The sequence below is a fragment of the Triticum urartu genome, chromosome 5A (genome assembly GCF_056163025.1).
Source record: "Triticum urartu cultivar PI428250 chromosome 5A, HENAU_Tu73, whole genome shotgun sequence".
Lineage (NCBI taxonomy): Eukaryota > Viridiplantae > Streptophyta > Magnoliopsida > Poales > Poaceae > Triticum > Triticum urartu.
Genome location: NC_141877.1, coordinates 679,303,695 through 679,375,783, shown reverse-complemented (window position 1 = coordinate 679,375,783; position 72,089 = coordinate 679,303,695). Strand labels below are relative to the sequence as shown.

The 72,089-nt window shown below is 45.4% G+C and overlaps 2 protein-coding genes across 2 annotated transcripts; both read right to left on the bottom strand.

The window, feature by feature from the left end:
* Nucleotides 1-33,293: 33,293 nt before the first annotated feature.
* On the bottom strand, nt 33,294-39,324 carry LOC125527606 (organic cation/carnitine transporter 4-like). The gene is made up of 3 exons (XM_087525164.1): nt 38,926-39,324; nt 33,856-34,681; nt 33,294-33,768 (listed from the first exon to the last, which is right to left on the bottom strand). Exons 1-3 carry the CDS (start codon nt 39,290-39,292, stop codon nt 33,432-33,434), a joined length of 1,530 nt encoding a protein of 509 aa, XP_087381290.1. The 5' UTR covers nt 39,293-39,324; the 3' UTR covers nt 33,294-33,431.
* Nucleotides 39,325-50,888: 11,564 nt separating this feature from the next.
* On the bottom strand, nt 50,889-53,332 carry LOC147974078 (UDP-glycosyltransferase 85A2-like). The gene is made up of 2 exons (XM_087525163.1): nt 52,789-53,332; nt 50,889-52,065 (listed from the first exon to the last, which is right to left on the bottom strand). The coding sequence occupies exons 1-2, from the start codon at nt 53,300-53,302 to the stop codon at nt 51,161-51,163; spliced, it is 1,419 nt and encodes a 472-aa protein (XP_087381289.1). The 5' UTR covers nt 53,303-53,332; the 3' UTR covers nt 50,889-51,160.
* Between the last annotated feature and the right edge of the window lie 18,757 nt (nt 53,333-72,089).

Below are 72,089 nucleotides of genomic sequence, written 5' to 3'. Positions count from 1 at the left end.
CTGGCTATGATTCGGATGTGGTATATATTATCTTTTATAACTATTTGGTTCATTTATTATTTATGACAATTATGCCGACCAACGTGACATAGATTTTATTTATCTAGGAGATATGTGAACCGGAAATTCCAACCGACCCTATTGTCGAGAGGTTAAATTTAGTTGAAGAAGAAAACAATTACTTGAAGGAAAAAATAAAAAAAAATGAGGAGGAGAAGATGATATTAGAGTTGCATGTTGCGGATGTCGTCGATGATCACAAGATCAAGATGGATGCGATGTGGTTGAAGATTAGAAAGATTAGAAAATATGCTATTCATACCGACGCTTGGTATCATTACGTCGTTGGATCAATAGTTACCTTGGTTGCGATTATGATCGCATTTGTTGTTGCATTGAAAGGTTTTACATAGTTTTAATGTATGGTTTAATTAGATGCTCTGGAGAGCTATATGTTGTTCAATGAGAACTATGTATGTACTTTGGTTTTAATGTGATGATGAACTTTTATTAATTTGGTCACTTATCTATCCATGTGAATCTGTAATGGTTTTTGACACACATAATTATATATAATGAACGCAGATGAACCGGCAATGGATGTATGGTGACAGACACACCTCCGAGTACATTAAGGGCATGTATAATTTTCTCAAAGTGGCTGAGGCAAACAAGCAGAATGGTTTTATGTGTTGTCCATGCCCTATATGTGGGAATACGAAGTCTTACTCTGACCAAAAAATCCTTGACACCCACCTACTTTATAAGAGTTTCATGCCACACTATAATGTGTGGACCAAGCACGGAGAAATAGGGGTTATGATGGAAGACAACGAAGAAGAAGAGGACGATGACAACTATGTGCCCCATGAATACAGTGATGCTACAACAGGGGAAGCTGCTGAAGATCAAGAGGAACCAGACGATGTGCCTGATGATGATGATCTCCGCTGGGTCATTGTTGATGCAAGGAGACAGTGTGAAAGTCGAAAGGAGAAGCTGAAGTTCGATCGCACGTTAGAGGATCACAAAAAATGGTTTTACCCCAATTGCGAAGATGGCAACACAGAGCTTGGTACCGTACTGGAATTGCTGCAGTGGAAGGCAGAGAATGTTGTGCCTGACAAAGGATTTGAGAAGCTACTGAAAATATTGAAGACAAAGCTTCTAAAGGATAACAGATTGCCCGATAGTACGTACATAGCAAAGAAGGTCGTATACCCATTAGGATTGGAGGTGCTGAAGATACATGCATGCCCTAATGACTGCATCCTCTACCGCCGTGCGTACGAGGATTTCAACGCATGCCCGGTATGTGGTGCATTGCGGTATAAGATTAGACGAGGTGAGCCTAGTGATGTTGACGGCGAGCCCCCCAGGAAGAGGGTTCCTGCGAAGGTGATGTGGTATGCTCATATAATACCACGGTTGAAATGTCTGTTCAGAAACGAAGAGCATGCCAAGCTGATGCGATGGCACATAGAGAACCATAAGAAAGACGGGAAGTTGAGAGCACCCGCTGACGGGTCGCAGCGGAGAAAAAACGAGAGAAAGTACTGGGATGAGTTTGCAGGTGACCCAAGGAACGTATAGTTTGGTTTAAGCACAGATGGCATTAATCCTTTCGGGGACTAGAGCAGCAATCACAGCACTTAGCCCGTGACTATGTATGTGTAACCTTCCTCCTTGGATGTGCATGAAGCGAAGTTTATTATGATGCCAGTTCTCATCCAAGTCCCTAAGCAACCCGGCAATGACATTGATGTGTACCTAAGGCCATTAGTTGAAGAACTTTTACAACTATGGAATGGAAACGATGTACGTGTGTGGGATGAGCACAAACATGAGGAATTTAACCTGCACGCGTTGTTGTTTGTAACCATCAACGATTGGCCTGCTCTCAGTAACCTTTCAGGACAGACAAACAAGGGATACCACACATGCACGCATTGTTTAGGTGACATCGAAAGTATATACCTGGAAAAATGCAGGAAGAATGTGTACCTGGGCCATCGTCGATTTCTTCCAACCAACCATCAATGTCTAAAGAAAGGCAAGCATTTCAAAGGCGAGGCAGATCACCGGAAGAAGCCCGCCATGCGTACCGGTGATCACGTACTTGCTATGGTCAATGATTTACACGTAATCTTTGGAAAGGGTCCTGGCGGACTATCTATTCCGAATGACGTTGAGGGACGCGCACCCATGTGGAAGAAGAAATCTATATTTTGGGACCTACCCTACTGGAAAGACCTAGAGGTCCGCTCTTCAATGATGTGATGCACGTGACGAAGAACCTATGCGTGAACCTGCTAGGCTTCTTGGGCGTGTATGGGAAGACAAAAGATACACCAAAGGCACGTGAGGACCTGCAACGTTTGCACGAAAAAGACGGCATGCCTCCAAAGCAGTATGAAGGTCCTGCCAGCTACGCTCTTACCAAAGAAGAGAAGGAAATCTTCTTTGAATGCCTGCTCAGTATGAAGGTCCCATCTGGCTTCTCGTCGAATATAAATGGAATAATAAATATGCCAGAGAAAAAGTTCCAGAACCTAAAGTCTCATGACTACCACGTCCGATTAGCCATTGTGAAGCTATGTGCATTCCTCAATGCATTCTCTCAGAAGGTTATCTATCCAGAAATCATACCAAGGCTAAGGAGTGATGTGGCACAATGTCTTGTCACTTTCGAGCTGGTGTTCCCACCATCCTTCTTCAATATCATGACGCACATCCTAGTTCATCTAGTCGACGAGATTCTGGGCCCCGTATTTCTACACAATATGTTCCCCTTTGAGAGGTTCATGGGAGTCCTAAAGAAATATGTCTGTAACTGCGCTAGGCCAGAAGGAAGCATCTCCATGGGCCATCAAACAGAGGATGTCAGTCGGTTTTGTGTTGACTTCATTCCTGGCCTTAAGAAGATTGGTCTCCCTAAAACGCGGTATGAGGGGAGACTGACTGGAAAAGGCACGCTTGGAGGGGACTCAATAATATGCAAGGACGGGCACTCCTGATCTCAAGCACACTACACAGTTCTACAGAACTCTACCTTGGTGACCCCGTATGTCGATGAACACAAGAACAGTCTGCGCTCCAAACACCCGGAGCAGTGTGACCACTGGATTACATGTGAACACATCAGGACTTTCGGTAGTTGGTTGGAAACACGTCTCAGAGGTGACAACACCGTTTGTGATGAGTTGTACTCGTTGTCCAGGGGACCATCTTCGATTGTATTGACTTACAAAGGATACAAGATAAATGAGAATACATTTTACACGATCGCCCAAGATCAAAAGAGCACCAACCAAAACAGCGGTGTCCGTTTTGGTGCAGCAACCAAGAGGGGAAAGGACACATATTATGGTTACATAGTGGACATATGGGAACTTGACTACGGACATGATTTTATGGACCTTTGTTTAAGTGCAAATGGGTCAATCTGTCAGGAGGCGGGGTACAGGTAGACCCATAGTACGGAATGACAAAGTGGATCTGAACAATCTTGGGTACACAGACGAATTGTTCATCCTAGCCAATGATGTGGGGCAGGTTTTCTATGTGAAGGACATGTCTACCAAACCAAAAAAAGAAAATATAAGGAAGCGAACACATCATACGATGAGCCAAAGCGCCACATAGTTCTTTCAGAAAAAAGAGACATTGTCGGAGTGGAGGGCAAGACAGCCATGTCCGAAGATTATGAAAAGTTTCATGAAATTCCTCCCTTCAAAGTCAAGGCTGACCCAAGCACCCTGATAAACGATGAAGATTATCCATGGTTACGATGCAATAAGCAAAGGACACAAGCGAAGAAAAAGTGAAGACTTTCTCTCCACAACTATTATGATGATGCCTTTGATCTAGAATATCACTACAGTTACACGTGAAGAAATGAAATGCCTGTTGTAACTGGCGAGTTTCCCTATGAAACCCTGATACCTCGACACAGATTGTCCGTTTTGTACACGAAGTGCATCCAGTTTTTGCCGTAACCCTCTCTACTTTTTTGCACATGCTATGTGGGTGAAATGATGATACCATGCCAACTTTTAACCTTTTAAGAGTTCATTTGAAATGCTTTTCAATTTCAGGGTCTTATAGCTCAAAAAAATCAGTAAATGCATGAAAAATAACCAATGAAGTCAGAAAGGGTTGAAAGTTGATGATGTGGCTTTGAATGGTGCATTTTGAACACAAAAAAGTCTGGAGTTCAAATAAGTTCAAAAAATGAAATCCCTTTGTAACAGATAAGTTTCCGTATGAAACTCTGATACTTCGAAAGAGATTGTCCGTTTTGTACACGAACTGCATCCAGTTTTGCCGTAACCCTCTCTACTTTTTTGCACATGCTATGTGGGTGAAATGATGATTACCATGCCAACTTTCAACCTTTTCAGAGTTCATTTGAAATGCTTTTCAATTTCAGGGTCTTGTAGCTCAAAAAAATCAGTAAATGCATGAAAAATAACAAAGGAAGTCAGAAAGAGCTGAAAATTGATGATGTGGCTTTGAATGGTGCATTTTGAACACAGAGAAAGTCTGGAGTTCAAATAACTTCAAAAAAATGAAATCCCTTTGTAACAGATGAGTTTCCGTATGAAACCCTAATACTTCGAAAGAGATTGTCCGTTTCATACACAAAGTGCATCCAGTTTTTGCCATAACCCTCTCTACTTTTTGCACATGCTATTTGGGTCAAATGATGATACCATGCCAACTTTCAACCTTTTCAGAGTTCATTTCAAATGTTTTTCAATTTCAGGGTCTTATAGCTAAGCAACGTCACTGGTAGAAAAAGGGCTTTTAGTCCCGGTTCTAGAACCGGGACTAAAGTGTCGGTACTAATGCCCTGACCCTTTAGTCCCGGTTCAATCCAGAACCGGGACTAAAGGCCCTCCACGTGGCTGGTCCACCTGTAGTCCCGGTTGGTAACACCAACCGGTACTAAAGGAAATTTCCTGATTTTTTTTTGAAAATTTTTTGAAAATTTTTTTTTGAATTTTTTTTATTTTCAAATTTCTGAATTATTTTAACCTCTAATCTCTAATCACCCCTCATCACTGCTCAATTTAATCTCTAATCACCCCTCATCATTCCAAATCATCTCACTTCCCGAACGATCACCCATCCTCTCACTACTCCAGCCTGAGCACGCTTAACTTCCGGGTTCTATTCTCCCTCGTTTCCAAGTCTGCACTTGTTGTTTTCCTGACAATAGTAAGATGTCAATCCTATTAACCCTCAGGAATTTAGCTTGAGCATGAAGTCACATATTTCACTGTTTGAGTTTAAAACTATTGTTCTAAAAAACAATAATTTTTTAGTAACACTAATATTTTTGAATAAGTAGTTTGACCATTGTTTGACCACAGTTTGACCATAGTTTGACCAGATTTGACAAAAAATCAAAAAAGGTGAAATAATTATTTAATAACACTAATATTCTTGAATAATTATTTAGTAACACTAATACTTCTTGAATAAGTAGTTTGACCATAGTTTGACCAGATTTACTAAAAATTTAAAAAAACTGAAATTTGAGCATAACTTTTTTTCCTTTTGGAATTTGAGGATTCTAGAAATTTGCAAACAGGCCGTAGGCAGTCTCCATCGGATATAACTTTTCGAGTAGATGATTTTTCATATAAAAAACTTTTTAATCCGAGTTCGTATGCAAAAGTTATGCCCATTTTACAAATTCCAGAGAGATTTTGTAAATAAAGTCGAAATTCATATTTGTAAATTTTCCCAACAACTAGACCACATATCACATGTGAAACTTATTTTCTTTTATTTTTTGACATTTCCATCATTTTCTTTTATTTTTTTAAAACTGAAAAGGCGGTCCACTGGGGGGGTAGAGTTTGAAAATGGGACCTTTAGTACCGGTTCGTGGCACGAACCAGGACTAAAGGTCTCATCCCCATTAGTCCCGGTTCATGCCTCAAACCGGGACTAAAGGTCTAATCTTTAGTCCTGGTTTGTGGCACGAACCGGGACCAATTGTTATGGGCCAGGAGCGAGGCCCATTGGTCCCGGTTCATCCCACCAACCGGGACCAAAAGGTCTAGATGAACCGGGACTAATGCCTTAGCCGCACGAACCGGGACCAATGCTCACATTAGTCCCGGTTCTAGACTGAACCGGGACTAGTGGGCTAAGCCGGCCTGGACCATAGCCTTGTTTTCTACTAGTGCGTGTAGGTGAGCATTGCGCCTCTCCTTCATCGTCTCTCCACTCAGGGTTTATAAACCGCTGCGAGTGCCTCTCGCTTGGCGAGTGGGACTAAAAAACAGCTGCATAAAGAATCAACTAAAAAACTCTATTACCGGTTCATGCCATGAACAGGTACTAAAGGTGCTCGTGGGGCCCCAGCCTTCAAACCGGAACTAAAGATGCTCATGGGGCCCAGCCTTAGAACCGATACTAATAGAAAAAAGAATGAACTAGAAAACTTTAGTGAAACTCTAATAGCTAAAGGAATCAACTAAAAAGTTTTTGTAAACCTCTAGTATTATTGAAACTAAAATTATATAAAATTTATGCAACTAAAATTATCAAAGTATTTTCTATTCAAAATATTAAAAGCAAATAGAATTTTCATAAAATAAATAAAAAAACAAAAAAAATAAGTAGAAACATAAGAAACTTTAATAAATAAGCAGAAACAAAATAAAATAAAATAAACTTTAATAAATAAGTAGAAACAAAATAAAATAAAATAAATAAGTAGAAATAAAATAAACTTTAATAAAATAAATAAGTAGAAACAAAATAAAATAAATAAATAAACTTTAATAAAATAAATAGAAATAGCAATAGTAAGTATTTTGTTGTAAGTAGAAACAAAATTAAAAAATAAAGCAAGAAAGAAAAAACTGGAAAAAAATGCCACCTACTGGGCCACCACGACCTGAATACAACTAGAAACCCATCCATGGGCCAGGATTCAGGCCCACAGAAGGCCCAGCAGGCCCACAAGCAGATACAGTGTGTTTAGGCCCGTAAGCCTGAAGTTCAAAGGAGTTCGAAAGGGGAGGCAGAGCCGCGCTTATAAACCGGTGCGGAAGCCCCTCAGCTAGCGTGGTGAGACTAAACATCCACCGCGCGGCTGTGCCAGGCACAGGCCATTGGTCCCGGTTGGTGGCATGAACCGAGACCAATGCCCACCTTTGGTCCCGGTTGGTGGCACCAACCGGGACCAAAGGTCTCTGCTTCCCACCCTTTGGGCTGCTGAAAAGAGACCTTTGGTCCTGATTAGTGGCACCAACCGGGACTAAATGTGGGCATTAGTCCTGATTGCTGCCACCAACCGGGACTAAAGGCTTTGCTATATAAGATGACACTTAGGAAATTTTCACTTCTCATCTCGTAGTTGCCGCCCTGATCGACGACGCCGACGACATCGACGCCGCCAGGCTGCCCCGACGCCGCCCGCCACCCCCGCCGTTGCCGTCGCCGTCGCCCGTCGTCGCCATCGCCCGCGTCCTCGCCGTCGCCCGCGCCCCTCGCCCGACGCCGTCGGTGCTGCCGCTCGCCGCCCCTTGCCCGACGCGCGCCTCCTCGGCTCTGCCCCAACACGCGCTGTCCCAGCCCCGCCCCGACGCGTGCAGCCCCGGCCCGCCCCGTTCGTCCCCGTCGCCCCCTGCCCCGTCGATGTCATCGTCGTCGCCGTCCTCACCGACAACCCCGCGCCCCTCCTCACCTTGGTCTGGCCAGCGCCCTCCCTATCCTTTTTTTCTTCATATATATGATGATATATATGCTTGTTTTTTTCATATATATGCTAGTTTTTTCATATATATGATGATATATGCTTGTTATCATAATTGTTTTTGTTCATATATATGATGATTTTTTATAGAATATGATGTTTTTTGTTCATAGATGATCATATATATGATGTATGCATGGATGTGGATGAAATATGATGTTTTTTGTTCATAGAATATGTTGTTTTTTATTAATATTTTTTTTGTTCATGAGAGAGGCAGGGACGTCGAGGAAGTTGTGCTATTTAGGGTTAGGGTCGTCGAGGAAGAAGGAAAATAAGGAAAAAGAAGAAAAGAGGAACAAGGAAGAAGGAGAAGAAGAGGAGAAAAAATAAGAAGAGGAAGTAGAAGAAAAAATGGAGAAGAAGAAGGAATAGAGGAGGAGAAGAAAAAATAGAAATTTTCTATTTTTTTCTTCCCCTCCTCTATTCCTTCTTCTTCTCCTCTTTTTTTTTCTATTTTCTTCTTCTTCTTCTCCTCTTTTTCTTGTTCTTATTATTATCGGGAACGAGGGTGTCGAGGATCGCTGACGGGTCGAGGGTAAGCAACTATCTAGGGTAGAGGGTCGAGGGTCATCGAGGGGTCGAGGGTTTGCCGAGGGTTCGAGGGTTGAGGGTTCGAGGGTCGTCGAGGGGACGAGGGTTCGAGGGTCGAGGGTCATCGAGTAAGAAGGAAAATAAGGAGAAAGAAGAAAGGAGGAAGAAGGAGAAGAAGAAGGTGGAGGAGGAGAAGAAGAGGAGAAAAATAAATAAGAAGAGGAAGTAGAAGAAAAAAGGAGAAGGAGAAGGAACAGAGGAGAAGAATAAAGAATAGAAATTGTTTATTTTTTCTTCTTCTCCTCTTTTTTTCTTCTACTTCTTCTCCTCTTTTTTTCTTCTTCTCCTCTTTTTTTTCTTCTTTTTATCGGGAACGAGGGTGTCGAGGATTGCCAAGGGGTCGAGGGTCGGGAACTAGCTAGGGTAGAGGGTCGAGGGTTGCCGAGGGTTCGAGGGTCGAGGGGTCGAGGGTCGAGGGTTCGAGGGTCGTCGAGGGGCCGAGGGTTCGAGGGTCAAGGGTTGTCGAGGGGTCGAGGTTTGAGGATCGCCGAGGGGTCGAGAGGTTGCCTAGTGTCAAAGTAGTGAAGTAATCCATGCCTTCATCATTTGCCGGAAGTAACCGGGTCATGTTGGTACGAAGTTCTGCAAAGTTGTTCTGGAACGGAGTCCCAGATAGGATAATCCGCCTTTTGGTATGAATTTCAGCAAAGGCCTTCCAAATAGCGATATTCGGAAGGCTCTTGCTAAACTTTGTACCAAAAAGAAATTATCCTATCTGGGACTCCGTTCCAGAACAACTTTGAAGAGCTTCGTACCGTCATGCGCCTGTTACTTTCGCCTAATGATGAAGACGTGATTTTGTTGAATCCTTTGACAGTAGACAAACGTGACATGAGGGGGTCAAGGGTCGGCAACTACGGTAGAGGGTCGTGGATCGCCGAGCGGTCGAGGGTCAAGGATCGCCGAGGGGTCGACATGTTGCCTAGTGTCAAAGTATTGAAGAAATCCATGGCTTCATCATTAGCCGGAAGTAACCGGGGCATGATGGTACGAAGTTATCCAAAGTTATTTTGGAAGGGAGTCCCAGATAGGATAATTCGTCTTCTGGTACGAATTTCAGCAAAGGCCTTCCAAATAGCAATATTTGGAAGGCTCTTGCTGAACTTTGTACCAAAAAGTGAATTATCCTATCTGGGACTCCGTTCCAAAATAACTTTGGAGAGCTTCGTACCATCATATGCGTATGTTACTTTCGCCTAATGATGAAGACATGGTTTTGTTGAATCCTTTGACACTATACAAACGTGACATGAGGGGGTCGAGGGTCGGGAACTAGGGTAGAGGGTCGTGGATCGCCGAGCGGTCGAGGGTCAAGGGTCGAGGATCGCCTAGGGGTCGAGAGGTTACCTTGTGTCAAAGTATTGAAGAAATACATGGCTTCATCATTAGCCGAAAGTAACTGGGGCATGATGGTACGGAGCTCTCCAAAGTTATTCTGGAACGGAGTCCCGGATAGTATAATTCGTCTTCTTGTACAACAAGATGAATTATCCTATCCGGGGCTCCGTTCCAGAACAACTTTGGAGAACTTCGTACCATCATGCGCGTGTTACTTCCGCCTAATGATGAAGACATGGTTTTGTTGAATCCTTTGACGATAGAAAAAAGTGAAGCGTTGCCGAGGCCACCCCAAACCCTAGAGAAACGCCGAGGCCACTAATATGATTCCTTGTTGTGATTAGCTAGCTAGGTCTACGTTTGCCACTAATATATCCATCTGTCATGTTTATATAATAATTGCCATGTTGTAATATTTGCAGAAATTATGGAGCACGGCCGAGACGAGGAAGGAGAACATGTGTTGGGGGATATAATCGCAGTCGGAGCCGATGTCTTGTCGTATCTCAACGACACCGATGGTCTGGAAGGACATGGTGAAGTAGCAGGCTACGGTTATCGAACAATGGAGGAGGAAGGACATGATTGTGAAGGCTCCGGTGACCGAATGCTGGTGGAAGAAGGACACCGTGATGACGGCTCCGGTGGCCGAACAGAGTCCGTCCAGGTATATATATTAATTAAGCCCATGCTAACTAGCTAATTGATGCATTCATTATTTTTGTATGTACACATATTTACTCTCGTCTTTCTTCTTTTCTAGCCCTCCGGGTCGAGCAAAATATCGGTAACGAGACAAGGGCCGAAGAAGAAGTTGCGCCAGGATGAAAGGTTCACGATCACAGCAATCGCGCACAATGCCCAACCGATTGAACCCATCCGGACCAAGGAAGCATTTTCTGCTCAGTGCGGGGTTCTTGTTAGGGACATGATCCCGATCAGCATCCACCAATGGTATAAGCCTAAGAACGAAGACCCTGAGGTGTCTTATGTCAACGATAGGCAGAAAGATGATCTTTAGACTGCGCTGAAGGCAAATTTCACCCTACCGCCAGAGGAGGATCCGGAGAAGCCAGCTATAGAGCCATTGGTCAAGGCTCATGCTCTTAAGAAGATGGCAGATCTGTTCAGGAGGTGGAAGAATGAGTTGAAAACATCGTTTGTCGACAAAGAGAAGACTCCAGAATTCACTGACCGATTTGAGAAGATCAGCGATCATTAGGATGCATTTGTGGCCCACAAGACATCGGAGAAGAGCAAGAAGATGTCAGCGACACACAAGAAAAATGCTGCAAAGATGGAGCTTCACCATCGCACGGGGTCAGGTGGTTACCTCAAAGCCCGGTCGTTGTGGGACAAGGCTGAGAATGACCTGCTTGATAAAGGGGTCGAACCAGAGACAATGCACTGGCCAGACCGTTCAAGGACTTGGTTCTTCGGGGTTGGGGGAACCTTGGACCCTGAAACAGGGAAGTGCCGTTGGACGAATGAGCAACTGAATATACCCGTCACGAAGTTTCAGGAGTATATCGCCGCGGCGTAGGAAGGGATGTTCGTTCCCGACAAAGAGAACGACGAGCTCACACGGGCCCTCAGAAATCCTGAGCACCCTGGATGGACACAAGGCATGCCAGGCTCCGTTTCATGGAAGGCTGGGTGATGTCTACAACACAACCTTCTTCTTGTAGACGATGTTGGGCCTCCAAGTGCAGAGGTTTGTAGGATAGTAGCAAATTTCCCTCAAGTGGATGACCTAAGTTTTATCAATCCGTGGGAGGCATAGGATGAAGATGGTCTCTCTCAAACAACCCTACAACCAAATAGCAAAGAGTCTCTTGTGTCCCCAACACACCCAATACAATGGTAAATTTTATAGGTGCACTAGTTCGGCGAAGAGATGGTGATGCAAGTGCAATATGGATGGTAGATATAGGTTTTTGTAATCTGAAAATATAAAAACAGCAAGGTAACTAATGATAAAAGTGAGCGAAAACGGTATTGAAATGCGTTGAAACAAGGCCTAGGGTTCATACTTTCACTAGTTGTCGGTGGGAACGACACCTATGGGGTCACTGGGATCCCTTCTACGGTCTCCGCGCTCTGACGAGCCTTGGCGAGTTCGGTCCCTTGAACCGACGCATCATGCTCCAAGGCTTTGTATTTCTTGACCGCATCCTGGAGCTCCTGGATTTCCTTGACCCGGGCCTTGAACTTCTTACGAGCGGCCTGCTACTGGACAATCTCCTCGGCCTCGCCGAGGGCCTTCTTCAGGTCCTCGACCTCGGTCGCGACTCCTACACATATTACGACACATCGGTCAATATACAGCGCCTGTCCTTTCTAACAAACAACAAGTAGTCACTCACCTTGCTTCTCCTGGAGCCGAACCTTGACCTCGCCGAGCTCATTCTCGGTCTGCTCCAGCCTCTGCCTCAGCTCAAAGACTTCGGCAGCATGGGAGGTTGTGGCCAACAGCGACGCCTGCTCATTCATACATACCATGTTAGTCTCCTACAACAGAAGAATTGATCCTCTGCCTGGTCATTCCTGCCGAACACCGGACAGTGTCTCAGGGGCTACTGGCTACACGGGGTTTTTTCTCTTTCTTACCTCAAAGCCTGTCAATAGGCTGCTGCAGGCTTCGTCCAGCCCACCCTTAGCAGACTGAATCTTCTCGATCACCGCACCCATAAGGATACGGTGCTCGTCCACGACAGAGGCGCTTCGAAGCGCCTCCATCAAGTTATTCGGCGCCCCTGGACGGACAAGGGCCACCGGTGGGAGCGGCGCATCCCCCTCCTTTAAAGGGGGCCGCTCGCCAGACTCCGGGGCCATATGGGCCTCCGAAATCATATTCGGCCGAGGGCCGAACTGTATGCGGCCCTCTACGCCAATCTCCATGGGGATCGGTTCGCCCATGTGTCCGACAGTGGAGGTCTCGCCCTGTGGCGCCTCCCGGACAACGTCCTGGCCTCCTCCCCGCTTCGGTGCGGTCCTCCGGGACAACACCTCGGTGTCGTCCCTGGCCCCGGGAGAATAAGCAGGCGGTGGCGACATGCTCGCCATCTCCGACGGAGCCAGCGAGGATCGCTGGGTAAGGTCGCGAGCCGGACTACAATAACGCAATTAATAATGTCATAGTAATAAACAGAAAGGGCCAAATGTGCGCACGAGAGAGCCATGTCACTTACGATGCGGCCAGGGGCTTGGCGCGAGGGCGTCTCTCTGGACTGCTGTCAACGTCCCACGCGGTGTTGACCGCTGGGACGCTTTTCCCCTTCTTGGGCATGTCCGCCTCCGGATGCACCGAAGCCGCCCTCGTCTTCTTCCTCTCCTCAGGGGGAGGGTTGTTTTCCTCCTCCTCCTCCTCTTTCTCGCTGTTGTCCTCAGGGACAGTGGAATGGGCTTCGTCGTCTTCGGACTCCACGTCCGAAGTGCCCTTGCGACGGGGGCCACCCTTGGCCCCCTTGGCCTTCTTCTTGGCCTTCTTCTCCGGCGCCTTATAAGGCGCCGGCACCAGCATCTTCACTAGACGCAGGATGACCGGTTCTTCAGGTAGTGGAGCCGGACACTGGATCCACTTCACCCTCTCCATCCAGTCCTGGAAATGTAATAATAAGCTCAGACATCATCCTGGAAATGATTAAATTGGGGATGCATCAAAAGATGGCATACCTCACCGGCGAGGTGTCTACAATCGGGACCACGGTCTGAATCCGTGGCCGGTGGCTTCTCGTTGCCCTTAAAGAGCAGCTTCCATGCGCCTTCGTGAGTAGTCTCGAAGAGCCTCACCAGAGTCTGATCCTTCTTTGGGTTGAACTCCCACAGAGGACGGCTTCGGCACTGGCACGGAAGGATCCAGCAAACCAGCATCACCTGGATCACATCAACGAGCTTGACCTTATTGGTGGACATGCTCTGGACGCGCGTCTGCAGCGCTATCACCTCGTGAGGGGAACCCCAGTTCGGACTCTTCTCAACCTAGGGGGTGAGTCGCGTGGCAGCGTCGGAGCGGAATTCGACAGTTGCGGCCCAGGTGGTGCTGCGAGGTGCTGTGATGTAGAACCACTACTTCTGCCACTCCTTCACTGTGTCCACAAAAGTGCCTTTGGGCCAGGATACGTTGGATAGCTTCCTCACCATGGCTCCTCCGCACTCCGCCTGTTGCCCGTCCACCACCTCCGGCTTCACGTTGAAGACTTTGAGCCACATACCGAAATGGGGATGGACGCGGAGGAAGGCCTCACACACGACGATGAATGCTGAGATGTTGAGAAAGGAATTCGGGGACACATCATGGAAATCCATCCTATAATAATACATCAGCCCGCGGACGAAAGGGTGGAGTGCAAACCCTAGCCCGCGGAAGAAATGGGGAAGGAACACCACCCTCCCGGTGGGCTCCGGCGTGGGGACGACTTGTCCTTCGGCCGGCAGGCGGTGAGCGATCTCCTTCGCCAAGTATTCGGCTGCCCGAAGCTCCGTAATGTTCTCCTCCTTAATGGAGGAAACCATCCACTTGCCCTGACCTCCGGATCCGGACATGGTTGCTTGGGTGGGAAAGAGATGAGAACTTGGGCGCTGGAGCTCGAGATTGGAAGGACGGAGAGAGGGTGTGTGGGAGGAAGAGGAAATCCTTATCCCCTTATAAAGAAAATGAATATTAAACGCCTCCTCACCCGCCTTAAGATTCGCCTATTCCCAAGGGTTGTATAAACGGCACGGTTGGGTTACCCATGCCCGTATTGATGAGAATCCCGTAATGAGGGGGCACGATCTCTGTTTGACAAGACGTGCCAATGGCAACCGCGTCTCGAGACGTGGAGCGGCAGATGAAAAACGGTCCAAAGTTATGACCGGACATGCATGATGTCATATTGTAAAAGCCGTCAGCGGATTAGACTCGTGCAAAAATATATATTCTCTCTACGGTTTTGTATGGTGTGTTTGTGACAGGTCTGGATACTATCATCGCATCCGAAGACTATTTTGAAGTTCGGATAAAAGGGAACCCGCCTTGCAATGCCGAAGAAAATCTGCGCGCAGAACTCCTCGTCATTGAAGCTAGGTTCAGGGGCTACTGAGGGAGTCCTGGACTAAGGGGTCCTCGGGCGTCCAGCCTTTGATCCATTGGGCCGGACTGATGGGCTATGAAGACATGAAGGCCGAAGACTATACCTGAGTTCGGATTGGACTCTCCTTGGCGTGGAAGGCAAGCTTGGCGACCGCTATGAAGATTCCTTCTTATGTAACCGACTCTATGTAAACCCTAGATCCCCAGGTGTCTATATAAACCGGAGGGGATAGTCCGGAAAGGACCCCATTTATTACCATAGTCATATAGGCTAGGATTTTAGGGTTTAGCCATCATGATCTCATGGTTGAACAACTCTTGTAGCACCCATATTCATCAATATCAATAAAGCAGGACATAGGGTATTACCTCCATAGAGAGGGCCCGAACCTGGGTAAACATTATGTCCCCTGTCTCCTATTACCATCGATCCTAGACGCACAGTTCGGGACCCCCTACTCGAGATCCGCCGGTTTTGACACCGACACCAGCACCGACACCTTGCAGTGAGAAAGCCCCGTCAAAGTACATGATCTAGTTGCGACTTGCTTCCTTGCCGGGGAGGGTGGTCTCCTGGATTTCCTCGTCAGGCGTTGAGGTCCATTATGCAATGAACTCTGCCAAGACTCTGCTCTGGATTGTCGAAGTACTTTCAAACTTCAAACCAAAGCTCGAAATCTCCAAGGCCCACTCCATAATCCTTCCAGTTGCGTCTGGTTTGTGCAGTACCCATTGTAACGGGAGGCGGGTGACGACGGTGATTTTGTGTGCTTGGAAGTAGTGATGCAGCTTCCTCGAGGCCATAAGGAGGCCGAAGAGCAATTTCTGCACACCAGAGTACCTTGACCTAGCCCCCTGCAGGAGGGAGCTGACAAAGTAAACCGGGTGCTGCATCATCTTCTTCTTCTGCACCACCTCATTTGATTGCATGGGGCCTGTCCTGATGGCGTCAGACTCCGCCGGGGGCCTTGCCTTGTTGGCATCGAGCCTTGCCGGGGGAAACTCTGGTTGCCATCCGCCAGTCCCACCGTCGCCACTGCCTCTTTACCGACCTCCCTCTGTGCCACTAGCGCGACACTGACCACTTGATTCGCCGCCGCCAGATACAACATCAACAGCTCTTGTGGTTTACGTGCAACCAGTATTGGTGTAGATGAAAGGTATTTCTTCAGATCCTGCAACACTGCCTCGGCCTCTGGGGTCCACTCCATTAGGCCCGCCTTCTTCAAGATCTTGAAAAGGGAAGGGCACGCTCAGCGGACTTGGAGATGAATCCGCTCATGGCGGCAACGCAGCCAGTGAACCGACACACATTCTTGATCTGCTTGGGTGCCTCAATCTGCTCGATAGCCTTGATCTTGTCCGGGTTTGCCTCGGTCCCACGCTGCGACACAAAGAGCCCGAGAAGTTTGCCGGACGGAACTCCGAAGACACACTTCTCAGGGTTCAGCTTGAGGTTGATCTTGCGTAGGTTGGCAAACATCTCTTCTAAGTCTTGTACAAGGGTTGCCTCGTCCTTGGTTTTGACCAATATGTCATCCATATAAGCTTCCATATTTCTATGTAGCTGGGGCTCAAAACCAATTTGGACCGCCCTTGCGAATGTCGAGCCAGCACTCTTCAACCCGAAAGGCATCCATAAAAAGCAATGCGTACCACATGGGGTGATGAATGTTATCTTCTCTTCGTCTTCCTTTGCCATGAAGATCTAGTGGTAGCCCGAGTAGGCTTCGAGGAATGATAACAGATCGCACACGGCCGTGGAGTCAACAATCTAGTCAATGTGCGGCAGCGGGAAGGGGTCCTTAGGACAGGCCTTATTGATATATGTGAAATCAATACACAGCCTCCACTTCCCGTTCGCCTTGCGCACCACCACCGGATTGGCCAACCACGTTGGATGGAGCACTCCTCTCACCAAGCCTGCCGCTACCAGCTTCCTGATCTCCTCTGTGATGAATTCATGCCGTTCCAAAGCTTGCTTCCTGACCTTCTGCCTGATGGGTCATGCATGGGGACAGACAGCAAGATGGTGCTCAATCACTTCCTTGGGAACGCCGGGGATGTCGGATGCTTGCCATGCAAACACATCGACATTCGCCCGCTAGAAAGTGACGAGCATGCTTTCCTATTTGCTGTCGAGGGTGGAGCTTATGGTGAAAGCCCCTCCCGTGCCATCCTGCTTGATGGACACCGGGAAAGGACACCGCACGATTGAACCCAAAGCTAAGCACTTCTCCCATTGCAAGAAAGATCAATTTAGTAGGCCAAACCAAACTGATAATTCGAAGAGACTTGCAAAGATAACCAATAATCATACATAAAAGAATTCAGAGAAGATTCAAATATTATTCATAGATAGACTTGATCATAAACCCACAATTCATCGGTCTAAACAAACACACTGCAAAAAGAAGATTACATCGAATAGATCTCCACAAGAGAGGGGGAGAACATTGTATTGAGATCCAAAAAGAGAGAAGAAGCCATCTAGCTACTAACTATGGACCCGGAGGTCTGAGATAAACTACTCACACTTCATCGGAGGGGCTATGGTGTTGATGTAGAAGCCCTCCGTGATCGATGCCCCCTCCGGCGGAGCTCTGGAACAGGCCCCAAAATGGGATCTCATGGATACAAAAAGTTACGGCGGTGGAATTAGGGTTTTGGCTCCTGTTCTGATCGTTTGGGGGTACGTGGATTTATATTGGAGAAAGAAGTACGTCGGTGGAGCAACAGGGGGGCCACGAGGGTGGAGGGCGCGCCTGGGGGGAGGTAGGCGCCCCCCCTACCTCGTGGCCTCCTGTTACGTGTCTTGATGTAGGGTCCAAGTCTCCTGAGTTGTATTCGATGAGAAAATCACGTTCTCGAAGGTTTCATTCCGTTTGGACTCCGTTTGATATTCCTTTTCTTCGAAACCCTAAAACAGGCAAAAAACAACAATTCTGGGCTGGGCCTCCGATTAATAGGTTAGTCCCAAAAATAATATAAAAGTGGATAGTAAAGCCCAATAATGTCCAAAACAGTAGATAATATAACATGAAGCAATCAAAAATTATAGATACGTTCGAGACGTATCAAGCATCCCCAAGCTTAATTCCTGCTCGTCCTCGAGTAGGTAAATGATAAAAACAGAATTTTTGATGCGGAGTGCTACTTGGCATAATTTTAATGTAATTCTTCTTAATTGTGGTATGAATATTCAGATCCGAAAGATTCAAGACAAAAGTTCATATTGACATAAAAATGATAATACTTCAAGCATACTAACTAAGCAATTATGTCTTCTCAAAATAACATGGCCAAAGAAAATTCATCCCTACAAAATCATATGGTTTACTCATGTTTCATTCTCGTCACACAAGAATTCTATCATCATGCACAACTCCAATGACAAGCCAAGCAATTGTTTCATACTTTAGTAATCTCAAACCTATAAACTTTCACGCAATATATGAGCGCGAGCCATGGACATAGCACTATAGGTGGAATAGAATATAATGAGGGGGTTATGAGGAGAAGACAAAAAAGGAGGAAGTCTCACATCAACGAGGCTAAGCAATGGGCTATGGAGATGCCCACCGATTGATGTTAATGCAAGGAGTAGGGATTGCCATGCAACGGATGCACTAGAGCTATAAATGTATGAAAGCTCAACAAAAGAAACTAGTGGGTGTGCATCCAACTTGCTTGCTCACGAAGACCTAGGGCACTTGAGGAGGCCCATTGTTGGAATATACAAGCCAAGTTCTATAATGAAAAATTCCCACTAGTATATGAAAATGATAACGTGAGAGACACTCTACTATGAAGATCATGGTGCTACTTTGAAGCACAAGTGTGGCAAAGGATAATAACATTGCCCTTCTCTCTTTTTCTCTCATTTTTTCTTTCTTTTTCTTTTTTTTCTTTTTTGGGCCTTTTCTATTTTTATGGCCTTTCTCCTTTTTTTGTTTATTCCTCACTTGGGACAATGCTCAAGAAAATGATGATCATCACACTTCTATTTATTTACAACTCAATGATTACAACTCGATACTAGAACAAAGATGACTCTATATGAATGCCTCCGGCGGTGTACCGGGATATGCAATGGACCAAAAGTGACATGTATGAAAGAATTATGAATGGTGGCTTTGCCACAAATACTATGTCAACTACATGACCATGCTTAAGCAATATGACAATGATGAATGTGTCGTGATGAACGGGATGATGGAAAGTTGCATGGCAATATATCTCGGAATGGCTATGGAAATGCCATAATAGGTAGGTATGGTGGCTGTTTTGAGGAATATATAAGGAGGTTTATGTGTGAAAGAGCGTATCATATCACGGGGTTTGGATGCACCGGCGAATTTTGCGCCGACTCTCAATGTGAGAAAGGGCAATGCACGGCACCGAAGAGGCTAGCAAGGATGGAAGGGTGAGAGTGCGTATAATCCATGGACTCAACATTAGTCATAAAGAACTCACATACTTATTGCAAAAATCTACAAGTCATCAAAAACCTCGGTACTATGCGCATGCTCCTAGGGGGATAGATTGGTAGGAAAATACCATCGCTCGTCCTCGAGCGCCACTCATAAGGAAGACAATCAAATAACACCTCATGTTTCAAATTTGTTGCATAACGTTTACCATACGTGCATGCTACGGGACTTGCAAACCTCAACACAAGTATTTCTCAATTTCACAACTAATCAACTAGCACGACTTTGATATTATTACCTCCATATCTCAAAACAATCATCAAGCAGGCCAAGCAATGTCCACCCTTAGCTGAGTTCTTACCTTGCCAAAGGAAGCCTCTCAATATTTGTTCCAGCTTGTCCATTGATTTCTTTGGCCATATAAAGTAGGCCATGAAGTAATTGGGAATGGACGCCAAGACTGAGTTTATCAGGGTAACTCGGCCTCCCCAGGAGAGAAAAGTTGCAAGCCAGCCTGATAAGCATTTATCCACCTTGTGTATGACTGGGATCAAAAGACCATGTGAGATTTTGTGGAACGATAACGTGAGTCCAATGTAAGTGCAGGGGAAGGCTGAAATGGGCACTGCAACAGCTCGGCAATTTCGGTACTAGTATCCTGGTCCACACAGATGGGTACTAGAGTGCTTTTTGAAAAATTTATTTGTAGCCCCATAAAACTGGAGAAATCTTGCAAAACTTGCTTGATGATCCTTGCTTGTTCAACGTCCCCCTAGAATAATATAAGTGTGTCGTCCGCATACTGAAGTATTGGAAAGAAAGCATCCACACCCAAAGGGTGTTTTAATCTCCCCGAGCTGTGTTCCAAGCGGCATAGCTGCTCAGCACATCTGCTACCAAGATGAACAAGTATGGCGAGATAGTGTCTCCCTGTCTTAGCCCGCTTTTAGACTTGATGCTTCGTCCCAGAGAACCATTGATCAGAATTTTGGAGGTGCTGGACTTAAGAATAGAGGAGATCCATTTGATCCAGCGTTCTCCAAAACCCATGGCAGAAAGGATTTGCAGGAGTGCTTCCCAGCTGACAGTGTCGAAAGCTTTGCGAAAATCCAATTTTAAGGCCATCATCAGCTTGCGCCTAAGCTTTGCATGCTGCACGAGCTCTGCTGCAAGAACAAAGTTCTTTGCTATACACCTTCCCTGTAAAAACCCTCACTACAATTGGTGCACCAGCTCTGGTATCAGTCTCTGTAGAAGGGAGGCAAGGACCTTGGAGACCAGCTTCAGCAGGCTATGAACCAGGGAGATTGGTCTAAAATCTCTTATATCCACATGATTGTCTTTTTTTGGTATCAAGACAATATTTGCGACATTCACTCCCTGTAGATCAGATACTTGATCATAGAAATCCTGGAAGAGGAGCAGCAGGTCGTCTTTGAGGATAGGCATGAAGGCTTTGTAGAATTTTTTTAGTAAAACCATCAGGTCCCGGGCTCTTATTGTTGGGCATTCTCCGTATAATATTAGCCACTTCTTCCCATGTGAATGGGGCCTCGAGCGCTTGCAAGTTGGCAGGCTCGTATAGCTGATGAATATTCACCGAAGGAAGAGATGCAGATTCATGCCTGAAGACGTTCTCAAAGAAAGCAGAGGCGACGGAGAGCTTAGCTTCATTTTCAAAGAAAGCGACACCCTCATCTTCAAGCATTCTGATTTTGTTGCGTCTGTGGTGGCAGTTGGCGGGTGCATGAAAGAACCGTGTATTCTCATCGCCTAGCACACATTTCTTTATCTTTTCTCTATGCCTCCAAGTATTTGTTTGCCACAAAATAACATGTTGAGCCTTTGCAGCAGAATGCTTTCTGAGGGAGAATTCCAATGATCAAAGGCTCCTCCTTTCCTCGACCAGATCCTGGTACTGGATTACATGTTTGCAGTTTTCAAGGATTAGAGCAATAGGAGTACTTGATCTGTTCAAATTTCTGATTGCCGCCCTCAACCTTCTCAGCTTGTGGTTGAATCTGGTGAAAGCAGAAGCAAAATGTCTTGTCCCTTTTGTCCATTCGCGAGCAATCAACTCCTTTACTTTCGGCATCTGAATCCAGTGGTCCTCAAACCTGAAAAAACTGCTCTTTGAACCACTCTTGTTGAAGTTCACCACAATTGGGGTGTGATCCGAAGTGACATCAATTCTTGTCGACGCTTCTGTGTGATGAAAGCCTAGGTTCCAATGTGCATTAACAAGTACCCTGTCCAGCTTCACAAGAGTGGGGTTCCTTCTCTTATTCGACCAGGTGAAGTTGTGATTCGTGATTTCTATATCATCCATGGCTGCCTCCCAGATCCAAGCATTAAAACTGTCCATGACTGGCCAATTTCTCCTGCCCCTTGATTTTTCATGTGCGAAACGGTACATGTTAAAACCCCCCAGCATAATCCAAGGCCCTGTGATACTGGCAGAAACCTGATCCAAAACTTGAAAGAAGGCAGGCCTTGCGGAATCTTCACATGGCGCATAAACAGTGGATAATGTGAAAGAGCAGGAGCTAGTAACCGAACTGAAACCCACTGAAATACAGAACTGGTTCTTCAGTAACTCTACACCGGATAAAACATTTTCATCCCAAGCCATCATCAAGCCACCTGAGGTGCCGCAAGCTGGCATAAGGAGAGTAGTGCGCAAATTTGGTGGCAGAAAGGAGGCCACTTTCCTCGCATCCACCGATTGTAGCTTGGTCTCCTGCAAACATACAACATCCGGTCGACTAGCCAGGATTGCATCTTTGACGAGCGAGCATTTGTCAGCATCACCAAGCCCCCTAACGTTCCAATTTAGAAATCTCATGACAGAAGAAACATGATCACAAGAATATAGAGCAAGAAACTAGTAGGGACACAACCAGGATTCATTAGGCTTGAGACATGCTCAGTCGAGCTTACATGACTTGGGTGATAACGGACAGCAGTACATCTGATACTACCCAACAACTGAAACAACAGCCCTGACAACAGACTTAGACGAGTAGAGGTGGACACGCATGGCGAACTACTGAAACTGAAACTAGACAAGACATAAGACATAACAGATAAACTTGCAGGCGACATAGCATGGTCAGAGATAAGGCGCGCACGCCTAGGAAGGACATAGAAAGCAGTAACCTTGCTGCTTAAGACGCCTGGCTGTTGCCTATTCATGAGCAGATTTGGTTGACGCCGATGAACCCGATGCGGAGATGCCCTCAGGAGCGGAGGGCTAAGCCGCATCAGCGATGACCGCCTCGAAGTTCAGGTCGCAATAGCGAGAAAGCTACTTGGCTTTGCTCCTGGTCAGCGGCCTTGGTGTCTCCTGGAGGGGGAGCTGCGGGATGGGGGAGCTGCAGGATTGAGGCCGCGTTGGCCTTGCTCTTCTTCCCCTCGAGACACGTCGCCCCCCTTGGCCTCCGTTAGAAAGGTTGGCTATCGCCTTACGCTTGGAGGCGCATTCAATGGGGTCGATGTGTACCGCATCATAGAGCACCCGGATGCGCGGGCTACGACGGGGGGAGGCCGCCGAGGCCTCCGCCCGCCCTGGAGAGAGCGCAGATCCTGACGAGAGCATAGGCCCGCCAAGATCCCCTTCTGGAGGGGCTTCAGAAGCATGCACGTCATCAGCAGCTCCCATGGGCGCTGCCCGGGCATCGGCCGCTGGTGGCGAGTCAGGGATGATGATGGGAACTGGCCCAAGGAGCTGCAGCGTGGTGGGGGAGGAGAGCTTATCAGCAGTAGACGGCTCGGGCGGGGGAATTCGGCATTGGCAGAATCTGGTGGCAACCTCAAGGGGTAGGATGGAACAAGCTTCGTGACGTACATCAGTGCAGGCGACCGGAGAGAAGAAACAGCTGGGAAGTAGGCCCGGAGCAGGGTCTGGGATGGTTGTGAAGGGCCTGGTGCAAATGGGCTTGGAGTTGAGAACCCGGTGGGCTTGGATTTGTATCTGGGCCAGCGATAAGTTGAGAGCAGGATGGATGGGCGCGCCTAAAAGCGTGAGAAGCGGCCCAACATCCGGGATGAGAGAAACATGGACTGATGATTTTGGGGGATGCTTGCTTTTCACCGCGAGAAGCAATGGAAGGGTGCGGGAGCAGAATTCTACTGATAAGGTTTTTGGCCATAGCTTTGAAAAGAATTGAGCGACAGTTATGACACTCAACCTCCCCCCATGTGAGAACGAAGCATGGGAAGTGACCAGTGTCTGTGCCAACCGGTCCAACGACTAAAACACCAGAGAAGAACCTATAGTTGCTCATCTTAACAGAGAAGGTGGAGGTTAGGGTTTCTGCATCAAAGGCCACAGTTGCGTGGGGGCGTCGCACTTCCGTGGAGAGAAGTTTTGGCTTAAGGCAGCACCGTTCCCCATCCTCGTGTGCCACCTCGTTTATCGTGGGAATGGTAAAAGTTCCAGGTGTAAAGAGCTTGGGCTTGGCTGATATCTTGAACATGGCAATGCAGTCCCCAAACATGGCAGAGTGAGGGAACTAGAAAGCACGGAATGCACGATCAGTCATGGACTATCTGCTCTCCGGCTGCCCAGGAACAGGGTGGGATAGACGAGGGTTAGTGTGACCACGACGAGCACCTCGCGGGGGGGGGGGGGGGGGTCATCCCTGCCTAGGCGGAAAACGTAATGTGTAGCGGGTGGTGAAGAAGGAGAGCCTAGCGTGCGTGCCACGTCCCAGACCTCATTGATAGTGACATCGGCACAAATGCTGGCACCATCGTCTCGGTGAAAGGCTAGGTGGTGGGGGATATGCTGGAGTGCCTCTACCTTGAACAGAACGAAAATGCAAGAGAAATCCGACCCGTGGATACAGGCGTGATCAATCCCCAGGAGACTGGCGAAGGCAACACCACTGGCTGAGACCCCGCTATGATCCCATAGCTCAAGAGGCATTTGGGCTAGGGAAATGCTGACTAGGTGGAGGAAGGAGAAGGTGAAGGCATTGTCGCCGGCATTGTGTGGAAGGATGTCTACGCGGCATGTGCTAGTCATGATGGGGCTAGCCCTCATCGCCGTTGCTTGCTCGGCTTGCCGAAGAAAGACCACAAACACAATGTCGGCGGTGCAGCTGGCGAACCTGACGGCCGTAATGCCTAGTCACTCATCAAGTAGACACTTGAGCCAGGGGAGGAAGCCCTGCATGCGCGGTGAGATGTTCACAAGGCAAACTAGGGCGTTTTGGTCCAGGGTCAGGGGGTAGTGCACATCAAGTGAGGTTGGGCGGCCTCGCACGACGGGTTCCATGGGAGGGAGGGGGTGGGTGCCGAGGGAGCAAGGGATAGGGCAGTGGAGCGATCTGCGGCGGAGGAGGAGATGCTGCTAGAAGGAGTGGAGAGTGACGGAGACTCTACATGGGTATAAATAGCATCTCTTGGAGGTGGGGTGGCCACGGGAGGAGGATTGGGTGGTGAACGAGGAGCCCTAGAGAAGGCAAGACGTCATTTGCAATCATGGCTAGTATGCCCCACCTGTCTGCAAGCCCAACAGACAAGAGGATCTCTACAATCTCTTCTCCGATGGCTGTAGGAGAGGCATCTGAAGCATCTGAGGTGCAGATCTTTTGGATTTGAGAACAGATTTATCGCATTGAACACCTCGCGCGGTTCAGCCAGCATGGATGCACTGGGAATGAAGCTAGATAGGAGAGCATGCAGGTAAGAATTATGACGCAGCACCTCAGTGCTATTAAGTTGGGAGTCTCGCTGGCAGGTCGAGGTGGATAGACTGCTAGTAGGCTGAGGGGCTACGTCTGCATGCCCACGAGAGCTGCAAACAGATAGGTTGGGTCGCACGGTTAGGGCAGGACGACATGCAGATACGCGCATAGCAGATCGTCGGAAATCCGGGGAACGGGGGCTGCAGATGCGGGCCGAGGGTTGGGGTAAATGTTGGAGCATGTCAGGAGGTGGCCCAAGCAGTGAGGGCAGATGAGAGGGTGCAACGCGCGCGCGACTGCCCAGAGTCCGACTGCACCAAGTCGAGGTTGTTACGTAACGAAAACGAGACTTCCAGGATGCCGCTCCTCCATCGTCCCTGACGCACAATCTCCCATGCAATGCCTGCATGTGCCACTTCAAATTCGAACTAACCAACGGTCAGCTCCCGAACGTGGAAGCCCGCGGGAAGCCACCAAACCAGTGGCAAAGCAAGCGCGCAAAGAACTCCGGCGAGCAGTGAATCCCTCTGGATATAACCATCGCGTGCAGGGGGAAGGCTAGGCGCGTGCCGGCGACTGGCCGCACCGTGCCACAACGGTACCGCTCGAGCATGCAACTCTCAAAGGAAACTCCGATCGGGCCAAGCAGTGTCATGATCCAAGCATCTCACTTCTAGGAAGGCAACAACAGCGTTTGCACCGGCAAGGTGGCCGCAAACTGCAAAGCGTTTGCACCGAGCAGGCTACGGAAGGAAGGCAAGGTGACCCCCAAGCCGCAGGGCGAAGACCTGGAAACCAGGCTACGGGTGATCAAGAGACAATGCAGCGAGAAGCAGGTGATCAAGAGACAACCGAGCTCAGTGAAGAGCTTGACAGGACCTCAGGGCGTCGAAGAACTAGTGGGGCTGGTGAGCAGTGGACAAAGCAAGCTAGACGAAGAGCGTACCTGGCCGCCTCCCAAGACGGAGTAGCTTACCGTCAGTAACCAAGATAGGACCAGCGAGTCGGTACCGGTGAAGGCGGAGGAAGGTGGCTGCCGGTGCCGGAGCGACATCCGGCATTGCGCAGTAGGCTAGGTGTGTGCCACCGCCGGGGTGGCATGCGGCGAGGGCGTGGGGTGGCTCTACTATTTTTTTACCGTGGTTCTACCGGACAAAGCAAGCTATTTTTTGTTATCGTTCAACAACGCAAGGTCTACATGTTTTATTCCTTCAGCTAGCCTCATGCTATCAAATACTTCTGAATCTTCTCCTGACAATGATGCCTTCAACAAGGAAATACTGCATGGACACCGTTATTGCTGGATCGAACCACATAGGCTAGATCATGGGTTTTCAGCCAGAAGAGAAGGACCGACTATGCTCCAGACAGTGCCTTCAACAACAGAACGGAACCACCACTGCTAGGTACAAGCAGCAAAGGCTGGACCTAGGTTTTCTGTTGGAAATATGAGCAATTTACCAAATGATTTTATTAACAGAAATACTAGATAAAGCATGACTAATATAATAGAGATAAAACAAGTCACGCGTTCTGACAGAGAGAAGGTGAATAGCTTCTGCATATATGAACCGTAGCCTAGCATATCTATAGCAGACAGTAGAACTAGTTGCATATATGAAGTAGAACCTATCATGTGTAGGACAAGGACTAGAACAAGGAGCTGCGGCAGAACCTTTAACAGGAAAGACAAGAACACGTACGGGACAGCAGCAGCAGAAGCGCTGGACTTCGGGTCGGTGTCCTCGCGTGCCATGTCGTCGAGGAGGTCGCGGACGTCGGGGAAGAAGTCATCGTCGGGGAAGTAGTCGTCGGCGACCGGATCGTCCAAGATGAAGCAGCCAGCAGTCGCACTGAGCGCTCCCCAAAAACCTTATCACCCTTCTCCCGTACAGGACTCAAAAGGTGCGGTTTCGGAGGCCTACTGTCCCGACCTGCGGTGCACGCCGCAAGACGGGATGGGGAAGAACGTAGCAGAAGCGCAGTGCTCAGGAACTTGTGGCGAGAGGAGGAAGAGATTCTGGTGCGTCTCTCTGAGAGGAGCGACCTCCCTTTTATAGGCGCAAGAGAAGGAGGCGAGAGGCTGCGCCGGGAGCTGAAGGGAACGCGGGAGATGAAACAAACAGTCAGCAGCCGAAGGGTGCAGCGTTCGTATTCAATATCCACTGCAGCCAAAACTTTCCAGCTCCTGAGTGACCTTTCGTATACCCGTAGTGCATGGCAAAAATTTAGATATCGGCTCGGCTCATTCCCGCAACCCGTGGCGCATCGTGACAAGGCGTGGCGTGGCGAGGCGGGCGGCGGAGGAGGAGCGCGCGTGGATATCCCTCTTGTTCTCATGCTCGTACAAGTGGGAAAGAACCTCCCTTATAAGGAGGTCCAACTCCCACTAAACTAGCAATGTGGGACTAAACTTTAGTAGTATCCCTTGCCTTGCACAAATGGGCTAAGTGGGCCTCTAGGATTTATTAGGAATTTCTGAAATAGTTATTGGGCTGCCCAAAATAGACTAAATTCTAGCAATCCCCCACCAGATCCCAGAGGCACACAGAAATTTGCCTTTGGTTCCAAAACACTGTTTTGTATACCGGTACTGCACTGGAGACTGTTAAGTTGAACTTCCACCTAGAATTCCATGCTACACTAGTAAGCAACTTGAACAGTGGACTAGGCCTTGAACTGCAAGTTTTCTGCGAATCTAGCTTCACATAAAGCCTTGACCGATACGTGGCTACCGTGGGTCTTCCCCGCGGGTGGAGCTTATGTGTCATACTCCATGACCTTTCATGAGTTTACTAGAGAGAACCCTACTCTCATAGATTGCGACGTTTGACAATCGGACTCATATAGGTGTGTTCTTCAAAAGATGTTCTGCAGGATAACATCTCTGCTTAAGTAAGCCACTTAGAACACATTAAGATATACATCAACCTGCCATGCAGATTAGGAGAGTATTGCATCTTCATGGAGTGATATTGTGAATAGTAAGGATACTCTCCTCTCAGTTGGCCAACAGCTTGTCTTCCACATCTAATTCACGGGATCTCCGATCACAAAGAATAGGTTACCACTGTGAACAACTCATATTGTGGGTCTCATACCCATCTCCCTCGATGCATTATCTATCACATTACGTGATAGACCCTTGGTAAAAGGATCTGCCAGATTTTTAGACGTTTGGATATAATCCAACGCGATAACTTCGAAGTTTTTCATTTTCCTGACAGATTTTAACCTTCTCTGAACGTGTCTTGATGACTTCATGTTATCCTTTAAACTGCTCACTTTCGTGATCACAGTTTGATTGTCGCAGTTCATAAGGACACCCGGTACAGGTTTATCAACAACCGGCAAGTCATTCAAGAGCCGGCGAAGCCAATCTGCTTCAACCGTAGCTGTATCTAGTGATGTGAGTTCTGCTTCCATTGTTGACCTCGTTAAGATGGTCTGCTTGCAAGACTTCCAAGAAACAGCGCCACCTCCATGAGTGAATACATAACCGCTCGTGGCCTTTATCTCAACAGCATCTGAGATCCAGTTTGAGTCACTATACCCTTCAAGCACCTTTGGATGCCCGGTGTAGTGAATTCCATAATTTGCAGTGCCTTTCAAATAACGCAAAACTCTTTCTAGAGCTTTCCAATGCACATCTCCTGGTTTTGAAACAAACCGACTCAGTTTGCTAATAGCAAAAGAGATGTCAGGTCTTGTAGCACTGGCTAAGTACATAAGCGAGCCAATAATCTGAGAATACTTCAATTGGTCTCTAGCAATTCTTTGATTCTTTCGAAGCAACACACTAGCATCATATGGTGTTGGAGAGGGCTTGCAATCACTATAGCCAAAGCGACTCAAGATCTTTTCCACATAGTGAGATTGAAGCAATGTAATCCCACCATCATCGTCTCTCAACAACTAGATGTTCAGAATGACATCAGCCACTCCTAAATCCTTCATCTCAAAACAATGAGATAGGAAATCCTTGACCTCCTTAATAACATTCAGATTGGTTCCGAAAATCAGTATGTCATCAACATACAAGCACAGGATAATTCCCTCGCCCCCACCATGGCGATAGTACACACATTTGTCAGCTTCATTCACAACAAAGCCTGCAGCTGTTAAAGTTCTTTCAAACTTCTCATGCCACTGTTTGGGTTCTTGCTTAAGTCCGTACAAAGACTTCAGCAACTTGCACACTTTCCCTTCCTGACCATCTAGTACAAACCCATCTGGTTGTTCCATATAAATTTCCTCGTCCAACTCTCCATTTAGGAAAGCAGTCTTAACATCCATTTGATGAACGAGAAGACCATGCGAGGCAGCTAGTGAAAGTAGAACTCGAATAGTGGTCAGTCGAGCCACACGTGAGTAAGTATCAAAGAATTCTTCACCTTCCTTTTGGGTATAACCCTTAGCCACGAGCCGAGCCTTGTACTTTTCAATAGTACCATCAGGCCTAAGCTTCTTCTTGAATACCCATTTGCATCCTATAGGTTTGCACCCATAAGGACGATCAGTTATCTCCCAAGTTTCGTTTGCCAAGATGGAATCCATCTCGCTACGAACCGCTTCCTTCCAGTAGTCAGCATCTTCAGATGCATAGGCCTCTGAAATAGAACTAGGAGTGTCATCTATGAGATACACAAGAAAATCATCACCAAAGGACTTTGCAGTCCTCTGTCTCTTGCTCCTAGTAGGAACTTCATTGATCTCCTCCACATGACTTTCAAAGTGTTCCATTGAAATGGCAGGTTCGGTAATTGTAACTGGTTCCTGATTCGATGAACTAGGCATCTCCTGATTAGATGAGGTAGCCATATCCTTCATGGGAAAGATATCTTCAAAGAAAGTCGCATCATTCGACTCCATGATTGTACCGACATGCATGTCAGGTACCTCTGATTTTACAACTAAGAATCTATAGCCAATGCTATGAAAAGCATATCCCAGAAAAACACAATCCATAGTCTTTGGTCCAAGTTTCCGCTTCTTTGGAATTGGAACGTTGACTTTTGCCAGACAACCCCATGTTCGTAGATAAGAGAGTTTTAACCTTTTCTTCTCCCATTCCTCGAATGGAGTTATCTCTTTGTTCTTTGTGGGAACTCGGTTTAGGACATGACATGCAGTCAATATCGCCTCCCCCCACCATGCCTTGGAGAGATCCGAAGTGTCTAACATGGCGTTAACCAAATCTGTTAGAGTACGGTTCTTTCTTTCGGCCACCCCATTTGACTGAGGTGAATAGGGAGGCTTCCTCTCATGGATTATACCATGTTCCGCACAAAAAGCATCAAATTCATTGGAAAATACTCTCCACCACGGTCGGACCTAAGCCTCTTGATTTTTCGATCAAGTTGGTTTTCCACTTCGGCTTTATAGATCTTGAAAAAGTTCAAAGCCTCATCCTTAGACTTCAGAAGATACACACGACAGTATCTAGTGGGGTCATCAATTAACGTCATGAAATATTTCTTTCCACCTTTTGTCAACACACCATTCATTTCACATAGATCTGAATGTATGAGCTCTAGTGATGCAAGATTTCTTATTTCCGCAGTCGTGTGAGACTTACGAGGTTGCTTAGCTTGCACACACACTTGACACTTAGATCCCTTGACGGTGGTGAAACTAGGGGTTAAGTTCAACTTCGCTAGTCGCGACATGCAACCAAAGTTAACATGACAAAGACGTGAATGCCACACATTGGATTCACTATTGTTGCAAATATGATTAACAACTTTATTGCAAACGTCTGATAAGGATAAACGAAACAAGCCTCCTGATTCATAGCCTTTACCAACAAAGGTTCCATACTTGGATATTAAAAATTTATTCGACTCAAATACAAGCTTGTAGCCATCTCTACACAGAAGAGATCCGCTAACAAGATTTTTATTGACGGAGGGGACATAATGCACGTTCTTCAGCCGCACGATCTTCCCCGAAGTAAACTTCAGATCGACCGTGTCAACACCACGAACAGAAGCACTTGAACCGTTGCCCATCAGCACGGTTGAAGTCCCTGCGGTCTGATAAGACGAAAACATGGAAATATCATCGCATACATGCACATTAGCACCCGTGTCAATCAACCAGTCAGGAGAATGACATACTGAAAGAATAGTGGGAAATATACCATACCCAGCATCCTTCATGTCAGTGTCTCCAATGACAACATTAGCGGTCTTGCCGCCTTTCCCAGGATGACGCTTGTCATAGCGATTAGGGCAACTAGGAGCCCAATGATCAGGATCCCCACACACATGACAAGCACCTTTCTTCTTGCCATTCTTCTTCTTGAAGTTCGTGTGTTGCACAGCCTTGTTCTTCCCATCAAACTTTGCATTTCCCTTGTTCTTGAACTTGTGGGGCTGGAAGTTCTGCTTCTGTACAACATTGGCACTAGATCCTCCCTCAATACCTCGAGCACGTGTGTCCTTTGCTCTCGCTTTTTCTTCCACATCAAGAGTGACAATGAGATCCGGGACGGAAAACTCCTGCCTCTTATGCTTCAGCAAGGTAGCAAAGTTCCTCCATGAAGGAGGAAGCTTAGTGATGATACCTCCGGCAACAAACTTGTCTGGTAGTATACAACTTAAGTGCTCAAGTTCTCTAGCAAATGATTGTATCTCATGAGCTTGCTCAACCACGGAGCGCTCTTCAGTCATCCTGTAATCATAGAATTGCTCCATGATGTACAGCTCAGTGCCAGCATCCGAGACCCCAAACTTGGCCTCAAGTGCATCCCACATATCTTTTCCATTATCAATTGACGCATAAGCATCAACTATGTTCTCACCAAGAACACTCAAGAGAGCAGCCTTAAACAGAGTATCCATTTTCTGAAAAGCTTGTGCCTGTTGAGCATCAAGCTCTCCTTTAGGTTTGCCGAGAGTGGCGTCATAGCAACTCATGGTTTGAAACCATAAGACTGCTCTCACGCGCCACCTCTTATAGTGGATACCCTCAAACATAGGAGGTCTCATGGAAGCAGCAAAACCACTTGGGGTAAATTGCCTATAATAAGGTTTTTGGATTGTTGGAAATATGAGCAATTTACCAAATGATTTTATTAACAGAAATACTAGATAAAGCATGACTAATATAATAGAGATAAAACAAGTCACGCGTTCTGACAGAGAGAAGGTGAATAGCTTCTGCATATATGAACCGTAGCCTAGCATATCTATAGCAGACAGTAGAACTAGTTGCATATATGAAGTAGAACCTATCATGTGTAGGACAAGGACTAGAACAAGGAACTGCGGCAGAACCTTTAACAGGAAAGACAACAACATGTACGGGACAGCAGCAGCAGAAGCGCTGGACTTGGGGTCGGTGTCCTCGCGTGCCATGTCGTCGAGGAGGTCGTGGACGTCGGGGAAGAAGTCGTCGTCGGCGACCGGATCGTCCGAGATGAAGAAGCCAGTAGTCGCGTTGAGCGCTCCCCAAAAACCTTATCACCCTTCTCCCGTACAGGACTCAAAAGGTGCGGTTTCAGAGGCCTACTGTCCCGACCTGCGGTGCACGCCGCAAGACGGGATGGGGAAGAACGTAGCAGCAGCGCAGTGCTCAGGAACTTGTGGCGAGAGGAGGAAGAGATTCTGGTGCGTCTCTCTGAGAGGAGCGACCTCCCTTTTATAGGCGCAAGAGAAGGAGGCGAGAGGCTGCGCCGGGAGCTGAAGGGAACGCGGGAGATGAAACGAACAGTCAGCAGCCGAAGGGTGCAGCGTTCGTATTCAATATCCACTACAGCAAAAACTTTCCAGCTCCTGAGTGACCTTTCGTATACCCGTAGTGCGTGGCAAAAATTTAGATATCGGCTCGGCTCATTCCCGCAACCCGTGGTGCGTCGTGACGAGGCATGGCGTGGCGGGCGGCGGAGGAGGAGCGCGCGTGGATATCCCTCTTGTTCTCATGCTCGTACAAGTGGGGAAAGAGCCTCCCTTATAAGGAGGTCCAACTCCCACTAAACTAGCAATGTGGGACTAAACTTTAGTAGTATCCCTTGCCTTGCACAAATGGGCTAAGTGGGCCTCTAGAATTTATTAGGAATTTCTGAAATAGTTATTGGGCTGCCCAAAATAGACTAAATTCCAGCATTTTCATCCCGGAATCCAAGACTTGGTATTCAGAGAGCACCACCATAGATGAAATCCCTGTGTTGTCACCACCATAGATATTTTTTATATCCTAGAATGCAATTTCTTGTATTTGTAATTAACTGTCTATTTACATACACATAAAATAGGTAGTTATGCATTAAAAACCACTTGTAGAGATCTCTACCATGATATTTAAAGAAATTTTAAAAAGTACAAACAATGCATATACATGCAATTCTAAGTAAAAACATTTATCTGTGGGGACATGACAAATTTTATTTTATTTTCCTCAGATTTATCACAGTGAAACAATAATAATACAAACGAGGAAATCAGTGTGCTTCTCTCTTGCGTGCAATGTGTCTCCATAGGTAACATCTTCTGCTCCAACGATTCTTACGAAATTGATCACCAGTCGGAGTCCTCTTCACTCCTAGACGCTTTCTCCCCTTTCTCCAGCCCAAACATGGTGTCATACAATGGCTTATCCATAGTCTCTGGGAGGCAGAACATCAGCAGCCCACCGATGATACCGAACATGCCAAAAACCGCAAACGGCACCCGATCCCCGAACAAGACCACCATGGGTGCTAGTATGGCACCCATTTGCGATGCTTGCGACGTGCATCCCATGGCTACGGTCCGCACCACCGTAGGGAACAACTCGGATGTGTATACTAGCAACAGGTTGTATGTCCCTGACATCCCAAAGATGCCCACCACCCCACATGCCATCCTGACCACCCTAGAGTGACATGAAATTGCAGTTATATATAGAAAATCCCCCTAAATCATCATGCTACCCATATCAAATAAGAAAGCTTTTGATTACCTCATGGAATTGACATCGGCAATGAGGCTGGCAATTGTGCAAAAGATTCCACTGAGAAGCATTGTGCCAATGCCGAGCGGCTTCCTTCCGAAGTGCGGGAGGAGCATGGTAGTGAGTAGGTATGCGGGCATCTCAGCGAGAGAATTAACAACGACACCAATGTACATGTTGATTTTTATGTTGACCACATTGAGGCTTAGTCCGTAGTACACCACTGAGCAAAGGAAGCTGATCGACATCGAGAGCACAAGCCTAACACGAGTCGTCCGCGATTGTAACACATCTAGGATTGATGATGATGCCTGCTCAACCTTCTTATTGATATCGTCCTCATCGTCGAGCTTTAGTGTGATGTTGTCTGGGAAGCTTCTGCGGTTACTGGAAGCAATGTCTCGCAGGACACGCATTGCGTCATCGGTACGCCGGTGGGTAAGGTACCAACGCGGGGACTCAGAGATGAATGGAAGGATGAAAAACATGAATGCAACAGAGGGAAGTGAGGTGACAACATAAAGGAGGCGCCAAGAGGACTGGCATAGCGCGGCGATGCCAGACAGGGCCGCGATACCACTAGAGAAGAAGTAGCAAGTGGACATGCCCGCGGCACCACGGTAGGAAGGCCCGATGGGCTCCGTGGCAAGGACGAAAGAGCAGAGGCAAACACTTCCGGCGCTAAATCCAGTGAGAAGGCGGAAGGATGCATAAACCCAATAGTTTGGGGAGAGAGCTGTGAGGAGGCCGAAAACGGCATTGAGGAAACACACCACCTGGAGGGACCCCTTCCGACCGAGAAAAGAGTCTGACAGGTGTCCAAAGACACCGGCACCTACAACGAGCCATAGTATGATCAGTTCATGAAATAATAACAAGAAAACAAATAAAAAAACTATTAGACTCAACCAGGTGTGGGTTGTGATCTAATTTACCCCAACCATTTCCTAATTAGGCTAATCCTAGTGAAGAAATATTGGGGTCCATGTAGAGGAAGCGATGCAGATATCATCACTTATTTTTTAGAAGCATACGTCGATTAGTGTCATCCTCTGTTCTTTCCGTCTTTTCCCCCTAATAACCGTGTGCATAGTATGAGGAACTGAAGAGATAATGAGTGGCTAATTGTGTAGCATAAACACCAACTTGCTAATTTAAATAAAACCAACACCAATGGATGACAGAAAATACCCATTACTTGTTTAACATATTAATTATGGGCAGTGGTGCCGAAGTGTGTTGCCCGAAAAAGGCCGTCAAGATCTTATTCGGCAGAGCTTTCAGCCAGAGAATCGAGCTCTTGCGTCGACCGCTTCTCCCGTCGTTGTATCTGATTTGATCTGATGGTGCACTCACGAGCAAACACATCGCAACATAAACCAAGTTGCAAAGAAATGACTCCAACACGTCCTGGTGGGGACCGTCTCTCCAACATGTCCTGTGTGGCATGTATCCTATTGGGGATCACACACCGCTCAAGGGTCGCTCACATAAAATATTATCCTCTCCAGCATTGTCTCCTACCTTTCTCCCTTCACCTGCATCTCCGCCCAAATGCCAAGTTCTCCATCCATATCGTCATGCGACCACGTGCGGCTGCCGGTGCTGGCCTTGTCGCACTAGCCATCGTCCTCTGCAGCACCATGCGAGCTCTGCCACCCTTAGCAACAACAAGGGGATCCAAGAAACACCGGTTTGCATCTTCCTGGGACAGCTCGCACCATGGCTACTAGGAACGTACCTAGACTTGGCACTGCGCCTGGTAGCCGCAGCCGGATGTCGATCTTGACGGTGCGGTCAGCCCTGTCGTGCCCTAACAGAGGTCCTTCCCACCAGCCAGCGTCCTCGCCCTAATCTCCCTAACCCAGGGCTAGAGGTGAGATGTTTTGCTTTTGCAACAAAGGGCCTGTTGTAATGGCAACAATGCTCTTGTTGCAAAAGGGCCATGTTTCAGCCCCGCAAAAAAAATCTGCAACAAAATTTATGTTACATAATTTTTTTTGCAACATGACCTCTATTTCTTGTAACAAGACCTCTGTTGCAGAAAATACCGCAACTCCAGCCATGTTGCAAAGGGAGGCTAAACACGTTATTGCTCGGACGGCCATTAGCGTGTCCATCCAATGCTCAGGAAGGTGCCGGATCTTTTCTCTTTATCTGTGGGCCTACGCATAGCGCTGCCCGATAAATAAAGGATTCAAGTGCAAGGATGTTAGCATGTCTAGTCAGTGTCGTGTCTCGCTACACAACAACATTGAATTCGATACCGCCTTCTGCCGACAAAACTCACTAGCACTGACAAACTGTTAGTTGAGACAGCCTCTGATGATCTATTAGTCAAGAAAAACAATCTAGTCATTGATCGTCCATCAGGAATGCATGAGCATTTGCTATCAGACTTCATTGTGTATTTGTGTCCAAGTGCTCCTCTTTGTGAGGACCCGTTGCATTTGAAGTGTGTCTGGGTCGTCTGTGAATCTACATGAAAGGATCAAGTTCAAATATGTGAGGTGGTAAATCGGTGAAGCCGTGTCTCTTCAATGAGGCCATGTGATCATGTCCCTACATGATGTTGGATTGGATGGTGTATTCCATAATGCAGTCAGCGTGTATATTGAGCTAGGAGCTGGATGGTGTAATTCACAAGATGGTGTGTTCTCCAAGGTTGTTCGCGTGACTAAGTAGTCCATATAACATACTTGAGTTGGTATGATAATTCACCAGGTTGAAATTGAAGGGGAATAATCTGGTCCGATATTATCGATCGAGCTGGTTAGTCATCAAACTGTGAATCTTCAACGGGTCAAGATCACGAGGAGCACAAATAGATGAGAAGTCATGTTTGTTGGAAATTCAATCGATCACATCAAATCACATGAACACACATGCACGAAAAACTGATAGCTAAGGGCACGTGTCACGCCCCTCTTTTCTCCTCTTAATTTCTTTTTCTCTTTTTCCTCATTTTCTCTCTTTTCTGGTTTTCTCCTCGATGTTACAAAAACTCATGTAGGCCTCATGTATATATATACATGAAGCAACCGACCTAAGATTGACCTGGACCTGCACGAAGTCCAAACTGGACTAGTGCTAGAAGCCTACTCCCTTCGTCCGGTGAAGAGTGTATATTTGGGTTTGAAATTTGTCCACAAAAGAGTATTCTTTTATCTTCTCAATGCATTTTAAAGTAGAAAAAATGATTCTCTTTCATCAGACGGTAATCAAGACCAATAACATTCTTCGCATGGTCTCCTTAAGACTACCCACAATGGGAGTAATATATGTGGTAAGATCACACATATTTAGATAAAATAGATGATGTGGCAAGTAATTAATGAAGAAAGAGAGTGATGTGGTAACACAGCTAGTTACTAGTACTATGAGTAACATCACACATACCAAGACAAAAATGAGTCTACAACTTAATAAGTGAAGTGTTGCATGACATCGTATATATGTTACTCCCCATTGTGGAGGTAGTAATATAGACTAGTAACATATGCATGTTACTACTCTAAGTTACTCCCCACTGTGGCTAGTCTAATTTCTACATGCATTTAGTTCATTGGGGGTTGGGTAATTAAAGACAGGAGAGATTGTGGCTTGCACCTTTTTAATGCATTTTTACTCCACTGCATAATTTGTCCTAAAATTTATCATGGCCGGTCCTGAGATTTTGGGGGACCCAGGGTGGAGCTTGAAGCTGGGGCCTCTTAATACAAACGTGAAAATAATAATCAATGTATTAGTTTCATGTTTTGGCATCAAAACCCTGTGTAATGTCTCTTAAATTTAGCCGGTTGATTTTATGAAATAAATGTACAAGTGTATAGCTATTGCCCACAACAAGAAACCAAAAATATATCTCCCCCCTTCAGTTTGAACTCTGAATCGTGCCAAAGTTACAAAATCAAGCAGGAAATTATCTACAACTTTCATGTTGTGTTCAAAATTGGTTCTTCATAGAAATAGAATAGTTCTTGCAAAACATAAATTTACTAAAATCTGATAATTCATTTTTGTTAGAAATTAAAATCAGAAAATTCTGGTACAACAGCATTGTTTGATGATATCTGAACAAACATTAATCCAAATTGAGCAAATTCGGTTTTACTGGAAAGCTGTCAACAATCATTCCAACTTTATAATGTTGGTGTCATCTCAAAAATGTATATGATTAGTGCTAGTTTTTAAAACACTAATCATGTTCGATGCTTCAGATATTGAAAACAATTCTAAATATCGACTCCAATTGACAAACTATTTTTGTAAACAATCGAAACTAAGTATTTAAGAACTAGAGAATAGATTCACAAAAAAATAGAACTAGTAGATATAGAAAGGAGGTTAACGTTGATCCGTGGAGCGTTGGTTCGAATTAATTGATCAATTCCGATCCAATCCAGCCAGTTCATTGTACGCTATTGTTGGTCTATTCCTCACGGCCGCTTGTGTCTTGCTCTGGCGGGAGGCCCCCGACGATACCCATGTTCGCGAGTGCATCGAGCGCGAAGCGGCGGCGTGTCTCTGACTCGCAATCAGGGCCCGGGAATTAGGATTGGCAATCTCGTGATCGGAAATTAGGGAAGAAAAGGGAGTACAGGGACGCAGACAACATGCATGACGCAACTGGGATCGGCCTAGGCGATCACGATTGGAGAAGGCTGCCTCTGCATGTACCCCATGATCAAGCTGTCTCCTTGGGCTGTGGCCTATAGGCTGCTGCATACCGGACATAGAGAATACACGATAACCACATGGACCGACTCTGTCTAGGACTCCCACTAAACTCAAACTAGGACACGGCAATACTACTTCCAGCCAGACTGTGCTAACTAGAATTCCTAGCACTAATACATGGCCTGCAAGCTAGGTCCAACACGTCCTAGTTGACTACCTAGTAGACCACGTACAAACTAACTAACCTAATACTCAAGATTACTCTAACAAAGTTTAGGGGGAAATTGTTTCGAATAATCTTGAGTTTAATTGGTTGTGTTTTCTTACTTTTCTGCGGAAAGTTAGGATTAGTTCACGGCCATGTTGCCGAAGACCGCATGCACGAAAGGCCGTACGTACCGATCATGCTGCCGACGAAGAAGACTGCATGGACGAGGCCGACCTTGTACCGCTCGCCACAGACGAGACCCCACTCGGCCACCGTCGAGGAGCCGCTCCCCTGGTCCCACTCCCACCCGGCCGCAGAGCCGGCGCAGCGGTCGCCGCACCTCCCGTCCCCCGCGGGGCACGACATGGCTGGCTCGCGGTCCGCGAAGACCATGACCATGATGTGCATCGCCTCCAGCGTCCACGCCGCCGTCACCAGCACGAAGTGCCGCAGCTGCCACCATCCGAACTCCCCTGCATGCCGCGCTAGCGCGTCGTCGATGCTCATGTGGTGGCCGTCGCTACTGGAGGCCGCGAGGAGCACGTCGGTGGTGGACATGGCCGCGTGCGTGTACTGTACGTTGCGGAGCGAGCGTGATGCTAATATACTCTGGTATATATAGTTTCCTTGGCGCTCTTGGTGTGTGGGTGCAATTTGTAGGCGGAGCGAGTCACCTACATTATTTTTTCGGAATTGTCAAATATCAGTCAACTGAGATTTAACCAAGTCCCAGTCGATGTTATATTGGTGAGATCTTACGTGAAGATTCATGTAAAAAAAAATTTAGTGTTTTTCTTTTTCCCTTTTTATGTATTATGTTACTTGACTGCCACTTGGTTATGCCTTAGTCGACTGAGACCTAACTATACTTTTTTTTCTTTGAAAGAGGAGAAAGCAGCTAGCTAACCAATTTTATTTTGGCCACCAATTAATGCTTTCAACCAGTGTTTTTCTCTGTACAGCCACTGTTACTGAATTAAGCTTATAACCTACTTGGTGGGTGGGAACATCGATCATTAACTTCTTTCCAGCGACCTGGCTGCGATAATGTCGTCCAGCGATAATGTCGTCCACCTGGGTTGATACCTTCGTCTCTTTTTCCTTCGCAAAAAAAAAAAAGAAAAACGATACCACACCAACTCTTCGCTTCCGGATTTAATGCATCACACGTGATGCACGTGCGACCTTACCGGTAGTGTCATGGTCATCACTCTTCTCGAAGCCAACGATGATTTTCTTCCCGCGACTACTACACGAAGTCGACGCGGGCCTTTGAGAAATAGTCGGCCACATACACCAAAGATCAAAGACCGGGCAGCTCCAATTAGGAAGGCGAGCAAGAGATAGAAAAAAACAATGCAAACTTCAAGGCTGAACGGACATGAACCACAGCCAAAACTTTGAGCGACCTCAGCACTGCTCGACGCCATTGCCAAACCACCACTTCCCCTTCCCCCGGCCACCACGACGCCTCGCCAATCAGTACTTCTCTCTAGCGATCTAGCGATGATAATGCACTCAACCCTGATTAATTAGTATCTTTGCTACTATCTTCATCCTGGTTTATTGGTCCTTTTCGTACTTTCTGTCAAAATTTGACCATAGATTTAATTAAAAATATATTAATGCATGTCATAAAAAATAATATCATTGGATTCACATTTGTTTTGGAAAAGGAGGTTAAAACCCCCGGCCTCTGCATCATTTGATGCATATGGCCATCATTGAATTCACATTTGAAAATAGTTTTCAATGATACTAAATTTTGTGACATGCATTAACATTTTGTTAATTAAATCCATAATCAAATTTTGACAGAAAATACGAAGAGAACCAATAAACCAAGACGAAAGTGGTAGCTCTTAGCTGCCGAATTTAATGCATCACACGTGATACACGTGGCTTGATTAAATCCCCCTGTCACTCAATCTAGTCTTCCGGCAGTGTCATGGTCATCACTATTTTCTAGAGCCAGTGGCTTCGACTTCATCGCAGTTGGCCATCAATGCTACCCTTCTTGCAGCAATGCCCAAAGTCGACGCCGGCCTTCACGAACTAATCGGCCACGTACTCCAAAAACCAGGCAACTCCGATTCTCAAGGTGAGCAACGAACACAGAGTACTCCCTCTGTCTTTGAAAGAGTGTACTTCCAACTTTATTGGAGGGTCAAACTATCTCAAAGTTTGACTGAGTTTGTGCAAAAATATGTCAATGCTTGTGAAACCAAATAGGTATATGATGAAAATATATTTTATCATGAATCTAATGCTTCTAATTTGATGGCATAAATGTTGGTCTATTATTGTATAAATACGGTCAAACATAAATAAGTTTGACTTTCCAACAAAGTTGGAAGTACACTCTTTTAAGGACGGAGGGAGTATATAGAGAATCGGATCACACACCACATGGTGTTATGTGGTAAGTAACTTCCAAACATACAATGTCAAGGAAAAGAGGGTCACATCGGGACACAGCGGACATGGCACCGAGGTCTACCAAAACCATGCAGCTAACCCAACCACTGGTCGACACCACCATCAAACCAGGCATCCATGATCTATCTGAACGGTTTGAGACGCGAATTAACCTGTGGTTGAGTTGGTTAGGTGGACAGTGGTATCCCTAACCCATCAGGGTTCAAATCCTGGTGCTCGCATTATTCCTGGATTTATTTCAGGATTTCCGGCGATGCGCTTTCAGTGGGAGGAGACGTTCCCGTCGACGACGAGGTGCCTACGGTGACTTCATAAATCTCAAGATGATATGCCGGCTCAGTCTCTCGGAGGTGCTCATAGAGGTAGGGTGTGCGTGTGTGCGTTCATAGGGGTGAGTGTATGCACGTGTATATGAGCGCTTGTGTCTGTACTGATGCTCAAAAAAAAAACGGTTTGAGACTGTAGCACATCAAAAGCCTTTCCCTGGCTGTCAATCTTTTTTGGCAACTCTGTACAGTTTTACTCCCCACTATAATGAAAAGGCAGAACTCCTGCCATTCCGGTAAAAAGAACAGTCTCAAGCTTGTAACACATGTGACAAAAGTTGGCCTGCACCGCATGTACACAATGACGTAGAAAAGCTACGCCTACGCTAGTGTAGGCTCGCCGCCGGCCGGATACGCCAGTAGACTTCGGGGCTACAAGTCGCCTTCACAGGAAGCTCTCGGCCTGCAAGCGCGGAATCCGCACCTTGCGCTTGAACCAGGCCCGTCGTTGCCGCGGTGCCTCACCTGCCGGGCCACATCGCCCAAGGGAGCAGTGGCGATGTGGGTCGTGGACGCACTCGCTCGCATGCCTCCGCGCAAGGAGGCTCATGGAGTTCACCCAGGTGTCCACTGTGTCATCTGCTGTCGCATGAGGCCATCGCACGCGTGCGTCGCATTGATCGCCACCGCATCGTCCGTCGCCTCGCCATTGTCGTTCATCAAATGAAAATCAAAGCAGCTAATGCACTGCGTACCGTCCAAAATAGTTTATTTTGTGCCCTCATTGGTGCAGCAGAGTCGGTACAGCGGAGGTCCTTCCGCGGGCGCACTGCATGGAGATTTTGCGGCGGCATGCTGTCGTGAGTAGCGAACGAACGATGCCGCATTGGATGGATTGGGTTAATTTAATTAATTAGATTGTTAATTGTGATTAAAACTAACAAATAATAAATCTATCCCTAATCAGACATTACCAATGCTACTCGTGAACCCGTGCAGCGCACGGGCTAGTTTAGTGTCGAGCAACACATAAACTGTAGAAATATTGCCAATGGATTATGTTGTGGGTATATAGTTTTGAAAATTATTATCACCCAAAAAATATTTTAGTTCTCCATGGGCACCCATAGGATAAATAGGATCAAATTCATTGATTTAATTACTGGTTTGATGCTTTACATGTAAACTCATACCGAAAACATGCAGTTAATAGTATTTCATGGTAATCCATATTACAAACAATTAGTTAATGATTAGACACTTTGTATGTCTTCATGGGAATGAATTTTTTGTTCGGCTGGTTCTTTTGATTCATAGGCGAATTTTAGTTCTATTAGTTTCTAAATCTTCTACTGTTTTGCTAGATTCTTATTTTAGGTGAATTGGTCTAACTTTTTGTATGCCAACTGTTGTGGCTTATGAAATGCTTCTATTCGGCACCAGATTGCATGATCAGAAATAGTGGGAGCATATGCACATGTGATCTCTCCATTCAATAAACATAATAGGACTTCTCTATTCGAAAACCCAATTCGGTGCCCAGGCTCATCTGCACCCGGTCAGAAAAAAATAAAATAAATGTTAAAAAATTCAAATAATTCCAAAAAAAATCGTGTGGTAGATAAGTTTATGCGTGAGGTTTGCTCCAAATTTTAACTTATTTGGATATGTGAGCAGCTCTCAGCAAAAAAACGTATCGGGTCAGAACAGTGTGTGAACAGTGAACTTTTTTACAGACCCTAAATTCGTCTTTTTTGCTGAGAGTTCTTCAGATGTCCAAATGACTTGAAACTTGGAGCTCACCTCATGCATAAACTTATCTACCACACAAAAAAATTGGAATTTTTTGAATTTGTTTTGATTTTTTCCGTCAGGGCGGGTGAAGATGAGCTCGGGAGCAGAAACACTGCACTCTTCCCTATTTCTTTTATATGGACAGATACACGAAATGGCTGAACTAAAATTCAGGGAACATGTATAAGCATATGAACTAAAATCAATTGTTATTCATTAAAGGCTTTTTTTTGGCCTCAAGAAAGTGTGCTCTAGTACTCAATTAACTAAATCTCTCCATGCTTCTGCTTAGATAATTTAAGTAGTTCTAAAGTATCATTACAGTATGTATAAGAGCGATTACAGCCAAACATGGAAACTATTTATAGAATTGAAAGAAGGAGAAAAATACCAAGCTACTTGTATGTATGAAAGCCAAAGGAACATACATAAGCATTTTCTAATAAATAACCTTGTATATAAATTAAGAACATGAAGCTGGAATAGGTCAATTTGCCAGAGCGTTCGCTGTTAACCACAAGTTCGGATGTTTGAGCCCTCCTTCTAGCCCATTTTTTATCCCACCCCCCCCCCCTTTTTTTTTTCTTTACCTCTTCCAAATTCTCATCATTGCTCTAATAAGTCCCGTACCTTTTCCAAATTGTCATCATTGAAAGAAGGAGAAAAGTACCAAGCTACTTGTATGCAAATTGAACATTTTTTATGGCAACTTTCTTGACGTGAGGATGGCAAGTTAAGTTGGCATGCATGGCAATTTCCTAGCAAAAAACAAATTGCGGGATGCCATGATTAACAACTATAAACTTGGCATCCTCGTGTGAACTAAAGTTGCCATAAAAAAACGTTCGATTTGCCATGGGCAAATCCGAACGTTCGAGATTTATCTTTTCTGTTTCTTTTTACATATAAATTTATACCATTGGTCTTTTTCATTTTTGTAATCTCCCACTGTTGCTCACTGTCTTTTTTGGGAAATTCCCATGATTCGGAGTTCTTTCGTCCGTTGTCGACAGTAGCATTGCATGCATGGCATGGATCAGGGGTGTATACCGTCGCAGTGGAAGAGGTCGGCATTTCTCGTACGCTGACCGGCGATTAACATGGCACGTGTTATTAGATCTCTATGTACTACACATTCCCTTCTCAAGCTGCTGTCTCATTTCTCTATGTTTTTCAGAAGTGCATGCACTTCCTCCAGTCCATCGGACATATATATAAAAGACCATCTAACTAACGATGTACAATAGCATGCTATTTAGATTCACACACATAAAAAGAGGAAACCTAGAGTCACTCGACATGACCCACGGCAATATATACAGGGAAGGACGTACATCCATGCATGAACACAAGGCAAACCATCCATATCGTTAGCTTTCCGGGGTGCGCGGGCATCTACGGGAGAACCCGTCTTCTCATGGGCATGGGGCCAAACCTATCCACCTCCAGCCAACCATAGTACCAGAACGGCTGCGGCACCGGCCATCTGCCATCCATAGTTTAATTTCTCCACTATATTGTATCCCCTCCGTAAAGAAATATAACAGCATTTAGATTATCAAAGTAGTAATCTAAATGTTCTTATATTTCTTTACAGAGAGAGTCAGTCGTAGTTCAAATAAAACAGTCCCAAACAACTAACAGTTTCAGTAGGGAACATAAACAAATTGATTCTACCGGTTTCGGTTGTTCATCCCGTCTTGCCCTTCGTCCAATCTGCGAACAACGCCTCTGGTCTTCCTCCTGTTGCCCGATGAGGTTTTTATAGTGTGATTAAGATCCTTGAAAAACATAAATTTGTATTGAGAGTGAGTAGCAGAGAGAGAAGGAAGAACATACTTTTTTCCAACTCGAGACCCAACAGATGCAGGACTTCACATATTTGCTTGCAAGGTAGGAAAGGAGTTCCTCTGTGCCTTCCATTGTAAAAGTTCATGCCGACGAGGCTCTCATTGAAAAAGTTAACCAGGGAGCCCTCGATCCCAATCTATTCCCTCCGGGCCTTTTTAGTTTGCATATAAAAGTTGTCTGCAGTCAACAACATTAGATGCATCATGACTTTAGTTTTCATATTGTATAAATTTAGCATTGTAGATGTTAATATTTTTTCATATAAATATGGCCAAACTTTATGATATTTGACTTCAGATAATTCTTATATGCAGAGGAAAAAGCACCGGAGGGAGTACAAGAAAACATCAGTCGTACAGTACAAAAGGTTAGCTGGTTAGTGGATGCATCCAAAGGCGGGTAAGGTGACCGCTCCATCAGAGTCTGATGCAATGCGACTATATAAACCACCCTGTAGAAAATATGCGACAGAAATTCACCTTCATGATTTTACAGTCTGACAGCCTAAGGTCCCTGCGACGAAATGCGCTACGCTTGTCCACGTCTTCATCATTTTCATAGAACACTTGTCTACTTTTTTCAGTGCACAGTGTCCATTTTTAATGTACAAGTGAAACATTTCTCTGATACATGTTGTACATTTCTCAAATACATGATGTATATACTTTCTTTTTCTTCAAAACATATTATGCACAATTTTTGGTATGCATGGTCAATGTTTTTGCAAATACATGTTGAACATTTTTAATGGCAATATTTTTTTAAACTATGATAGAATTTTCTTAGATTGCAGAAAAATATTTCGAACTTCCATGGACATATTTCTGGGAACATGATAATATTTCTTTTAGAATGTCACAATTTTTGTTCAAATGCAAGAATATTTCTGTGAAATGTAATGTACATATTTTTAATGGTGAAAACATTTTTTGTACTACACAAACATTTTTTTGTACATTGCATACATATTAATAAAAATCACATACTTTTTTTTAAAATCAGGAAAAATTTGACATTGACACAAACATTTTTTAAAGATATCAACTTCTAAAAATCATGCTAACATTTTTTATACTGCGTTAATATTTGAAAAGTCACTTTTAATTTTTTATTTAAATTGAAGTTTTCAAATATACCCATTAAAAAAACAAGATTAGCTTGATGTCAACGTGGCTAACCCATATTTTACTGGGCAGGCCCACCCCCATATCCTTGTACTCCCTCCTTCCATCTATATAGGGCCGAATGCGTTTTTTAAGACCGCCTTTGGCTATTGACAAGATTAATAGTACATGACATGCACAATGTGAAAACTATATCATTAAAAGCTCCTTTCACACACGAATTTAATGGTGTGCTTTGTGTAAGTTGCATGTCATATATTATTGCTCTAGTATTTGGTCAAAGTTAGCCTCGAAAAACGCATTAGGCTCAATATAGATGGAAGGAGGGAGTAGCTGCGCTGGCCAGGCTGCCTTCTGCGTCCATATACACCAGCGCGAGAACTATGTCTCACATTGAGCCAGTTATTTTATTCTTTTTCAGGTTTTTGGTTTTCTTCCCATTTCATCTCTTTTTCAACGTCTCTTTCTCCATTTTTACTGTTTTTCTTTTCTATTTTCATTTCTTTTGTTTTATTCGTTTTCTTTGGTTTCTTTAATCTCCCATTTTTTCTTTTTTTAACTTGTCTCTTTGGTTTTTTTTGTTTTTTTATGGTTTTCTTTGTTTCTTTTGGTTTTTATTTTGCATTATTTCTGTATGTCAATCTGTTTTGTCTAATACACGTTTAATATTTTTACAACACAAATTTAACAATTTTAATACATAGTAGAAAAAATTTCGATGCACATTTTTAATTTATTTTGAATGCTTGATTAACAATTTTTAAATACAAGATTAATTTTTTAATACATGGTCAACATTTTTTCCTATACAAAATTTTTCATTTAACACCTTTTCAAATGTTTAATAAACATTTTTCAAATACAAGATTAGCATTTTCCTTATACATGGTCAACATCTTTTCTTTTTACATTTAACATTTTTCAAATGCATGATTAATATTTTTTGAAAAGCAATATTAACGTTTTTTTGACACATTGTCAACATTTTTTCTGAACACATTTAAGATTTTTCAAATGCTTCATTAACATATTTCAAATACTTGTTAAGTATTTTTGAAATGCTTGACTAATAGTTTTAAATAGATGCTAAAACAATTTCATCATTTTTAATACATGGTCACCATTTTTTTAAACGTGTTTAACATTTTTAATAACTTTTTCAACATTTTTTCAAAATAATTATTAACATTTTTATATACATGAACAAATTTGTTTCATCATTTTTATACATGGTAAACACTTTTTCTGTACACAATTAAAACTTTCGAAATGCTTGCTTAACATTTTTCGACACTTGTTGAACATTTTTTCAAATGCTCGATTAACTTTATTTAAATACATGATCAATTTGTTTCATATACATTTTTTTTGTATTCATTTGTTGTATAGATAACAAACATCTTCTCTGTAAAAATTTAACAAAAATGCTTGATAACATTTTTCAGATGTTCTATATAGAATATTTGGAAGTATTAACAAAATTAAAAAATAAAAGAAAAAACATGAAAAAAGCAAAACAGAAAACTAGGTTGTTGATTCCCTCTGGCTCAACTCATGGCAGCCCTTCAACGAGGGTTCCCTCTGTCCTGAAGAAGATACATAGGGACGCCCATATATCAGCCCAAATCCTATTTGTGACAATAAACAGGGATGGGCCGGCCGATGGATAGGTCTTCCCAAGAAGGAGCTGGTCCCGGTTTTGTGAAGCTTCCGAGCTAGGTTTTTGTTTTATTTTTCTGGACCGGTTTTGTTTGGTTTCTTTTCATATATTTCTATATATTTTTTCTTTTTTCAAATTCATGAAACTTGTTTTCATTCAAGGCACTTTTTCCAACTCTCAAACTATTTTTCCAGTTCGCAATTTTTCCATCTTTTTTTGAATTCATGAACTATTTTTTCTCAAAAATCAACGCACTTTTTTCAAATTCACGAACCTTTTAAAATTTCATTAACAATCAATTTTGTTTTTTTGACTTTTTTCTAAATATATGGATACTTTACCAATTTTTGAAATTTTAAAGTTTTCGTGAATGTTCTCTATATATATGATTTCTTTGAAATTTTTTGAACTTTTTGTTTAAAGTTCATGGATTTCTTTTGAAAAAATCATAATTTTTTAGAATTTTATGAACTTTTAACATTTTTATGAACTGATTTCAAACCCACAAACTCTTTTCACTTTCTACAAACTTTACTTCAAAACGAGTGAACTTTACTTAAATTTATGAACTATTGTTTTTAAAATCAAATATTTTTTCCTTTTCGATATTTGTTGCAAAATTTGATGAATTTTTTAAAATTCATTACAATTTTCTCAAAAATTGTTTTACTTTTGTTAAAATCCATAGAACTTTTTCTAGAATATATGAACCTATTTTCTTCACTTTATTATCATTTTCCCTAATTTCTTTTTCAAGTCTATTAACTTTTTCCAATCCAAGTTGTTTCATTATTGTTTTACGGAAAATTCAGATCCATTGAAAAAAAGTCAACCGGTCAATGATGAGCTGCTGAACAACTGATTGGTTGAATAGTTTCCAGTCAAGCATCGGCTGATGGAGCGAAGGGAAGGCTCGGGTAGAGTGAAACCTCTTATTTTCTGAAAACACGGACATGGTTCAAAAACATGAAGAGAATGCTCAGATTGGGTACTAATTAAAATTTGAGAATATTTTCTAAAAAACATTATTATTTTTTTGAATATGTGTACACATTTTTGTAAAAGGAGTTATTTTGAAAGTCTATTTTTTTGAAATTTCTATTTTCTGAATATCATGAGTAAACTTGAAATTTAGTAAACTGTGATCAATTTTAGAAAACATGAATATTAAGTCAAATGTTTGTTTTTTGAAAAAAATACCATTTTCTATTTTTAAATTTTAGTTAATTTTGAAATTTCTAATTTTTTTAAAATTAGAAAGTTTTAAAAATGTTGAATTTTTAAATAAATTCAGACCAACCGAAAAATAAAAGAAGAAAAGAAACCAATAAACTAAGAAAATGGGCAAAGGAAAAAAAACATGAATTTGTTTTGGAACCAAACCCTTGGGGATTGGGTTGATCTCTCTCTCTGAATTCTCATTTTGTTTCCTGAGTCCCAATTCCCTATTGATTACAAAACCTTCCTCTTATGTCTTACAGATATATCAATCACGAAAATTTTAAAAATGTGATAATGCCAAAACTTGTAAAATATAGAAGTTAGATTCGATGATATACCATATCAATGTGACACCACAATTGTTTCAGTTTACATGATCTGTTTTGCTCAAAAGTTTACATGCGTAACCAATCCAGTTGTTTGAAACTGCACAAAGATTGAGTAGAACTCCATGAGAAGGTGCAAATGAAGAAGGATTGTAGCAAAATCTCTTGTAAGAGGACCACAGATGGCAGGCAACACCACTGACACATCTTTTGTTGCATGCTACAATGAAGTAGGGAAAGAACGTTAATTATTTTGTTGATCATGCCATCCTACTTGCTCACCTCCGGGACGGGTGCCATGCAGCCACGCTTGCTCGCCATTGACTCCTTGCTCGACGCTTAAGCCGCCTTCGTGAACTTTGCGCTCAGGCCCGCGTCTTGCAGTTCCTCCCCGTCCTCTGCTCTAGTGTAGCTCACAGTCATCGCCAACACCAAGACCAAAGTTGTGCGTGCATCCAAGGTAGACGACATGGCAACGCGTGCACAAGGTGGTTTTGGACGACGATGGGAAGGAAGACGCACCCCGAGGACGCATGCAACCTTAGTGAGTCACAACCTTGTCTTTGCAGCCGATTGCGTGAACCAGCTCGTCACGAGGTGCAGCTGTGTGTCTCCCGCAGCGGTGGCAGCCAGCCGTGCATTCGCAAGGCATTCGATGAAATGCGCAAGAAAGAGAAGGGGGATATGGATATTGAGAGGGTGGTCCCTAAGCCTGCCTAACGATTGAGTCAAACGATGTGCGGTTCAGGTGCCACATCATCACTTACTGTGGGAACCACCCGTTAGATTCAACGTCAATGCGCGCATATTTGAGTGATCAGTGTTTTGACAAAAAGATTACTGAGTGCCAACAATCTTTTTGAAAAAAAAATGTAACATTTTTTTTTCAAAAATGAGACCGCAATTGTGATAGTTTTTGGCGATTTACTCGGACGACCTGTTCAATGGGAATTAAAACCGTATAACTATTAAGAAGGTGTTGTGTGTATGTAAGCCATGTCGCACATCTTCAATGGGAATTAAAACCGTATAACTATTAAGAAGGTGTTGTGTGTATGTAAGCCATGTCGCACATGTTCAATGGAAATTAAAACCGTATAACTATTAAGAAGGTGTTGTGTGTATGTAAGCCATGTCGCACATCTTCAATGGGAATTCATAAGTTGAGGGAATTGAGGAAGGAGAGGTTAGCATTGCTGGAGGGGGCGTCTATCTGCATACATTTACTCCGGACGACCTGTTCCTCCACCTCATCAACAAAGTCATTTGGCTGCTACAGTTAATTACCTCAATCTACACGTTAATTAGGTTGCCATAACAGCCTGCAAATGAAAGAGAAAGACCCATCCTATTCTATCTATCCTATGATGACTTTGCCTGTTCCCTACAAATTTGCAGAGAAAAACATACGACGACTACTACTGTTAGATGCCCTACGGCAAAAACAAAAGAATGACACTACACGGCACGACAAACGCAAAAACAAAATTCAAGTGGTGTAGTTTAGAGGATACAATCAAAATGCAAACCCGATCGATGCAACTACACTGTACGTCTGTCCCTCGTATACATCATATGGGATCACCATTAACTAATTTTCCATCCCTTCCAAATACAACAATATCATAATTAATTACTCAAAAGCTCATACATAGATCATACAATGTGCATGTAGCACAAATTTCTTTGAACAGTCAATATATATGGCTGTACTTTTACCATTTTCCAGAGTATATATACCATTATCACTTGACGCGCGCGATCTCTTGGATGAACCTCTTGAGGTTCCCATGCGACGAACCACCCTCCGCGACTGCCTTATCCGCCTTCTTCTTCCACTCGGCCGCCTTCCGTCTCATCGCCCCGTCACCCATCAGCTCCCTCACCGCTGCCTCCACCTCTTCCCGCCCGGCCTGGCGCGCCATCTCAATGCCGACCTGCCACTCGTCACATGCGTACCTGCAGTTGGTCACCTGCTCGGCGAAGAACGGCCAGCATACCATTGGCATGCCAGCACGCAGGCTCTCCAGCGTCGAGTTCCACCCACAGTGGGTCAAGAAACCACCAGTTGCGCGGTGCTCCAGAACCACCTCCTGGTCGCACCACCCCACCATCAGCCCCCTCCCCGCCACCTCGTCCACGAACCCCTCAGGCAGGCCGCCGTCCCGCACCATGTCAGGCCGGACAACCCATAGGAACGGGCTGCCGGCGCCGGCCAACCCTCGTGCAAACTCCACCATCTGCTCGGCCGACACTACTGTTATGCTCCCGAAGTTGACGTACACAACGGAGCCATCCGGCTGCTTGTCCAGCCACGAAGTGCATACGTTGTCCTCTTTCCACAGGCTCGAGGTGAGGGAGGGAAGGTAGGAAGGCATCGAGACGAGAGGTCCGACGGTGATGGTGTTGGGTAGACGCTCGCGGATGGCGGCCAGCGATGTGTGCTCTAGGTCGTCGAAGGTGTTGAGGAGGATGCCGTCGGCGGCAGGAGCATCCAGCTCGCACTGCTTGATGTTGATGTTCACCATGACGTCGTCGGCGTCGGTGGTGCGGATGAAAGTTGGGAGGTCGCGGAGACGGACGCTGCCGATCATTCCGGTTATCCAGCTCACAGGAGTGTCGAGGTAACCGTCCGTGAAGCAGCTCTCGTCTGTTGTGCATGTGTACAGGTCATTAGATAGGATATTATGTTACACACACACACACACACACACACACACACACACACACACACACACACTTAAACAACAGTAGATAGATTTCGAGAGGGAACAAGTTATGTTTGAAGGCAAAGTGGCAAGCGGCAGCGGGGAGGTCCGACGCCGGAGCCAGGAGCGATCCGGAGCCACGGACGATGCGTCAGCGACGTCGCCGATGGAGGGAGAAGTCAGAGGTTGACGGGTTCAGGTCCGACGGACGGGGAGGTCTCTGGCTATTGATTGCCCCGCGGTTTAGAAGGATAGCCTGCGGCGGCGGCAAGGCGGCAGAGGAGGTGGCTCATGCCGGGCAAGGTGTGTGTGGCAGCGGCACCAACTGCAGGTGACGGTAGCAGGAAGAAGAAGAACAAAGCTAGAGGAGGAGGGCCGCTAGAAAGAGTAAATCGACCCCCCTTGTTTTGATCGTTCCTGAAAGAGAGCCATGAAATCCAATGTTGTTGAATTCATTCATTTTGAGTCATGATCGTTAACCATAGTGATCGTTAAGTGTCGCTTATATTCCCACTATAATTAGTGGTAGATGTCCACTGCCAGTTGAGTTGTCCGTATGACTGACTGTGATATCATGTTTCTTTTTGCGGGGTTAGTGTGATATCATGTTGACGTACGATTTAGAAATTAAAGTACAATAGAACGAGTGGATTAAACTCATTTACCTTTGAATGGCACGTAGCCTCTCTTGACAAGCTGATCAAAGTTGAGATATGCCAGGAGCCCACATGCGCTGGTCGTGAAGAACAGATAGGCTGGCAGCCCCATCTCCTTGGCCACGTGGACCACAAACCCCATGGCGCCGTCGGCGATGACGCAGGTCACCGGCGGGACGCCCTCGGTGCGGCTGAGCCTCTCGACGAGCTCCGTGACATGGCCAGGGCACGTCCGCCTCGTGGCCTCACAGAGCTTCCAGATGTCCTGGGTGGCATCGAGGTCTGCCGGCGGGAGCCCGTCAGGAATTGTCTCGACTCGAAAGCCCGGGACCTCCTCGACGGCGCCCGGCCCGCGGGACCGGAGGAGGCGGCGATGGTTGTGCTCGGTGTGGACGAAGGTGATGTGGAATGAGTGCGTGTGCAGGGCCTTGGCCAGCCTCAGCAACGGGTTCACGTGGCCTTGAGCCGGGTAGGGGATGAGCAGGACGTGCGGCTTGGCCTTGGCCGACTGCGAGGACGCCATGTTTTTCTCTACTTTGCTTGCTTCTGTGGATCCTCCGTGTGTCGTGAGGAAAGTCTGTGCAGTTAGCTGCTTATATGAAGAAAGAATAAGTTCGAGCCTGTAGCATGACGGAGACTGAGACTGACATTGCCGCTTTCGTCAAAGCATCAACAACTCTGCTTTTCCGATGCAACTGCAACGTTCATAGCCGTAAAAAAAACTGCAATCCCAATCCAAGTCGCACCCAAAATCTCACTAACAACCGATTTTCTTTTAAAACACAATTACAGCAAGCGCTCACGTACAAGCATATTATTCTTTTTTTTTGGAAACATACCCTCATCACTATAAGTGCGTGGCCAGACACTCTACCACCATGAGCACCTTTGACCTTTGTAGACTGGCCCGGCTGGTCATGATGTTGAGGAAGTCATTATAGGCACATAGCTGTCTACGGGAATGTTGCCTCCCACTAAAAGAATGAGTTTGATTTTTGGTGCGCTAGTGCACAACCACCTTCCTAACGATCCAATTATAGGTTAGTTCTCAACAACCGATTAAATTTGTCCAGAAAAATAAAATTATACATGGCACTCGGCTTTTGGACGTTCGGCAGGCTTCTAGGGTGTGCCAAATGGGCGTTTTTGTGAGTGTCACTACCAGGCATATGATAAATGCTCCCACGAGTAACCAACATGGCACCTTTTGCCGGGTGTAGCACTCAACATACACGCCTTTTGCTGAGTGTTACATTTGGCAAAGCTTTTGTCAGCAGACGACCCCCATATCACAAGCACTGAAACATTAGATCTAGCATTCCTCAGCATACACTATTAGGAAAAGGGATATAGATAATATGGACACTAATGGCGTATCAGACATGTGGTGCTGGTGCGCCATTAGTGTCTATCACACTAATGGTGCACCACACCAATGGTGCGCCACTCCTAACATATTTTTTCCTCAAAAATACTAATGGCGAACTAGGTAACAGTGCGCCATTACTAGTTTAACTAGTAATGGCGCACCACTCACCACGTGTGCCACTACTGTCATTTTTTTTGCAAAACTACTAATGGCGCATCACAAGCTGGTGCGCCATTAGTAACCAGGGTTACTAATGGTGCATTTGTGGATGGTGCGCCATTAGTAACCTGGGACCAGCTAGATATTTTGGACAGCCACACCTACACACTCACTTTCCCCACTTCATTCTCTTCACCTCCTTCTCCAAGCTTGTCTCAGCTGCCTCCTCCTCCTCACCTCATTTGCACCATAGATTCATCCAAATTAAGTGGTTAAATTACCTTTTTTTGATAGGTAAGTAAGGGGAAAGCTATCTTTATGTTGTAGATTTACTTTTTTTTCTCCCTCCAACAACGTGCACATGCACTTTTTATGGCCTAGTTAGATCTATGTATGTTTGTGGTGTTGCATATGTTTGTGGTATTGTATATATGTTTGTGTTTGCAGGTACCGGTATTTGAAATGCGATAGGTGCCAATATTTTGCCGGAATGTTGATTCATTTCCGTTTCGGCGAGAATTTTGGCACTATGCATTCTTTTTGGTCCTATTTTTAGGGAAAGTCATGCCAAATTTTTTCTTGGTTCTAAAATATCGTTTTGCTCTACCCCGCAGGCGACCATGGTCCGCACGATGACCGAAGGCATCGTGAATAGGTTTTTGAGCTCCGCGAGGGCTGAGATGCTTCAAAAGAACGAGACGGAGATAAGATGTCCGTGTCGAAGATGCAAGCTGAAGAGCCTTATTGCTGACCCGGATTTCGGGCAGGTGCGGGACCACCTGCTCTTGCGTGGTTTCATGGATGGCTATCGGTGGCAAGGTGATGAAGATGACTATGAAGTCGTCCATGGGGGCCGGGCAAGAAATGAGGAAGGGCAGCAAGACAACCACCGCGGCGAGGGCGGGCGAGAAGACGAAGAATCTCCTGGAAATGATCACGACGGTGATGCTGTACATAGTCATCATGTAGAAGATGCCGGACATGATGATGAGAAAGATGAAGATGCCGGAGCAGACGATGATGGACCATCGATGGACTGGGTGCAGGACCCTCATATTCAAGAGCTGCTTCTCAAGCAGACGGATAACACAAGAGCTGCCGCCCGAGAGAAAGACAAACTAGATCAACTGGAGATAGACGAGGTTACTCCATTGTATGAAGGATGCAGGCTCGAGGATACCCTCCTGAAAGTAACGCTCATGGCTCTAGAGATGAAGGTAAAACACAAAATGACTGACGCATGCTTTGACGAGAACATGTCATTCTGGCACAAACGTCTTCCCAAGAGGAACAAGTGCCCAACCAGTTTCGAGGAGGCGAAGAAAATCGTGTGTCCTCTGGATTTACCGCACGTGAAATACCATGTGTGCATGAACAATTGCATCATTTATCGGGACGAACACGCGGAGTCTACCATATGTCCGGTGTGCGGCGTCACTCGATACAAGAAGAGGAAGAAAGCTCCTCGAAAAATGGTGTGGTACTTTCCGATCACTCCTCATCTGCAGCGGTATTTCACGGACCCTAAGCTAGCAAAGCTCCTGCGTTGGCATGCGGATAGGGAGGAGAAGCGAGAAGATGACGGAAATGATCCGGAGATAAATAAAAAAGACAAGATGCTGAGTCACCCTAAGGATGCGAGCCAGTGGCAAGCGTTGAACTTCGAACACCCAGAATTTGGGGACGATCCAAGGAACATCGTGCTGGGCGCGAGCACCGATGAAGTCAATCCGTTTGGCAGCCAGAGAAGCACACATAGCACCTGGCCTGTGTTTGTGTGGATGTACAACCTTCCCCCCTGGTTGTGCATGAAGAGGACGTATATTCACATGAGTATGCTAATTGAAGGGCCTAAATAACCAGGGAACGACATCAATCTGTATCTGGGGCTGCTGAAAGAGGAGCTAGACACGCTGTGGAAAACGCCAGCCAATACGTGGGACGCCGCAGAGAAAGAATATTTCCCTATGAGAGCCGCACTGCTCACGACGGTGCACGACTATCTCGGTTACGGATATCTCGCGGGGCAGGTGGTCCACGGATTTTTTGGATGCGTCAGGTGCATGGATGACACAACGTATCGCCAGCTAGATAGAGATCCCGGGTCTTCAAAAACTGTGTTCATGGGACATCGAAGGTGACTTCGCGACGATGACCCATGGAGAAAACGCAAGGATCTGTTCGATGGTGAAACCAAACCCCGATGACTCCCGTGTACGAGGAGCGGCGAGGAAATAGACGAGCAGTTGAAAAATTGGAAAGATTGCCCACTGCCGGGAAAGAAGCAAAAGTCGCCAGAGCCGAGAAAAAAGCGAAAGGCGCCAGAGCCGCTGCTGAAGGTATGGAAAACGAGGTCTGTTTTCTGGTACTTGCCGTACTGGAAGATCCACCGTGTGCCTCATAGCCTTGATGTCATGCATATCACGAAGAACGTGTGCGAGAGTCTGCTTGGTACCCTGCTCAACATGCGAGAGAGGACCAAAGATGGGACGAAAGCAAGGGTAGACTTGAAATCAATGGGCATCAGGGAGGAGCTTCACGCTAATGATGATGATGATGAGGCGAAGCAGGACACGAAAAGTCGTCACAAAGGCAAAAAGGCCAAGAAGACCGGAAATGACTACCCTCCCGCGTGCTTCACTCTAAGTCAGGAGGAGATCGAGCAGTTTTTCACCTGCCTCGTAGGAGTAAAACTTCCTTAAAGTTACGCGGGGAAGATAAGCAGATACCTAGACCCAGCGAAGCAGAAGTTCAGCGGGATGAAGTCTCACGACTGTCTCGTGCTGATGACGCAGATACTTCTAGTTGCAATCCATGGGATCATGGACACGCACGCCCGTGAAACGCTATTTGGCCTATGCAACTTTTTCGACGTCATCTCTCGAAAGTCGGTTGGCGTGAGGCAACTCAGAAGGCTACAGGAAGAGATCGTGGTGATACTATGCGAGCTTGAGATGTACTTCCCGCCGGCATTCTTCGACGTTATGGTGCATCTGCTGGTCCATATCATGGAGGATATCATCCAACTCGGGCCGACGTTCCTCCACAGCATGATGCCGTTCGAAAGGATGAATGGTGTCATCAAAGGATACGTTCGCAACATGTCACGTCCAGAGGGAAGCATAGCCAGGGCCTTTCTGGCTGAAGAGTGCATCTCCTACTGCACAAATTATCTAGGCATTGAGAACCCCGTTGGTCTGCCCGTCAACAGGCACCTCGGCAGGCTCGCTGGATGGGGTCACCACGAGGGTCGCCGCGAAAGGCATGTTGACTTCGAGGGTTGACTCGTCGACTTTGAAAGAGCAAACCTAGTCGCGCTACAACACATAGACGTGGTCGATCTTTGGGTGGTAGAGCACAAAACCTTTATTGAGAAGACGTACAATGACTGAGGCCAACAGAGGACGGAAGGAGATATAATCAAAGAGCACAACTCATGTTTCACGCGTTGGTTCAAGGAGAAGCTTCTGTCGTACCTTTTACATGAGGATTCTTCCGCGGAAGAAAAACTCATATTCGCCTTGTCACAGGGCGCCGAGCACAGCCTGATGACCTATGAGGCGTACGATATCAATGGCTACACATTCTACACCGAGGACAAGGACATGAAGAGCGATGGTTATCAGAACTCCCGGGTAACGATGGAATCCTACACCAGTAACGACAAGGACAGATACTACGGAAGGATCGAGGAGATCTGGGAGCTGAGCTACGCTGGAGAGAAGGTCCCGATGTTCCGTGTCAGATGGGCCAAGAGCGTCCTAAAAGAAGACCGGTATTTCACCACCATGATTATACCCGAAGCCAAATCCAAGACAGCGGGCGCAAACGTCACCGCGAAAAATGAAGATCATCGGAATGGATGGAGTCACCAATGAGCAAGACTTCGACAAGTACGGTGACCCGAAGATGGAACATGACGACGACGATGAAGTACCATACACCACAAGAAGAAGCAGGACCACCCTACCTAAAGGACGTCCGTTCCATAGAAGAACCCCATTTGCGAAAAAGAAGGACAAGAAGATTGTGAACAGATAGCTAGCTAAGATCGATTGTATTTAAATTGTAGCCTTCATTTCTCGATTGTATTTCGACATATTGAAATGATATTTCTTCTATTCTAGTGTCCTCCATCTCGATCGCCATCCCCCCTCGCCAGATCCCCCTCGCCGCCGAGCATCCCCCGCACCCTCCCCCGCTCCGCCACCGACGACCCCCCGCACCCTCCCCCGCTCCGCCGCCGAGGACCCCCCGCACCCTTCCCCCGCTCCACCGCCGCCGACGACCCCCCGCACCCTCCCCCGCTCCACCGCCGCCGACGACCCCCCGCACCTTCCCCCGCTCCAGCGCCGCCGACGACCACCCACCCCTCCCCCCCCCCGAGCGAGACCTAGGGTTCAAGACACCGCTGCCGGCCCTCCGCTAGGCAACAAAAAATCCTAAAAAAAATACTAATGGTGCACCTCTAGGGGGTGCGCCATTGTTATCCAAAAAAGAAGATTACTAATGGCGCATCTTTACGTGGTGCTCCATTGCTATCCAAAAAAGATTACTAATGGCGCACCTCTAGGGGGTGCGCCATTGCTATCCAAAAAAAACATTTCTAATGGCGCACCGCTAGGCGGTGCGCCATTGCTAAGCCTCCCCCTCGCCAACCCCTTTCTTCCCCCAACCCCCCACCCCCACCCATACTGCGCCGACCCATCTCGCCCCTCGGCTCTCGCCACCGCCGCCGATCCCCTTCCACCCACCGGCGGCCTCGCTCCCGGGCTCCGCCGCCCCCACCCACCCCTCCCTCGCCTTCCCAGCCCTCCAAACCCTAGAAACCCACGGCGCCCAGACCCACTGCGCCGCCCCGATCGAGACCCACTGCGCCGCCCCGCCGGATACTTGGAGCCTCGGAGCCCAGACCCACTGCGCCGCCCCGCGCCCCCGCCGGGGACTTGTTGCCTCGGAGACCCACTGCGCCGACCCACCCACTGCGTCGTCTCCGCTCCGGCCACCACCTCATCATGGTCAGGTAATCCCTCTCTCCTCCCTCCCGGCCATGCCCTCCTGGCCATGCGCTCTTCTTCTCTGTTTTGCTAGGTTTAGGTCAAATCCCTCTCGAATTTAGGTCAAATTAGGTTCAAATCCCTCTCAAATTTAGGTCAAATTAGTTTTAGCAACAAGAATTCAGGAAGCTTGCTTGAGTTTGTGTCCTTTAATGTGTAAATCTGCAGTTCTAGCCACTGTTTGTAGTTGTAGCCACTCCTTGCTGCTAGTTCCTCAAGGAGTTCTGCTCAAAATTAGCTCAAATTTTATGTAGTCAAGCTTGCAAATTGGATTTGCTATAGTCAACCTATTAATATTTGTCAGTTTTGAAAAGTCAGTTTATTCGGTTACTGAAAATTCAGTTAATTCACTTAGGCACACAAATTTCAGAACTTTGGTGTGCCCTAGTACTTGGTGTTTGTAGAAAACCAGGAGTGTCAATGTGCCCCAGTATTTGATGTTCACTTTTTTTGCTATCTAAATTGAGTGTCATTATTTTGTTTGCACCTGTTCTTATATGGGTGAAACTTCACTTGTTTTTAGGCTAGTGCAGGGTGTTGCTTTATTCTGTAAAGATGATGATCATCTTTTACAGAAAACAATTTGTGTGCTAAACAAAGGTTAGGTTCAGAGATAGTGCTGCATTGTTGAGTTTTACTCCTTTTGATGTAGTAAATTTATTGACTGGTGTTTATCTTACCCTGTTCCATTGAGTAGTAAATCATTATTGGCTTGTATAGATGTCAGCATGCTCCCTTTCTACTCATTTTGGAGAACATGTTCTTCACCTCTAAGAGTTGTTGTATTGAATGGCAGTTCTCATCCATCGGGGTTTTGATTGACATGGTACATTTGCAATGGAGTTTTATATATCTTTAGCATGCTTTAAATTATAAAATTATAATATTCAGTATTGACAGGTTATTGAGGTAGTTGATATGGACACAAAGCAGTGTTGGTTGTTAGTCTGATATGGATCTAGAAGTGTTGATTTTCCTTGGTATATGCTGTGTTCAGTTTTGGCAGGAGTTCAGAATAGTTAGGCAAAGGTCATGTCTCCGACCATCGTGTCGTGATGATTTTGCAGGTACCCCAAGAGGCCCTTGAGTTTATTGGAATGTCGATTAACTTCCGTTCCGGCAAATTCGGGTACTCCATATGTCCTATTTTCAGCAAAGGTCATGCTAAAATTTTCCGTGAATTTTAGCATGACTTTGCTAAAAATAGGACATATGGTGTACTTGTGACTAATGCATGGGCCGGGGTATCTTAGTACTTAATTAAGTAGGATCAACTGCCCCTTTATTCTTGCTGCATTAAACCATAGGTGGCAATAGAGCCAAGTGATTAGGCCTGACTTAGAATTCTCCTTCCCAGCTTAGCTTTTAGGATGCCTCGGTGTCGACAAACCCTGAATCATAAAACCTTGGCTTTTAGGGTGCCTTGGTGTCGATAAAAACCTAAATGATGGAAGCTTAGGCTTTTAGGGTGCCTCGGCGTCGACAAACCCTAAATGATAAAAGCTTAGCTTTTATGATGCCTCGGTGTCGACAAACCCTAAATGATGAGACCATGATCTTGTTCCTTGACAATAACCAACTTTTTGACCAAACTTTTTTCCTATTTAGAGCGAAACATGGCCCACAACGATGAGGCCGGCAGTTCGGGCAAGCAATTCTGGGATCTGTCCCAGGAGATGGAGGAAGAACCTCACCACTATGAGGACGCCGTGGAAGACACCGATCCTGACTACACAACCCCTAGTGGCGTCGGGGATGACACCACTGATGGTGCCGCCGAGGATGCCACCACTGATGATGGCAGCGCACGCATAGATGGCAGCCAACCGAAGAGGCAACGGAAGGACCGGCGCCCGAACGTGCTCCGCACCGTCAAGGAGGAATTTACTGAAGTGAACTCCGACGGGCATCCAACGACGCCCAATGAATTAGTAAAGGGGTACTCGCTTCAGCTCGGGTGCATTCTCCGGAGCACCGTCTCGATCAACACCGAGAACCTAAGGCATAAGGACCGAGGGAATTTGCGCAACCTCCTCTTCACAAAGCTGCACGAACGATACAAGTTCCCCGCTGACTTTGTAAACACACGCCTCTCAGGGAATAAAGTGAATAGTGCTGCCCTCACGACGATGAGCACGGCCCTGTCTACTTGGAGAAGCGCGGTGAAGAGAATGATTGACAAAGGTGATACTTATGAGAAGATCAAGGCGAAAAATCCTTCGATCAATGAAGATGACTACAAGGAGTTCAAGATCAAGTGCGAGAGCAGCGCAACCTCCGAATCAAGTCAGTGGGGGAAAGAAATGCGGGAGTTGAACTTAGGGGAACAAAAACTCGGTCCCGGCGGTTACAGAGTGGCGAAGCCTATATGGGACAAGGAGGACGCGGAGCGTGCCGAGCAAGGCCTACCGCCCCGCTTCGAGAAATACCGTGACAAGCAGACCAGGAACTATGTCAGGGCCCGGTACAAGGAGGACCCGGTAATAAGGGAGCTTACCAAGGATCCAAAGACCAGGGCGCTTGAGCGTGTTCTGGTAAGGAATACACCCCCGTGTAATTATCTCCATATGGTTGCATTCTAATTAATGAAGCCAAATTTCTAAATGGTTCATATTCCTTCCGCAGGAGACTGAAAGCAGTAGCGCGGGGTCGTCTCAGAGCACCCCTTGGGACAACACTCTAAATAGGGCGTTGAACGTAATGAAAAACAAGGATAAGCTCAGTAAGCCATCGTCGGCTGGTCGTGTGGCCAGCAAAGGCTTGTCCACAAAATGGTCGTCATACTATAACGCTGGTGGGCGAAAGGAGAGAAAGACCAGCTCGGAAAGCCAGTCGTGCGAGGTTCAAGAACTCAAGGCACAAGTGGCGCTGATTCCGGAGATTGTCCAAGAGCAAGTGCAACAACAACTGGGATCGATGCTCACCGCCATTGTGCCTACCTTGATTGAGGGGCTGCAGGCGTGGATTGCAGGCGGCCAACAGGGGCCGCCCCCGGTTCCCAGCTTCACGGCCAGCAACTCGCACAACGCGTAGGCGACGCCATTGGTGTCTCCGACGGAGGTGGTATTGGTGTCTCCGACGTCGGCACGGGCATTGGAGCTTAATGCACCCGGGTGTTCGCCGGCCGGCTCCTCGGCAGCAGGCGACCCCTCCGTCAGTTGCACGCCCGCCGTTGGCGGTGCCTCGACATTAGCCAAGCTCGACGCCATCACGGTAACTAATTAAGCCTCTCGGCCAATGACTTCATCTCCTTGCCTTTGATTGGGCATGCCTGATGCCCTACATGTTTTCGCAGGGCGGCGCCAACGTTCCATGCACTCTCCTGCACTTCATGGGTGGCGAGTTGATCGATGTCGCCAAGGGCAGAATCGTTCAACCGGGCAACCCCGTGTTCCACGGTAATCCGATGCCACCCACCGTGTATAGGGTTGAACTGGTTCAGGTGCTGCCAGGCTGCGACGAGTTGTTACCTCCGATTCGACCCGCTGGGGACGACAAAGATGATGTGATGACCCTCAGCGCATGCGTAAGCTGGCCCCTGCTTTGGCCGAAGAGCCAGATTCGTTTGGGGGCGGGGGACACCACCCCACAGACAACACCGCCAGTCGTGCCGGCGCCAAGCCATGGCAAGATCACCGCAACGCTACCGGACATGCCGGACATCCCTATGGCATAGGATCCGAACATGCATATGGCACATGATCCGGACGTCGACGATAACGACGACGGTACATTTACCAACGTCGATAAGTACTTTGCCGAACATGGGTACGGTGACGAATTCTTCGGGCCTCCTTCTCAAGAACCCAACCCTGAAAAAGATGACCGCGATCATGCTGGTACCACGGAGAAACCAAATTGCAATAGGTGTCGTCTGGCGTTCAGTTTTCTGGAGACGCCTCCAGCTGCCGCCTTCACCGAGCCTCAGATAGCCGAGGTGCCAACTATTATCAGCCCCAACACATTCAAGAAGGCGGTCTGTGAGCAGAACTCGATCCTATTACAACATAAGAAGAAGGGACGGAAAAGAAAGAGTAACAAGGGTGCCAGCCAGCCGGCACCGAGTACGATCCGTGCTCAGGACGGTCCACCTTCACCTAAGGATATCTTGAGGAGGGTGCATGTGGCGGGTAGGCCGATGCTACCGACTAATCTGCTCAATGCTGCAACCGGTGCTATGCGGAGTCTGCATGACAATGTTCTTTCTTTGGAGAAGCGGCGTCTCTCCGAGAATGATGTGGCATACCCGGTTTTCGTGGCCAAGGTGCCAGAGGGCAAGGGCTTTGTGGATAACGCCATCGGGGGTACGATCGTCCTGCGGTTTGATGACATCTTCGCTATGTTTAACCTTCATCCGCTGCACCACACCTTCGTTCGGCTATTTTCGCTGAGTATGGAGATGTGGATCATTAGAGACAAGACCCCGGACATCATGATAGTCGACCCCTTCTACATGCGTGCCAAGATCTTGGGCAGCGCTGGGGACCGGCAAGTCGCGAGTTCTTACCTCGAAGGCATCATTCTGGCAAACCCAGATAAGGATAACTTCCTCGTGCCTTACTTTCCCGAGTAAGTCATCCCCTCACCGCCCCGTAACATATGATTTCTTAGATTTCGAGCATTCTTTTTTTCTAACATTCCGTGTTTTGTGTAGTGACACACATTGCACACTCATCCTCTTAAGCCCGAAATATTCCATGGCCATGTATTTCGACTCAGACCGTCAGTCGAAGAAAGACTACACAAATATCAAGAAAGTTCTTGATGATGTTCTCCCCGGCTACGCCAGATCTGGAGGCACCTTCACCAGGCCAGTTCGTAGGTACGGCAAGCACGTGTTCGCCCACACTACGACGTTCCCCTGCATCAAGCAGCCGCCTGGCGGTCATAAGGATGCCTACTACGCCCTCCATCACATGCGGGCGATCGTACGGGACCATAATCACCTTCTGCTACCAAATAATCTCAAAGATTGGGCCGCAAAATTGTCGGCAATCCAGGACGCGGACATCAGACAAGAATTCTTTCGCATCCAGTCGGAGTTTGCGGAAATCATCCATCAAGATGTCCTTCGTACCTCGGGGCAGTTCTACCTCAGATATCAACCGTCCAACAGTGAGATAGACACAACGCTACAAATGCAGGCTGACAACGCCCGCGATTTCATGACCATCACGAGAGACGGCGGCTTCATCCACGCTCCGGTCCCTGAGTCGAGTCGAAAGTAGTGATGCTATGTGTAGTTCTGAAACATCGATTGGCTCATGTTGTAATTAAACTTTAATGAACTTGTATGTCTCTTTGGTTTGGACAGTCATTCAACTTATATGTAATCGATGCTATTTATTAGTAGGACCATGAATCGTGTTGTTAATGTGTTGCTTTTCTTTTTTGATCCTTTTGTTGCATACTTATATATTGCTTATGTATTGTCTGTGAATTGTTACTAACGTTTTGTTTGGCTAGTGCATAGAGATGTCGTCGTATGTTGTATACAAGGGTAAGGTTTCCGGAGTCTACGACGACTGGGAGGAGTGTCGGAGACAGGTTCACCGTTTCAGCGGTAATAGTTACAAAGGGTACACCACTAGGGCGGAGGCGGAAGTTAGATACGCGCGCTATCTAGCGGGAGAGAGGAGGGAGCAGAGGAGGAACCGGATGAAGACCAGTTTCATCGCGATGATGCTCATCGTGATGACCGCAGCTCTCTTCTATGTGATGGTAGTTTAGATGATCGATATCGACTTGTAATGTGAAGACAAACTCGCTACTCACGGTTTCGAGACTTGAAATGTTCTAACCTTGTTCGGTATTTTAAATTCGGAGACTAATATGATGAATTGTATTCGAAGACTAATCTTCTATTGTATTTGAGAAATCTGTTGTTTATATGTTGTGCTCTCTATATTATGTGCAGTAATATGTTTTGTAACATGTGCAAATATCAGAAAAGAAAAAAAATAATCCCTAATATTCATACTAGTGGCGCACCACTCAGCACACTAATGGCGCACTGCAAAAAGGACTCTAATGGCGCATCATCCACTATTGCGCCATTAGTAAGAGGCATACTAATGGCGCACCGTGAGCTATACTAATGGCGCACTGCATGATGCGTCATTAGTATACCAGATACTAATGACGCACCAGAGGTGCGCCATTAGTAAAAAATACTAATGGCATGATACTAGTGACGCACCTGTAGTGCGCCATTAGTAGGCAAAACAGGTGCGCCACTAGTAGACCTTTTCCTAGTAGTGATATATCACAAGGTCAGAAGCAAATGTTCTCATGCACACAAGCACAAGTTCATAAGTTTACATGTTCTCAAGTACACAAGCACATGTATAAAAATCCCACAAATGCAAAGTTTGCCAATGTAACCCAGAGTTTACATGGTTTTACACGAACCTTTTTGTATTTTTATTCTTGGGGGGGAGGGAGGGGGGGGGGCATGGACAATGGAAATAAATCATAAAAGAGTTTTCATCTTGTCATGAAAACAGTGGCAACAACAGTAAGTTAATGTTGCCAACACCATACCTTTTGTGCGTGTTAGATATATGTGATGACCTGACAACTTTTTGAACCCTTCAGGTACATAGGGGTTGATGTCAGCCAAAAAGTTGTGTTTGACGGTTCGAAAACCTATGTGAAGACCAACGTAACCCTCAAATGTGTGCATATATAGCTTTGACCACCTTATCCACCTCTCCCCAAATATGTGTGTATGTATAGCCTTTTCTACCGAGCTTGATTTGCAGACTAGTGCTTGAAATATTACGTCAAGTGGCAATTAACATTATATGAGGAAAGTACAGTTTTGATCATGGAATATTAAATGAATTGATATTTTTTGAAAGGGACTGCTAGGCATCCTTTTCAATTCTGCTTTTTTAGACCGGGAAGTGAGGGAGAGAGGGGATGACAACTTTGGCTCTAATTCTTTTTTTTGTGTTTCCAATTTTGTTGATCTTTCCTACATCTTAGGAGATAGGGTAGCATATGAATTGTAGGCAAATAGTTTTCCAGATGCTCCTCCTCATGACGCGAGCGAGCACTGGGGATGGCGGAGACGAGCGTCGATTGTGAGGGTTCCTCGTAATGGAGACCGTAGGGATGATGAATATGGCCTCCGGTGATGCCCCCCCCCCCCCCACGCGCAGGGTGCCAGAAAAAGGGCTCTAGATGAGATCACTTCGGAACTTAGGCTTGCGACGGCGGCGTGGGAGTTCTATGTTCCTTTCTGGAGTTTTTGATATTTATAGGAATTGTTGGAGTTGCTTTCACGTCACGGGGGCCCACGAAGGAGCGACAAGCTCGGTAGGCGTGCCCTAGGGGGAGCCGTGCCCCTTGAGTTTGTCGTGTCCTCGTGGCTCTTCTGATCCTTCCTTGAAGGTTCAGCGGTCCCTTTTTGTCCAAAATCACCATAAATTTTCAAGCCAATCTGAGAATTTTTATTTCTGCACAAAAAATAACACCACGGTAGTTCTGCTGGAAACATTGCCATTCCTGGTTAGTTCCATTCAAATCATACCAAAACCATATAAAATTGTTGTAAACATTGGATGAATACTTCATGAATTATAGATACGTTGGATACGTATCAGTTGCGACCGACACCTACGTTGTTCGACCTAGCTAGCGGCGGTGAGGAACACATTGGTGGCTGAAGAAGCAGAAAAACCTAGGAAGAGGACGTCGCAGCGATGCAGTGACTATGCACAAGTGTTCTACGCATGCACAAGATAGGCCGTGACGTCCCGGCCACAGCCACCTGTTCCTGTCCATGACGTCTGACAAGATCTAGGTTGGCCCCACAGACCAACAGTAGTCCTTCCTGCGCGCTTTGTCCTCACTCATGCGCATCCGGTATCAACTTCCTGTCCGGCCACCCATCCTCAAATCGCTCCAAGCCCAACATGCTTAACTTTGGAGTTCTTTTCGGATGGGCTCTCGAAAAAGGCATTTCTTGCTGATATGAGTAGTTTATCATTCCTATTATGCTAGGCTCTCACATAGAGAGACCAAAAGGGCTGCCCTCTTATTTTATTTTCTTCCTTTATTCTTATCTAGACACATGATGGCTTATTTTTAAATTATTACTGAAATTATGCAACAACATTAATTAACTCAAGTCTTGAAAATTCACACGAAGCCAGTCTAGCAAATGAATAGATTTTGATCTATGTGGTTAGACGAATGCAACCACATGCTTTGACTCCCAATACAATGTACACTGAACAAGGTAAATTTGATGGTTAATGATGTATTCATTGTCAGTGTCTATAAAATTTCATAGTTATTATAACCTACCCATGCAACACACACACCTAAGATGCATGCATATACAACCTTTGCCATCTTATCCACCTCTCCCCAAATATGTGTATGTATTGTCTTTTTCTAGCGAGCTTGATTTGTCAGACTAGTCGCTAAAATGTCATTTGATACATTTAATGCCTAGATCATGGCAAATGTTTAAGTGTATAACTTAGTTTTTAATGGCTGGACCATGGCAACATTATGTATTAAATGTTAGATTGTATGTGATAGTTCTAATGCCAAGACTACATCAACTTCCTTTCGTAAAACCTACTTAAGTGCAAAATATGTTCATATGAATTTTTTCATGGACGATACCTAACCATTTTGTGTGTGGTCCCTCTTGGATGTGTTTTTCGTGCTTCAGATTTCTTATTAGAGTGGCAATCAATCACTAATCTCTTTGGTTTGTTTTACTACATGGACTTTGTAAAATTTTCCTCGCAATAAGATGCATAGATTCAAAACTAGGTTCCATAATTAAGTCAAGTTGGCAATTAACATTATATGAGGCAAGTACAGTTTTGATCATGGAACCTTAAATGAATTGATATTTTGAAAGGGATTGTCATGCAACAACTTTTTCAGTCCTGATTTTTTAAGAAGGGTAAGTGAGGGAGAGAGGGGATGACAAATTTAGGACTAATTCTTCTTTTTCATGTTGCCATTTTTTTGTTAACCTTTCTAACATCTTAGGAGATAGGGTAGCTTGTCAAGTGTAGATGAATAGTTTTCTAGATTTTCCCATACTTTTAGTATTTTTTTTCTCTACCCAAAATTATGTGATATAGTAGGAGGGAAACAGGTCCACTATGTATTTTGGTTGAGGAAATATTTGCGCCGACATGGTGAAAAAGTCAAGCCATAAAATAAAAGGTGTGCCTCAGCTCACACTCCTCACACTGAAGTTCCTTGCAGGCTGAACGGCCCTTTATGCGCGCTGACATCATATGACACGTATGTAGCGACACCCCAGACGTACGGTAATCGTGCATATCTGCCAGCAATATGCACGGCCTTTGTAATAGATCCAATGTATTTTTTGTGAAAATAAAGAAATGAATAGAATAATGGTGAAATATAATAATATCACCTACTTGTGCGGTTGGTTGTTGCTTGGTTGAATAATAAAAGTACGTCACATCATTAGATACAAGCAAGTACATCACATCATTAGATATGTTGAGAATCTCTATCAATTTGCCAAGTACAACATATTAATCGGGAGACCCATTGCAAATAGTAACAACTCATTAAACACCCCTCCCAGGACACCATACTAACATTGCTATGGCTACCGGTGAATAGAGCCGTTAGAAAATAAAGTTTCGTACCTCTGTAGCGCCAAACCGAGGCCGAGGACGAGAGAGGCTTGCTTCCCTTGCACAACTGCTATTGGCGGCCTACTCATATGTTGTTTTACCTATATGGCGACCATGAGGAAAACAATGGTACTGGAAGAAGAAGAAAAACCTAGGCAGAGGCGGCGTCGTCGATGGGTTGGCTATGTGCAAGTGTTCTATGCGCGCACATGATTGAGAGACCAACAGGGCTGCCCTCTTGTTTTCTATTCTTCCTTTAGTCCTATCTAAACACATGCCGGCTTATTTTTTAAATTATTTCAGAAACTATCCAACAACATTAATTAAACAAAGTCTACAAAATTTACGGGCAGCCTGGTTGGGCAAATGAATAGATGATTTTGATCTATGTGGTCAGACGAATGCAACCACAGACTTTGACTCCCAATACAACATACACTCAACAAATTTGACAGTTCATGATGTATTCATTGTCAGTGTCTACAAAATTTCATAGTTATTATAACCCACCCATGCAACACACACATCTAAGATGCATGCATATACAACTTTTTCCACATTATCCACCTCTCCCCAAATATATGTATTTATTGACTTTTCTATGGACCTTGATTTGTCAGACTAGTCCCTAAAATATCATGTGATACTTCTAATGCCTAGACCATGGCAAATGTTTAAGTGTATAACGTGTTTTTAATGCATGGATCATGGCAACATCATGCATTAAATGTTAGATTGTATGTGCTAGTTTTAATGCCAAAACTACATCAACTTCCTTTAGTAAATCCTACTTAGGTGCAATATATGTTCATATGATTTTTTATAGACGACACCTAACCATTTTGTGTGTGGTCCCTCTTGGATGTATTTTCCATGATTCAGATTTCTTATTAGAGTGGCAATCAATCACTGATCCATTTGGTTTGATTTACAACATGCACTTTGTAATTTTTGTCCTCACAATATGGATCAAGTGAAAACTAGGTTCCACGATTATGTCAAGGTGGAAATTAACATTATACGAGGCAAGTCTAGTTTTGATCATGGATATTAAATAAATTGATATTTTGAAAGGCATTGTCATGCATCAACTTTTGCAATCCAGATTTTTAAGATGGGGAAGTGAGGGAGAGAGGGGATGACACCTTTGGCTCCAATTCTTCTCTTTTTTTTTGTGGACATTTTGTGTTGATCTTTCTTACATCTTAGGAGATAGCAGGGTAGCTTGTGAACTTTAGATGAATAGTTTTCTAGATTTTCTCAAACTTTTAGTATTTTTTCTCTAGCCAAAATTATGTGATATAGTAGGAGGGAAACAGGTCCACTATGCATTTTGGTTGAGGAAATATTTGCGCCCACATGGTGAAAAAGTCAAGTGATAAAATAAAAGGTGTGCCTCAGCTCACACTCCTCACGCTGAATTTCCTTGCAGGCTGAACGGCCTTGTATGCGCGCTGACATCATACAACACGTATGTAGCGACACCCCAGATGGTAATCAGGCATATGTACCAGCAATATGCACGGCCTTTGTAACAGATCCAATGTATTTTTTACGAAAATAAATAAATGAATAGAATAATGGCGAAATATAATAATATCACCTAGTTGTGCGGTTGGCGGTTGCTTGGTTGAATAATGAAAGTACGTCACATCATTAGATACAAGCAAGTACATCACATCATTAGATATGTTGAGAATCTCTATCAATTTTCCAAGTACAACATATTAATCGGGAGACCCATTGCAAATAGTAACAACTCATTAAACACCCCTCCACAGGACACCATACTAATATTGCTATGGCTACCGGTGAATAGAGCCGTTACAAAAGAAAGTCTCATACCTCTGTAGCACCAAACCAAGGCCGATGACGAGAGCGGCTGGCTTCCCTTGCACAGCTGCTATTGGCGGCCTACTCGTATGTTGTTTTACCTAGATAGCGACCATGAGGAAAACGGTGGTACTCGAAGAAGAAGAAAAACCTAGGCAGAGGCGGCGCCGTCGATGGGTTGTCTATGCGCAAGTGTTCTATGTGTGCACATGATTGAGAGACCAACAAGGCTGCCCTCTTATTTTCCATTCTTCCTTCAGTCCTATCTAAACACATGCTGGCTTATTTTTTAAATTATTTCACAAACTATCCAACAACAATAATCAAACAAAGTCTACAAAATTTAGAGGCAGCCTGGTTGGGTAAATTAATAGATGATTTTCACTCAACAAATTTGACAGTTCATGATGTATTCATTGTCAATGTCTACAAAATTTCATAGTTATTATAACCTACCCTTGCAACACACACACACATCTAAGATGCGTGCATATACAACTTTTACCACCTTATCCACCTCTCCCCAAATATATGTATTTATTGACTTTTCTACGGACCTTGATTTGTCAGACTAGTCCCTCAAATATCATGTGGTACTTCTAATGCCTAGAACATGGCAAATATTTAAGTGTATAGCGTGTTTTTAATGCATGGATCATGGCAACATCATGTATTAAACGTTAGATTGTATGTGCTAGTTTTAGTGCCAAGACTACATCAACTTCCTTTAGTAAATCCTACTTAAGTGCAATATATTTTCATATGATTTTTTTTATGGATGACACCTAACCATTTTGTGTGTGGTCCCTCTTGGATGTATTTTCCATGATTCAGATTTCTTATTAGAGTGGCAATCAATCACTGATCTATTTGGTTTGATTTACAACATGCACTTTGTAGTTTTTGTCCTCACAATAATATGCATCGAGAGAAAACTAGGTTCCACGCTTATGTCAAGGTGGCAATTAACATTATACGAGGCAAGTCTAGTTTTGATCATGGATATTAAATGAATTGATATTTTGAAAGGGATTGTCATGCATCAACATTTTCAATCCAGATTTTTAAGATGGGGAAGTGAGGGAGAGAGGGGATGACACCTTTGGCTCTAATTCTTCTTTTTTGTGTTGACATTTTTTGTTGATCCTTCTTACATCTTAGGATATAGGGTAGCTTGTGAACTTTAGATGAATAGTTCTCTAGATTTTCTGATACTTTTTGTTTTTTTCTAGCCAAAATTAGGTG

Coding starts and splice junctions, on each gene's coding strand:
- LOC147974078 (XM_087525163.1), bottom strand. CDS start 53,302: ATGGCGTCCTCGCAGTCGGCCAAGGCCAAGCCGCACGTCCTGCTCATC. Junction 52,066..52,788: donor AGGCTACGTGCCATTCAAAG/GTAAATGAGTTT, acceptor CATGCACAACAG/ACGAGAGCTGCTTCACGGAC.
- LOC125527606 (XM_087525164.1), bottom strand. CDS start 39,292: ATGTCCACCACCGACGTGCTCCTCGCGGCCTCCAGTAGCGACGGCCAC. Junction 34,682..38,925: donor CTTCGTCGGCAGCATGATCG/GTACGTACGGCC, acceptor GGCTCGTTGTAG/GTGCCGGTGTCTTTGGACAC. Junction 33,769..33,855: donor GCCGATGTCAATTCCATGAG/GTAATCAAAAGC, acceptor ATGTCACTCTAG/GGTGGTCAGGATGGCATGTG.